This window comes from Oryctolagus cuniculus, chromosome 8, assembly GCF_964237555.1.
Source record: "Oryctolagus cuniculus chromosome 8, mOryCun1.1, whole genome shotgun sequence".
NCBI lineage: Eukaryota > Metazoa > Chordata > Mammalia > Lagomorpha > Leporidae > Oryctolagus > Oryctolagus cuniculus.
In genome coordinates this window covers 127,471,153-127,533,075 of record NC_091439.1, presented here as the reverse complement: position 1 = coordinate 127,533,075, position 61,923 = coordinate 127,471,153, and the positions used below count along the sequence as shown (strand labels likewise).

Below are 61,923 nucleotides of genomic sequence, written 5' to 3'. Positions count from 1 at the left end.
AAACATACAATGGAGCAAATCTACCTAAAAGCCATTTAAAGGACATTTCACACAACACCTACAGAATACAGAATACAGCACACAGAACATTTTCTAGGACAGACCACATTTTAGACCACAGGTCAATCTCAGAAAATTTAAAAAGATTGAAATCATACGATGTATCATCTCAGACCAAAGGAATATAACTACAAATCAACAACAAGAAGAATAGAATGCTCATAAACACTTGGAAATTAAAAAACATGCTATTGAATGATTAATAGGGCATTGAAGAGATTAAAAGAAATCAACAGCTTTCTTGAAATAAAAAAATATGAAAACCTGTAGAATACATCAAAAGCAGTATTTAGAGGGAAGTTTATAGCATTAAATGCTTAGATTAAAAAAAGAGAAATGTCTCAAATTAAAGATCAAATGATGCATCTTGGATACTTAGAAAAACAAGAATAAATAAAAGCAAGGGGCCAGCACTATGGCTCACTTGGCTAATCTTCCGCCTGTGGTGCTGGCATACCATGTGGGCTCTGGGTTCTAGTCCTGGTTGCTCTTCTTCCAGTCCAGCTCTCTGCTGGACTGAGTGCAGTGGAGGATGGCCCAAGTGCTTGGGCCCTGCACCTGCATGGGAGACCAGGAGGAAGTACCTGGCTCCTGGCTTTGGATCAGCGCAGCTCCGGCTGTAGCAGCCATTTGGGGGGTGAACCAATGGAGGGGAGACCTTTCTCTCTGACTGTCTGTAACTCTACCTGTCAAATTAAAAAAAAATCAAATTCAAAAGTAGTAGGAGGCAGAAATAATAAGGATAGGAGCAGAAATTAAATTGAAACAAAAAAATGCAAAAGGTGAACAAAACAAAAAGTTGGTTTTTTGAGATGGTAAACAAAATAGGTAAACAAGAATAACAAGAAAAAAGAGAAAAAACTCAAATAAAATTAGAAAAAAAGGAGACATTGCAACTGACAGCACTGAAATATAAAGGATCATAAGAAACTACCGTGAAGAGCCATATGCTAATAAACTGGAAAACTTCGATGAAGTGAATAAAGTCCTGGATTCATATAACCCACCAGGACTAAATGAGGAAGATACAGATAATCTAAGCAGGTGCATAACAAGCAATGAGATTGTAGCACTGATTGAAAGTCTTCCATCACGGAAAAGTCAAGACCTGACAGCTTTACTACTGAATTCTTCAAAACACTCAAAGAGGAAGTAACTCCAGTGCTCTTCAGAGTATTCCAAAATATTGAACAGGATGGAATTCTGCCAAACTCCTTTTATGAGGCCAGCATTATTTCAATACCAAAACCAAAGATGTGACCTGAAAACTACAGATCTGGATCCTTAATGAACACAGATGCAAAGATTCCCAACAAACCAGTAGCAAATCAAACCCAAAACCACAACAAAAAGATCATACATCACGATCAAGGGGGATTTAGCAGAGAAATGCCATGCTGGTTCATAATTCACAAATCAATAAACATCATAAATCACACCAGTTGGATGAAGAACAAAAGCCATATGGTTGTCTCAATAGATGCAGAGAAAACATAGCATTCAATACCCCTTCATGACAAAAAGTCTCCAGAAATTAGGTATAGGATATATTGTAAACCAACAGCCAATGTCATACTGAATGGGGAAATACTGAAAGCATTTCCCCTTAGATCTGGGACAAGACGAGGATGTCCACTCTCACCACTCTTTTTCAATATAGTACCAGAAGTTTTAGCACGAGCTATTAGAGAGGAGAAGGAAATAAAGGTCATCAAATTTGGAAAAGAGGAACTCAGATTATCCAAATTCACAGATGACATGATGTATTACATGGAAAAACCTAAACATGCCACCAAAAAGCCTTTATAATTGATAAACCAATTCAATAAAGTTGCAGATTATAAAAAATAATACCAAAAACAGTAGCTTTTCGTATGCTAATGATGAGTTCACAGAAAGAGAAATCAAGAAATAAATTCAATTCACTATAACCACAAAAAAAATTTAAGTATTTAACCAAAGAACCAAACAATCTCTACAATGAAAATTATCAAACATTTATGAAAGAAATCATCAAGGACGGCACTATGGAGTAGCAGGTAAAGCCACTGCCTGCAGTGCTGGCATCCCATACAGATGCTGGTTTGTATCCTGGCTGCTCCACTTCCCATCCAGCTCTCTGCTGTGGCCTGGGAAAGCAGTGGAAGATGGCCCAAGTCCTTGGGCCCCTGCACCCACATGGGAAACCCAGAGGAAACTCCTGGCTCCTGGCTTCAGATAAGCACAGCTCTGGCCGTTGCAGCCATTGGGGAATGAACCAGGAGATAGAAGACCTCTCTCTCTCTCTCTCTCTCTCTCTCTTTCTCTCTCTCTGCCTCTCCTTCTCTGTGTAACTCTGACTTTCAAGTAAAATAAATCTTAAAAAAAAAAAAAAGAAATCATGAAGGATACTTTAAAAAAGGAAAGATATTCCTTGCTCATAGATTGGAAGCAACAATATCATTAAAATGTCCATACTACCTAAAGCAATTTACAGATTCAATGCACTCCCTATCAATATACCAATGGAATTCTTTAGAGTCAGAAAAAAAAAATCCTAAAATTCATATGGAATCACAATGACCCAGAATACTCAAAGTGATCTTGAGCAAGAAAAACCGAGCTGAAGGCATTATAATACCTGATTTCAAAAAGGCTGCAGCAATTAAAACCTCTTGGTACTGGCATAAAAACCGATACATGGATCAGTGGAACAGAATAGAGAGCCCAGAAATTAATCCATGTACATATGCCAACTCATTTTTGACAAAAGTGTTCAAACCTTACAGTGGAGTAAGGATAATCTCTTCAACAAATGGTGCCAGCAAAACTGGATGCATAAATATGGAAGAATGAAATTGGATCCATATCTCTCATTATAAACAAAAATCAACTGAAGATGTATCAAAGACCTAAATTGAAGACCTGAGTCTATGTAGTTGTTGGAAAAAATGTAGGGGAAATACTGTAAGACGTTGGTGTAGGGGATGATTTCTTGGACAAGATCCCTAAAGCATTGGGAACAAAAACAGAACTAAACAAATGGGAGTATCTCAAACTCCAAAGCACTTGCACAACAAAGCTTGCACGAAATACAGTAAGAGACATCCAACAGAACGGGAAAAAATATTTGCAAACAATTTATCAGACAAAGGATTAATGTCCCAAATATATCACCAACTTTAAAACCAACAATCAACCAATCCAATTGGCAAATGGGCAAAGGACTTCAATAGAAAGTTCTCAAAAGAAGAAATACAAATGGCCAATAAATACATGACAAAATGGTCAACATCACTTACCATCAGGAAAATGCAAATCAAAACCACATTGAGATATCATCTTACCCTTGTTAGAATGCCTAAAATCCAAAACAGAGAGTAAGAAATGCTGGAGAGGATGTGGAAAAAGAAGAACACTTTATATACTGTTGGTGGGAATGTAAATTAGTGCAAACACTGTGAAAAACAGTGTGGAAATTTCTTTAAAAACTAGAAATAGGCTAGCCATAGGATCCAGCAATCCCACTACTGGGTATATTACTAAAATATTTGAACACAAGGCAACAAAGAGACATCTGCATCACCATGTTCGTAGCAACACTTTCACGACAGCCAAAATTTGGAACCAACAAGGTGTCCACCATAGATGAATGGATAAAGAACAAGTGGTATACATACACAATGGAATATTATTCAGCTATAAAAGAGAATGAAATTCTACCACTTGCAGCAAAATGGATGCAACTGGAGAATATGATGTTGACGGAAGTAAGCCAGACCCAGAAAGGCAAACACCACATGTTCTCCCTTATATGTGGGAGCTAAAATTAAAAAAAGAAAGAAGGAAAAAGAAATGGCTATGTATCAGTATTGCTGCAAACATAGTTTTGTAAGATTTTGTTTTATACCTTTGTCAAACCAGCAGTTAAGAATGTCATGCTACTAGTTCTAATGATCTGTGATTACTTTAAAATATACTGTGTATGGATGAAATTGTCATTTTTCCATTTAATTATTGTTTATAGCAGTTGTCTACATTCCCACTAAACAAAGGTCTTTTTGCTTTTTACTTGTTGAACTTCTTATTTGGTGAAGTACTAAGTCTTTTGACTGCAATATAATTTTAAAGTATGTTATCTCAAAAACTAAAAAGAAAGAAAAGGAAAAAGAAAGAGGAAACCAGGGAGGGAGAAAAGAATATCATTATGTTCTTAGAATTGTATCTATAAATCACACTGAATCTGTTAAAAACTAATTAGAATTAATATTTTTAAATTTAAAAAAAAGGACTTAAACTAATAAAACAAACAAGGGTAACTTATTTTCTCTTCTGAATGGGATTCTACTGTTGTATAGAAGTTATGCCCATTTACCTTTGCTTTTTATATTTTCTTTTTTTTTTTTTTTTTTTTTTTTTTTTTTTTTTTTTGACAGGCAGAATTAGACAGTGAGAGAGAGAGAGACAGAGAGAAAGGTCTTCCTTTTTCCGTTAGTTCACCTGCAAGTGGCCGCTACGGCTGGCATGTTGCGGCCGGCGTGCTGCGCCAATCTGAAGCCAGGAGCCAGGTGCTTCTCCTGGTCTCCTATGGGGTGCAGGGCCCAAGGACCTGGGCCATCCTCCACTGCACTCCCTGGCCACAGCAGAGAGCTGGCCTAGAAGAGGGGAAACCAGGACAGAATCCAGCGCCCCAACTGGGACGAGAACCAGGGGTGCTGGCACCACAGGCGGAGGATTAGCCTAGTGAGCCACGGCGCCGGCCCTGCTTTTTATATTTTCTATGGCCCCAGTGCACTTGAACCAAAAGCAAAAGCAAACAAAAAGATCAGATACCTCTGGGGTAGAAAGAGATGCAGCAGATACACTGGCTGCTCTGTGACTTACTGTAGACACACAAGGCAAAGGGGCAGCTGATGATACTCATGTCCAGCTCCACTGGAGGAAAACAAAGCCTCCTTAGCAGTAAAATAATGAAATCTGGGGCTTTTCTGTAAAGTAATGAAGTACTTTTTTGTAAGCAAAAGGAGGTGGGGGGAGGGGCATGAGATGCAATCAATAGGCCCAGCATATTACACTTAAATATAACATGTATTTTTTTATAAAGATTTATTTTATTTATTTGAAAGACAGAGTTAATAGAGGGACAGAGAGAAAGGACTGGCCCACTCCCACATGGCCACAACGGCCAGAGCTGCGCCAATCCAAAGCCAGGAGCCAAGAGCTTCTTCCCAGTCTCCCACGTGGGCGCAGGGGCCCAAGGACATGGGCCATCTTCCACTGCTTTTCCAAGCCACAGCAGAGAGCTGGATCGGAAGAGAAGCAGCCGGGACTAGAACCAGTGCACCTATGGGATGCCGGTGCTTCAGGCCAGAGCATTAACCTGCTGCGCCACAGTGCCGGCCCCAACATGTATATTTTTAAAGAAATGAAAACCTGTGGGGCAACAATTTTGTCCAGTAAGTTACAGCCACCACTTGAGAGTGCCAGTTCCAGTCTCGGCTATTCCTTTTCTGATCTGGAGCCCTGCTAATGCATCCAGCAATGGCTCAACTACTCTGCCATTCGGGTAGGGGATCAGGATGGTGTTCCCGGCTCCTGGCTTTGGCCTGGACTGCTCCCGCTATTGCAGGTATTTGGGGAGTGACCAAGCAAATGCTAGATCTCTCTCTCTCTCTTTCTCTCTCTCTTTCTCCCACTCTTTTTCTCTCTCTTTCTCTTTCTTTCTCTCTTTCCCTCTCTTTCTCTCTCTGTTGCTCTTTCAATAAATTAACTAATATTTAAAACATACACACATACGTATATATATATATAAAATCAAGACAAGAAAAAGTAATATAGTTTAGCTGTACACATCTAGTGGTTTTTAAACAATTGTATAGCAATCAGTTTGAAAGCTGAGGAGGTAGGTAGAAAGGGTCACATGGGACATAAATGTCAATACCTTAGTATGGAGTCATTGCAGTTTGCTGAATTTGAATTTTTTTAAAGATTTTATTTATTTATTTGAGAGGTAGAATTACAGACAGTGAGAGGGACAGACAGAGAGAAAGGTCTTCCTTCCATTGGTTCACTCCTCAGATGGCCACAATGGCCGGAGCTGTACTGATCCAAAGCCAGGAACCAGGTTCTTCTTCTGGGTCTCCCATGCAGGTGCAGGGGCCCAAACACTTGGGCCATCTTCTACTGCCTTCTCAGGCCACAGCAGAGAGCTGGATTGGAAGTGGAGCAGCAGGGACTAGAACCAGCGCCCATATGGGATGCTGGCGCCACAGGTGAGGATTAACCTACTGTGCCACGTAGCTGGTCCCTGAATTTGAATTTTAATTAACCATAGACCAACATGCACAGGAACCTCAGTGCATATTTTAGAATTAGACATTTTGCATGAATCCCTCCTCCCTATTCATAAAATCCCAAATAAAGGATTCTTGAATATTTTTTATTTGGCAACAACAATCTTTTCTGCTGAATTAAAAATTTTAGTATCCAAAACGATTTTTTGTTACATATATAATTAGTGTCCAGTATTCTGACTTTGAGTCTATATGTAATGACAAATAAATGCTATATTGTAAATACATGAATATAAAACATAATATATAAACCATATTGTATATAATTATATATGTGTTTCAATAATCCAGTGATTTTTAAAATTTTAATCTTTGGTTTGAAGTGTACTTTCTACTACATTTTAAGCTGAAAGTCTTTTAATAACTTTTGAAATATAGACACGTGTCAATTTTAAAAATAATCTGTACTTTTCCAAATGCAAAGTTATAAAGTTTAATAGAAAATATAGTGCATAAATATTGATGTAAGAAAGACAACTGGAGACTAAAATATGATTTAAAAAGAATTTAGAAATGGAAGTTGAAACAGTTAATATTATTATATCAGAAAAGTTGACAATTTTATGTTTCTTAAAAATGTATTAGTACCAGGGAACCCCTACATACCAGGAGCTAACTTAATTTCTTGTGTGAGGTTTATATTTCCTAATCTCACATATGCCCTGTTTTCACAGTCTAATTCCCACACATGAATTATTACAAAATAACAAGGTAGGAAAAGAACGCTGCTGGGGCACAAATTGGCAAGTGTCACTCCAAAGAGCTGACGATCCCAGCTTCAGTGTGTTTTTCTACTTTTGGCAATAAATTCTACTAAAATGTATATTTTTTGTTCCTGTTCTTTCAGTTGGAACAATTACTCTTCTGCCTCAAATGGTTTCCTTTATCTGACAAAGTTAGCAACTCCCGTGACCTAAGGCAAGATCTAATTTCCAGGCATTCTTAGTAAGTCAGGGCCTGCAGGCATTCAGCGGAGACTATCACAAACATCCCGTCCAATAAGGCTTCCCAGGAACAATTTCCAAACCTCTTTGCATGTAGATAGCAGCATTCTAATATCATTACCCCATTCCATCTTTATTAAAACTGCAGGCGAAGTTCTCTTTCCCTGGAAAAGCTGTTTACCCAGTATTGGCATTCTCTTAGCATCCCCCACATGCCAGAGACATCCTTTGCTCTCTCACAACAAATAAACTCCAGTTGGTTTCGACTGACGCTGGAACATTCGTTTTTAAACATCAGCTACGTCAGCTTCATATTCGCTTCAATGTCATTGTCATGGACTATGCTACAAGATAAGTTTTCTTTATAATTAGAGCTCATTTGACTACATCATTATATATTAGCTAATGATTGCGTGTGTGTGTGTGTGTGTGTGTGTAATTGTTTGTATACAAAGTTGCTCACTGAAAGCATTTTCTACAGGAGACAGCGCAAGCCACAGACACTCAGAAACATTGTCTTAACGCATAACTGATATCTTTAATTCTCTTCTTCAAAAGCATATCCTAGTAACTTCTGCCATCTTTATCTTTCCGCTTTAAAGACAGCTGAGAGTGCCAACTGGGTGGGTCTTGACTCACATAACACCATCTGGCTCCTCAAGTCAGGGGGAGAAGTTTAACAACACAGGAGTCTTCCAGACCCATTGTCAGTTCTACCACCCCTCCTGGCTTCTCTCGTAACGCTCTGGAAGGGAAGCAGTGCGTCTTTCCAAGGACTATACACTAAATTATGAGATCAAACTGTCTTCCATTTGGAAATGCCTTTCTTGGAATGAAAATAAATTGTCTGTGTGAAGTCCCACAAACAGAAGGATGTCTCATTCTTCAAAAAAGTGCCACTGCATGGCATCTTTGATTCGAAGCAGGGATGTCTCGGAGCCGGTGACTTCCCACTGTCCTTAGAGATGGGTTTCCTCTGCTCTTAAGAGTCTCATTTCATGGATATTAGGACCTGCTGTGTTGTTTCAAGCCATGAAAGCTGAGAAGAAACAGCAAGCTGGAACATTTGGGGATGAACTTTCCAGAGTTTGCTTTTACTAAAGTTTTACAAACGATCATTATTATGCTTTTAAGGTGACTACAAAGGATGAATCACGCACAAGTGACAACATAGGAGACAGAAAGGGAAAGGATAGAGAATCTTAATACCCTTTGGTCTCATGCATGAGCTGAGAGACAGACGATTCAGCTGCCTGGAATTAGGTGTTTTTCTGATGCTGCCAGACTGCAGCTAAGTGCTATAGGAAAAGGAAAAAAAAAAATGAATTTAATTCACTAAAGCTACTTGTTGTTCAAAATAATTCTTGAGTAGAATGACACCTCTTGGAGGTTCGTGTGTGCAGAGAGAGAGATGCCTGTGGTTTCTCACCAGGAACGCAATTTTCTACCTTTCCCATTTCAGTGAAAGAGGCAAAATAGCCTACCTTGCAGGCCCAGATTAGGGAAGCCACATGGAAAAAGAAGCAATTTCAAAACAAAGAAACAGTCAAATGCAATGAAGGGAAATCCAAGTTAAATAGCGCATCAAGATAGTGGGTCCTTGCTGCTGGAGTGCCTTTTGCTTGTTGAAAACACAAACAGGTTTGGTGTTTTTTTACACATTTATTTGTTTAAAAAAATCCAAGAAGTTCATTTTGCACCATATAGGCAAATCGAGAGCTAAATTCATATATAGATGCCATTATGACTTTCCATATTAACCAGAGCCAGAGCCTCAAGATGCCATTTTCCTTCACTGTAATGTTTTTCCTTGTTGAGCACAATTAAGCAGGCTCCCCAAATGGTGCCCTAACCTGAGGCTCCTTCTGAATTCAGAGCTGCACCTGCCACATTGGTCACCACACTGACAGGCCAAGCCAAAGCTGGGGCCCAGCTCCCTTAGCTTGAATACCAGTTAGCCATGGGTGATCCAGGGAAGGCCAGTGCGCAAAGGGAGACCGATTGTCATGGATTCACCCACCAGTTAACTTGAAAAGGATCTATCATAAGTGCATAATAATTGCAGTGATTAAAAAGCTTAGAATCCTAGAATCCTTTGCTATCATTTACTAGCATGTCGGCAGCACAGAGATTATAGACCAGAGGCAATCAGCAGAAAAAAGCAGTAGAAAAGGATCTCTCTAACAGGGAGAGGGTCTGAAGGACCCTGGGTGAGCTAAGACTGAAGACAGCAAGTTTCAGTTCATCCCTGTGCACCAGCAGAGACTGGGTAATAGATGTCACCAGGCACTCTGTCAACAATTCTCTCTGCTTGCTATTCGTACAAGGGCTATTTCTCCAAATAATGGATATTGATTTTGTTTTTGATGCAGTCCAAGAGAATATTTTTTTCTAGATTTTAAATAACAAAGTTTATGTAATGTCACTTTGTTACAGAGCCTGGAATGGTTGACAATAGCACATATAATTTGAGAATCAGCTATAAATGGTCTACGGGAACCTTTATAGTTTGAATTGTTTAGCTCTCTGCTGTTTTACACAAAGCATGCCTTATTTCACAAAATTAACTAACAACCACCTTCTCAGAAAGTATTCCATATCCAATTTTACTTATATTGCCCTATAAAATAACCAAAATATTAATGAAACTTATAACTAAATTATTGATAATAGTAGCTCATGTGTACAATGGTTTCTCAGGTGTCAGATACTCTCTTAAGTGTTTTGCATGTGTAACTCATTTAATTTTCATAGCTATTTATCAGTTGGGCTATTATTATTTTAATTTGTCAGAAGAGGAATTAGAGGCACAGAGTGACAAAGAAGTGACACAAGGTCATCTAACTGGTGAGGAGCAGAGCCCCAGGGAAGCCCTGACAGTCTAGTTCAAGGGCACACACACCCTTCCCTGCAGGGCGTCTAGGCCTTAAACACTTTTCCAAACCAACTTCTTCAATACAAAAGGGCGCCAAGCAGAAGTAAAGGAACCCACCACGTTTAATACCATCTCTACATTGGTTAGAACAAAATGACTGGGTATAGGAAGTATATATACCCAAATATATTTTCTACCAAAGCCTGAGATTTAATTAGATGCATTCAATCATTGTTACTCTGTTGATTTCTCTTTATTTGTACTAATTGGATGCCATTTTGCTCTTTTAAAATAGAAGCATCTTCCAGTGGGAAATCTTTCCTGATGTTTGGGACTTCAGCCAGGAGCCCTTAAAGGCTAGAGGGTGAGCCAGTGACTCAGGTGCTATCCCGGGGGGATGTCTGCATGCATGTATCTGGACACTCATCCTACTGTCGTCTCAGATGTCAGATAAGGCTGTTGATCGCTAGTGTTGGTGTCCTGAGTTGGTGCTCTGTGTAGCTGCACAGGACCCTGCATTCAGAAATGGCTCAGTCTTGTTTTAATGCTCTGAAAATTCTTAATACTTTTATCTTTAAAAGCGGCTCAACAGAGTGTGCGTGTCAACAAAACAGAAATGTACAAAGCATGTGGCCCGCGTTCCTTTCTCCATAGTCACAGATAGCATTTGTGGTACCCTACAAGCTCAGGATTCCAGCTACCACAATGTGTGGCGCAGTGCAGTGACATTCAAAGTCAGTACCAGACAAGCAATTTACATCTGCTAGTGAATGAGAAAGGTAGGAGAGAAATCTGATAGCTCCAAGGGGCTACTGTTTGCCATGGATCCATAATTTGCCTCCAAAGAAAAGCAGTTGAGGACATTCTAAGATTTAAGAATTATGAATTATGAATGATCAAGGCAGTTTACCATCTCCTCTCTTATTCACATTAATCCTCTGTGTTAGCCAATCATGAACCCTGAAAATGGCTGTAGAGAAGGGAAGGAAGGAAGGAGAAACCCACAATGTGTTTCTCCGAATCCCTTCTTACTCGCCAGTAAGCTCAAAGTGGACAGTATTACTAGGCTGTGTGTGTGTTTATCCAGAAGCAAAATAAAAACTACTGAGATAGCTTCATGTGGTGTTTTCCATTACTCTGGAAAGAATCAAATATGTATGTATCCACGTATAAACTGTGACTATGAATTCTGTCATTTTGGTGACTCCACATATGCATTAAATACTCTTATATTCGCATTTAAAACCTCCATTTATAACATAACACTGGTCAGTAAAACTCATGGTAAAAACTATTAATTTTAACTTGTCATTACTTAGAACATTAAATAACAAACACAATAGTAAGTTGAAAGAGAGCTGGCAGAGGAAATGAAAAAAAACTATGGTTTAAATCCCCTTTATTATATAAATTTTGGCTTTTTCCTTGAAAAAGAGAGGCAAGGACAGACAGACAAGATCTTCCATTCTCTCAGTTTAAGTCCATCTCAGCAAACCAGCAGGGACTGTAGTAGATGTCACTGGACATTCTTTCAGCAACTTCTACAAAATTACTTGCAACAGCCACAGCTGAGCCAGGTCAAAGCCAGAGGCTGGAATTCAATCTGGGTCTCCCATGTGGGTGGCAAGGAGTCAATGACTTCAGTGGTCCCCTGCTGCCTCCCAGGCTGTGCCTTATCCAGAAGCTGGAATCTAACGCACATCTGGGACTTGAACCCAGTCACTCTGAGAAACAATGTTCCAACTGGCATCTTAAGTGCTGCATCAAGTGCCTGTCCTATAGTTTAGTTTTTCAAGCACAGCTTTTTCCTGCTGTGGGGACTAATGGTACCAAATTTTCATTTTTGGATGGGGCAATGCAAATTATGTAGGTGACTCTCACACCTGTGTATCATGTCTTCATGACATTGAATTTCATGAAATATTTTTAATTGCAGGCTCATGTGACTTCTTCCTTTATTTTGAAAACATAATGAATTGCACTAATAAATGGTCTAGTGCAGTGAGGGGAGGGGGGAACATCACTTCCTCTTCTCACACTCTTCTCATTTTTTCCAAACAGAGAAGTTTTCTTCCGATCTGTTCTGAGAGGGGAAATAGCGAGTGGCAGCAGAGTGGAAATAGAATAGCCACCTGTGTTCAGACACACTGCTCTCAAATGCTTTGTGCATTTCTATATCCTTAAAGAACAATGTATTTGGAGGACAGAGAAATAAATAGATGACAGATAGCTATATAGCTAGATGGACTGATGAGATAGATAGATAGACAGACAGACAGACAGGATGAGATGATGATAGATACATGGATCCCACAATAGCCAGAGTTAGAACAGGCCAAAGCCAGCACCCTAGAATTCATTACATATCTCCCATGGGAGCACAGCAATCCAACCAGTAGAACCATCATCCACCTTCTGCTTCCCAGGGTGTACATTAGCAGGAATCTGAAGTCAGAGTCAGGTATTGAACCCAGGCACTCTGACACAGGTTCTGAGATTCTCAACCAATGTCTTAGCTCCCCTCTTTGTGTGCATTTCAAGAATCCCCCAATGTCCTCCATAAAATTTAGATGTTTAGAACCAGGAATCAGTTTGTCTACATTTTCTGCATTTTGATATTCCCATACCCCTTCCTGAGGTAAGATCACAGACAAATCTCAATTCTTGGCTGGAAGAAGGAGAAATGGGTGACATGAAATAAGAGGTAAATAAAAATGACTACTTCAAAACATCATCCTGTAGTAAATCAGAATTTCAGATCTTAATCTGATTAATTTTCTAAACTACAAATACTTCCAGTCTCTAAGGCAAACCACTATATATAAATATACAACCATAGGAAGTTCTCAGAAAATGGAATTAAAAGACAAGTTTACTTTGGTGCAAAAAATGAAATCCCTAAATGGCTTTTTTATTTTTTTTTTATTTTTTTTTATCTTTTATTTAATGAATATAAATTTCCAAAGTACGACTCATGGGTTACAATGGCTTCCCCCCCATACTGTCCCTCCCACCCACAACCCTCCCCTTTCCCACTCCCTCTCCCCTTCCATTCACATCAAGATTCATTTTCGATTATCTTAATATACAGAAGATCAGCTTAGTATACCTTAAGTAAGGATTTCAACAGTTTGCTCCCACACAGAAACATAAAGTGAAAAATAATAGATGATTTTTTTTAAATGATGATGAAATCAGATCAGACCTATTGTCATGTTTAATCCCAGTGAGAGTCAAGTTGGGAGTTGATAATTTCTTTTTCTTTTTTTTTTTTTTTTTACAGAAATCAGTTTAGTGTACATTAAGTAAAGATTTCAATCGTTTGCACCCCCATAGAAACACAAAGTGAAATATACTGTTTGAGTACTCGTTATAGCATTAAGCCTCAATGTACAGCACATTAAGGGCAGAGATCCTACATGAGGAGTAAGCGCACAGTGACTCCTGTTGTTGACTTTACAAATTGACACTCCTGTTTATGGCATCAGTAATCTCCCTATGCACCAGTCATGAGTTTCCAAGGCTATGGAAGCCCCTTGAGTTCTCCGACTCTTATCTTGTTTAGACACGGTCATAGTCAAAGTGGAGGTTCTCTCCTCCCTTCAGAGAAAGGCACCTCCCTCTTTGAAGACCTGTTCTTTCCACTGGGATCTCACTCACAGAGATCTTTTTGCCAGAGTGTCTTGGCTTTCCATGCCTGAAATACTCTCATGGGCTTTTCAGCCACATCTGAGTGCCTTTAGGGCTGATTCTGAGGCCAGAGTGCTATTTAGGACATCCGCCATTCTATGAGTCTGCTGAGTATCTCACTTCCCATGTTGGATCACTCTCCCCTTCATTTATTCTATCGGTTAGTGTTAGCAGGTACTAGACTTGTTTATGTGCTCCCTTTGACTCTTAGTCCTTTCATTATGATCAATTGTGAACTGAAATTGATCACTTGGAATAGTGAGATGGCATTGGCACATGCCACCTTGATGGGATTGAACTGGAATCCCCTGGTATGTTTCCAACTCTACCAATTGGGGCAAGTCAGCTAAATGGCTTTTTTCACAATACATATTTTCCATTAACTTTTTGAAGACCTCTCGTATTTTGAAAATTATCCTCTCTTTAGCTGCTATCTTTTAATTGTACATCTAACTAGGACTACATAATGATTTCAGTAAATATTTTGAGTCACTAATCCTCTGGGATTTCTTTTTCCTCTGCCATTTTTCCCATTATCAGCACAGGAGGTAATAATCCATTGACAAATTATTAGGTTGTATCTTAAAAATTCCCCTGGAATCTTAACAGTTCCCCTTGCTTTGTACACATAACAATCTTCCTAGTCAAAAATTTTCTATTGTCTCAGAATGGGCAGGAAACTAATTAATTTTAATTAAAGGGCAGAAACTTAATTTCACAAAGGGAAGAAAATTAATAAATCTGCATTCTAAAGAGAGTCCCCAGGATTTAGGAACCAAATCTTCAGGTCCGGAAGACAGGAGGACTAAGAAACTGAGCAGTCATCACGCCACAGAGCTACGACGCCTGAGGAAAGATCCCACTTGAAAGAGAGAGGTTCATGCTGTTAAAAGGGGGCTACAGTGGATGGATGGCAGAGATTAGGTCATGGCAGTGGGCACCAGAGAAGTTCCCGATGCTTTCTAGAAAAGAGCCACCATCCCGGTGCCTGCGTCACCAGGGACAGACAACCATAGTCAGTGTTAGCCAGGGAAGTAGAACAAGTGGGCTCCTAATCACACAGTCAGAGCGGATGACTTCTGCCCATCCACCCTAATGTCTGTCTATCTCCAGAGTAACTAGAACGCAGCGAAGAAGGAGAAGTGGTGTAAACAAGCAGGTACCTCCCCATATGGGACCTTCTAGCAAACAGCTAAGCCACTGCTTGAGGCTAGAAGAGAAGAGGAAATTGCAGTTTTCGACTGGGGTGAATTTAGGGTAAGTGAAATTGAAGGGAAGACTATGGAGTCTTCCCAGAATGATGTTAAGGGACTTTGAATTCGACATTTGTCAGTCAGAGCACAGTAGAAGGATGGGATTGGACAAAGCCTAAGTCCAGACTGCTCCACTATCCAGTTACAGTTCTGTGACAAGCATTTTAAAGCGCAATAAATCTTCCTCATATTATTCTGCCTGAACCCACCATACAAAAGCAAACACAAAGGAGAGATTTGCAAAATCTATACTCTCATCCAGTTGAACTCTAAAGATTTTACAAAAGCTCAGCCTTCAAACCAATTTATCAAGTGCTTCAGATACAATGCTGGAATTCTCCTCTGGTCTGTGTCTTCAGACAATGGTACTAATTGTATTTTTTATAACAGTCCACTAATCTACAATTCTAGTTGCAATGTCAATAGCACAGTCCATAATAATCTTTTTTTCCAATAATTTGTGCTTTTCTATTAGCATACTTTGAATGATGTCAAAATGTATTTTCATTGTCAGATTTTAATTTTGTTTGCATAATGCTTTTTCAATATCATGTTATGCAATGTAGTCATGCTAAAAATTAAGAATTATATGTAGGTGTTCATTTGTTTCAACATAATGCAGTAACGCATTCAGAGCCGGAGAATTGTAAAGTATCACTGTATAAATACCACAGAGGACCTGGGGCAGTATTTATCCCTCAACAAGCTGAAGCTAATGACTGATAAGTAACCAGGAGATTGTCAGTATCACTAATATCCTATCTGTGACACAGGACAGAAGACTCTCTAACAAACTGACGTTTATGGACATAGAAATAGGTACCCAGAAACAGCTCATGCTTTTTTCTATGACCAAGAACCACATGACCAAAGCCTTAAACCACAAGGGAAGTCCACACCTATGACAATGTTCATAATGATCTGGTGCAGGTATGGTACGTTGGAGGACGGGGATGGTAGTTGCAATACAAACCAGATGGCAAACACGGCTAGGTGGAGTTTTCAGTGGGAAACCAAATTAACAATATATCTAGGTGAAGGTCAGGCTCACACTAAGCCCTAATTTTAGGAGCACCAGATGGTTCCAAATGTTGCATACGGTTAACTCGTGCTGACCCAGTCTTTTTCTGGAGAATCTATGCATTCTGTGAAGGAGATAACTGTGGGAAAACCAGGAATTGCAACTCTGGAGAAACAAACTGGCTTTCTCCCACTCTGAAAATCCTAAACTCAGGACCAGTGTTATGGCAGAGAGGGTAAAGCCACCACCTGTGACGCCAGCATCCCATATGGGTACCAGTTGAGACCTGCCTGCTCCACCTCTGATACTGCTCCCTGCTAGTGCACCTGGGAAAGCATTGAAAGATGGCAAAAGTCCTTGAGCCCCTGCACCCACATGGAGACTTAGAAGAAGCTTCTATCTCCCAGATTTGGATCATTTGGGCTTCAGGTGCTGTGGCCATTTGGGGAGTGAAAAAGCCACTGAAAGACCTCTCTCTCTCTTTGTATACACACACACACACACACACACACACACATCTCCCTCTCTGTTAATCTGCCTTTCGAGTAAATAAATATTTAAATAAAAAAAGGAAATCTTGAACACTAAAGGAGAAAAGTGTATTACTTTTGGTTAGGTAGAGAATTAAACATTTTAAGTCAACAAGAAAGAATATAAGAAAACTTCCAAAGGCAGTAGAAAGAGTACAGATGCCCCAAGTGTAGGTAGTCGAGGGATGAACAGGAGCCTGTATTTACTGATATCGGTTTATTTTGGAGCTCCCAGAAGGAAGAGAGAGATGACTGCCGAGCCACAGGTAGCGTTGTGGATCAGTAGTCCAGTGAAATCGGCAGACCAGTTTCTCAAGTGAATTTTCCACATTCAGAACTTTATTATGGACCTAGCAGGTGGCTGGCATGTACATGAGTCACAAAAAAAAAAAAAAAAAACAACAACAATGTAGACCAAATAAAGAAAAAACTATGATTCAGCTCCGATTCTCAAGTGGACTTGATAAATAAGTGATGCAAAATAAATGGGTTTCACCACCACAAAAAGGAAATAATGTGCTCAAGTAGAAACAGAGGGGAGAAGAAGGAAGGACAGAGGAAGAAAGAAATCACACAGCAAGGGAAGAGGGATGGAGGAGGGGGGAAGAGAGAGGGATGGAGGGAAGGAGCAAGGAGGATGCTCCTCACCAGCTAAACACTCCTGACTAACCTAATCCTTCTAAATTAATTTTCCATGTGCGCCTGAATTCTACTAGCTAAAAGCATAAAACTAAATAAGCTAAGCATTCTGGTTTGCATTAGAATGTGTCACTATTTCATTACCAAAAATATGAATAATAATTCCTGTAATATCCCTAAAATTGAACGGCTGTGAAAAGCAAAAGAGAAAGAGAAAAGTAGATATATAGAAACAGTTGAAATATTTGGGAGAATTGCTTTCAAAATTCCTTCTCATTGGATTTTTTTTATTATTTGAAAGAGTTACAGAGAGATATAGAGACAGAAAGAGGGAAGTCTTCCATCTGCTGGTTCACTCCGCAAATGATCACCACGGCCAGAGCTGAGCAGATCTGAAGGCAGGAGCCAGGCACTTCTTCCAGTCTCCCACGTGGGTGCAGGGGCCCAAGGACTTGGGTCATCCTCTGCTGCTTTCCCAGGCCACAGCAGAGAGCTGGATTGGAAGTGGAGCAGCCAGGCCTCAAACCAGTGCCCATATGGGATGCTGGCACTGCAGGCTGAGGCTTTAACCCGCTGTGCCACAGCACTGGCCCCTCTCATTGGATTTTTAGACACTGGAAATAAATTTGTGGTGAATCTCTCCCTTTATGCAAATATTTTAATAGAAACTCAATCCTGTGTCCTGCTTTTTTGCAAGTTGCACCTAAAGGATAGTGTAATTAAAAATAACTGCAATTGTATTTTCTTCCTTCCATGACATTTTTAAAAGACTTTTTTTTTTTTAATTTGAAAGGCAGGTTGACAGAGAGGAAGGGACAGAGAGAAAGATCTTCCACCCACTGGCTCATTCCCCAGATGGCCACAGCCAGGTCTGGGCCAGGTCAAAGCTAGGGAGCTGAAACTCCATCTGGACCTCCCACGTGGGTGACAGGGGTCCAAGTACTTGGGGCATTTTTTGCTGCTTTCTCAGGCACATTAACAGGAGCTGGATTGGAGTGGAGCAGCTGGGACTCAACATTACAGTCGTATTGGATGCTGGGATTACAGGCAGCAGCTTAGTCCCTTGTAAAACAATGCTGTCCCCTACATGGCTTTTTTTGCATATAAAAGTATACATTTCTTTTATTTGAATTATAGGGAGACAGAGAGAGAGAGAGAGAGAGAGACAGCAATCAGCCATCCACTGGTCACTCCCCAAATGCTTAGGACAACAAGGGCTTGGTCAGGCCCAAAGCCCAGGAATGACAGTTTTTCCCACATAAATGACAAGGAGACAAGCACTCAGGCCACCATCTCTGCCTTCCGTGGTGCATAGCAGAAGGAAGCTGGAATCAGGGTGGATCTGGGACTCAGAACCAGGCACTCCAGTCTAGAATGCACCCATGTTAATGGGGTCATCTGCTCCCCCCAAATGCTGGCCCTTTGTTTGTTCTTTGTCACCACGATTCATTGTCAGGGTTTTGGTTTTTTTTTATTCTGCCTTTAACTTAAAGTGGAAGTTATTTCACATCATTTAAAATATATTTCTTAATTTGTTACATGAAACACCTTAACACATAGAATTAACAAGTATTTGATACAAGGGGAAAATGATGGAAAGTAATACAAAAAATAGACCATATATTGTGGGTTCTATACCACTTACTGCACAACAGGAAGCATATAAAGAGGAATAAGCATATGAACCAGCAGGATCAGAGACTTTCTTGGTAGTTAATTGAATCATGACTAACTATAAAATGGACATGAGTGTGTATGCACTGCCATAATTTAAGACCAGAGTACAACGATGATTATGCAATGAAAGTGTTGTAAGAATTTCAAAAGCATGAGGAAAACTGGCAAGGGCAACTATATTTAACAAGAAATCAAATTATTCAATGTAAAGTATTATTTGTTAGCAATGTGAAAATATTGAAGACTTAAAATTCATATTCTAGAAGCATTCCAGTCTACAAAGTTGAAAGGTACCCCATTCCACAATCCAATATCCTCTATTAAATATTCTCATTGCACTCTTGTTCATGCTCATAGAGAGAGAGAGAACATGAAATAGAACATTATCTCTACTTGGACTAAAAGCCAGAAGTATTCGTAGGTCTGTCCTAAGAAAGGAAGGCCAATCTTTTGGCCAGTGACAAGACGATGGTAAGGATAGCCAATAAAGATTAATATCACACCAGGTTAATGGCTCCCCTGACAAGCATAACACATACAAAATCCCTGTAGAAAATTGTCCCAGATGTAAGCTGTCAGGTTTTCCACTTAACAATCATCAAATACATAATTTCTACCCTCAGCTATGCACCATGTCAGGAAAAAAATATAAAAAAATAAAATAATGAACTCTTTTGCAGATAACAATCATGAACTCCAGACAAGACAGGAAACAAGGTTCTGAAGGGACTGCAGAGACCAAAATCCCACAGAAACCAGCAAGGAGACAACACTGGAGGAGGGCTCAGTCCTTCCCTTCCTTAAAGCTCCTTGACTCAAACTAAACCCCAGCCTTCCTGGCTTGCAGAACCAAAGAACAGAGTGTGGCGCGCAGCTGCAGCAGCTGGACACAGAGAGGAAAACTGAAAACAAGTGCAAGCAGAAGTGTACACATAAAATCTACCCGCATTTCTTGGAAATTCATGATTATGCATGCATGAGGTAGATTTCAAAGAATCCAATCAAGGGTAAAATATTTTAAGATTTCAGCAGCTGCCAAACTCAGGATAGACAGTTTAGATTATGGTTCATTTAAGTCCACTGATTCTTGAAAAAAAATCAACACTCTTTATATCATGGTTACAGTGTCTATGATAAGTACACATCACACCACGCATCCAGAATAGAGTCCAAAGTTATCATTTCTGCAATGAAACAGGAAAACCACAGCTACTCTCAAGAGACAAAGAAATCAATGAAAACCAACTCAATCCAGTTTCTGGAATCAGCAGGTAACAATTTTAAAGCAGCTATTGTATCTATGTTTAAGGACATAAAGTAAAATATGTTCATTATGAGTGAACCTATAGGAAATATCGGCAGAAAATGAAACTACTTTTTATTTATTTATTTATTTTATTTTTTATTTTTTCACAGGCAGAGTGGACAGTGAGAGAGAGAGACAGAGAGAAAGGTCTTCCTTTTGCCGTTGGTTCACCCTCCAATGGCCGCCGTGGCCAGCATGCTGCGGCCAGCGCACCACGCTGATCCGGTGGCAGGAGCCAGGTGCTTTTCCTGGTCTCCCATGGGGTGCAGGGCCCAAGCACTTGGGCCCTCCTCTACTGCACTCCCTGGCCACAGCAGAGAGCTGGCCTGGAAGAGGGGCAACCGGGACAGACTCCGGCACCCCGACCGGGACTAGAACCCGGTGTGCCGGCGCTGCAAGGAAGAGGATTAGTCTAGTGAGCCGCGGCGCTGGCCTGAAACTACTTTTGAAAATGAAAATTCACTAGATGAAAAATGAAATGTCTGAAATACAAATTCTGTTCAATCCATTGAAGAGCAAAGTAGATAGAACAAGAAGAGTTGCTGTAATTGAAGAAGGAACAATAGAAATTATAGAGTCTGTAAAGACAGAACAAGGTTGAAAAATAAAATAATTGACATATAGCTGTCTGTTGGACAAGAACAACCTTTTCAGTACACAAAGAAACTCATATATACCCCACCAAACCAGGTTAGCAGATACAGGAGCTGGGTAATACACACGTTTGTTCCAGTAGGCTTCATTTTAAGCTATGGTGAATTAGCAAATCACAAATATAAAAGACATTTTCCAAAGTCAAAGAAAAATGTTTGTACTATCTTCCTTTCTCTTCCTTTAAATGCTTACCAAGAAAAAAATTTCATAATTCATTTGGAAATAATACATCACGCACTGGGGATGAATAATCACATGTGAACTTTCAAAACTTTCATCTTAATAACTTATATTACCTTTGAATAAATCACTCTTCTTTTCTCCAAAAATAGCATTGATTTGATCTTGTAAACTACGATCTTATCAGAAATAGGTACTGAGGGGCCAAAGTTGTGGCACAGTGGCGATGCCAGCATCCTATAGGAGCAACAGTTCAAGCAGCAGCTGCTCCACTTCTGATCCAGTCCCAGCTAACGCACCTGGAGAAAAGCAGTGGAAGACGGCCCAGGGCTTGGGCCCCTGCCACACACATGAGAGACCTGAATGAAGTTCCAGGCTACTGACTTTGGCTGGACCCAGCTGTGGCTGTTGTGGTCATTTGGGGAGTGAACCATTGGATGGAATAATCTCTCTCTCTGTGTGTGTGTGTGTGTGTGTGTGTGTGTCTCCCTCTAGCTGTTACTCTGACTTTTAAATAATTATATATGTGCATATATACAAATATACATATATATTTCTAATATTTGGGATGACTAAACATTCACTTCAACAGTTTCTAGACACTTCTACCATTCTAAATAATGTGATCTATAGTTCTCCGGAATTAGTGTTTCTTGCTTTGTTTCTGTTTGTTTCTGACTAGTGTTTGCTTCCTGCCCTGTAATTTTCACATCATTATAGTAAAGAAATAAGTTAATCAAATTATAGTCTAATTCAGATGTGGGAAGCATACTTAAATTTGGCAAACACTTGAAGAATTTCTTTGTGGAGAAAATTTAAATTACAAAAAAGAAATAGATAAGGCCCTGTCAAATGAAATCCTGAAATGTATACACTAAAGCTTAAAATAGTGTAACTTTAACAAAACGTAGCAATTACTATACACTAACTCTTGTTGTAAATGATTTACAAAAATGAACTCAGAAAACTCTCAGTGCTACTAAGGAGGTAGTTGGCATTCAGAGTTTGTAACCTGCCCAAAATTATACAGTTAGTAAGGGCCAGAACCAGGGTTTGAACTCACAAACTGAATTCAGAGATTTTGCTCTTTCCCATCCTAACAATTTCTTTTCCAGGCTAAGATACTGACAATTGACCATAACCAAAACAATGTCCATGTGAGAGAGTGCTTCTAAAAACTCGTGGAAAAAGGAATTAAAAGAGAAGCTTATTTGGGTGCAAAAATTGCTGAAATTCAGGCAGAATGGTTTTCATATATTTTTCAAGAATTTTTGAAAACGCCTCGTATGCCATGGGCTTAAAAAAACTGCATCAAAATAATCTTGCCCTTTAATTACATTTTCCCACATATTTTAAGATGCCCTTGTGTTTCCCACAGAAATCAATGTTATTCTCTGCTTCCCTGGAATTCTGGAATAGGAACCTGAGCCTGTTGCATGATTCTTTTGTCAAGTTTGCTCTCACCTTGGGTCAGGGATCTGCTGTGATCTCTGGGTAAACACACCAAAGTTTTTTAATTTTACTTTCTCTTAGAGCACTTGAGAGCATACTTTCCTGCTCATTATTGCCATGAATTTTGTAGCTTTTCTTGGGAGTTTTATCTTAAAAAGGATACATAAAGCATAAAGAAGCTTAAAAACTTGGGGAAAAGCTCAGGTTTAATAAAAAAAAAAAAAAAAGAAGCTACTACCAGGATGTCAATTAAAACATTTTTAGAATGTATCACATTGTCACCATCAATAGTTGAGCTGTATCTAACAACAAGGAGGATCACGGATTAAACAAGAGAATTCGGTCAAGTTAGTTACAACAGTATCATTTACACGGGAGTAGGTTATACATTTATGTTCTATTTCTGCTGTTTTTTTCACACTAGTGGTTTTTTTTTTCATAAAATGCTTCAGTTATTATTTGCAAATGAAGTCGGCAAATCAGTTGTTCTTACTTTTCCCCTTGCTTCTTATATGGCAAATGGGAAAATCAAGAAATACAGCACCAGGACCGACACTGTGGCAGAGTGGGTGAAGGATTAAGCTGCCACCTGTGACAACGACATCCCATATGGGTGCCAGCTCGTGTCCTGGCTACACCACTTCCAACCCAGATCCCTGCTGATGTGTCTAGGAAAGCAGCAGAGAATGGCCTGAGTGCCTGATCCCCTGCACTCAAGTTAAAGACCAAGAAGAAGCACCTGGCTTCTGGCTTCCTACTGGCCCAGCCCCTCTTGTTGAGGCCCTCTGGGAAGTGAACCAGTGGCTGGAAGATCTCAATCTCTCGCTCGCTCTTGCTCTCACTCTCTATGTAACTCCGCCTTTCAAATAAATAAAATAAATCTTTAAAAAAAAAAGAAAGAAAATATAACAGCAAAAGGGAAATTCAGATGAGACAAAGAAAGCCAGTGAATGCAGTACTTCTCCGTGTGTCTTACCCGGCAACGAGATCATCGTCTGCTTTTAAATGTGCACGCAGGACACGCTGCTCCCCATGGTGAGAGCCACCGCTCCAAGCAGGAGGAACAGGTACAGGTGCACAACTCATCCTGAAAAGGCAAAAGATCTGACAGTCAACACCCAGAATCCAATCTCCCTCTGTTCCCCTGCCCCCACCCTTCCCAGCCTCTGCTAATCACTATTCTTGGTTCAGATCAACTGTTGTTGTTGTTTAATTATACAAATAAGAGATAACATGATGGGGCCAGCACTGTGGCACAGTAGGTTAAAGCCCTGGCCTGAAGTGCCAGCATCCCATATAGGTGCCGGTTCTAGTCCCAGTTGCTCCTCTTCCAATCCAGCTCTCTGCCATGGCCTGGGAAGGCAGTAGAAGATGGCCCAAGTCCTTGGGTCCCTGCACCCATGTGGGAGACTCAGAGGAGGCTCCTGGTTCCTGGCTTCAGATAGGCACAGCTCTGGCCGTTGTGGCCATCTGGGGAGTGAACCAGCAGATGGAAGTCTTCTCTCTCTATCTCTACCTCTCTCTGTAACTCTGTCTTTCAAATAAATAAAATTAGTGTTTAAAAAAAAAAAAGAGAGACAACATAAAGTATTTGCTTCTCTGGGTTTGGATTATTTCACTGAACATCATGACCTCCAGTTCTGTCCGTTTTGTGACAGATATCAGGATTTCCGTGTTTCGTGGGTGACTAATATTCCATTGTGTGTATAAGCCACATTTTCTTTATATATTCATCTATCAGTAGTCATCTGAGTTAACTCTTTAACTTGATCATTATGAATAATTCTGTAATAAACATGGGAGCACAAATATCTCTTTGTTCAGTTTATGCTCTGATGTGTTGAAATATTTATATTAATTAAATATTCAAGTGTTACATGATAATCAAAAATTTTAAGTGTAAAATGATATATTCTGAGTGAGTTCCATCTGGATTATTGTGAGTATTCAGAACTTTGAAATTCATTTCAGATATGCAAATCTATTCAGTAAAGTGATGCATGAGAAAAATCAGAAAAATGAACAATCTATAATAGTAACTCATTAAAACGATTTTATTTGGCTTCGGACTATATTTTATGTTTACATTTGCATACTTCCTGCTGATGTGTTGCAAATTCATGCTTTCAAGCAAAATGAAGTCATAAAACCATGCAGAACCAAGAGAAAGAAACAGGAATACTTAGGACTCTGTTCTGCTGGTCTCAACCTCCCTCTTTGCTCTCTGCCTATTGAACAGGTGTGTCTCCAGAACAAGAGGGAAACTGAGAATCCCAATTGGTCTTTTCAGTACCACTGCCCTCCCTCTGCGCTCAATCAGTCTCTCTAATACCACCTGAACTCCCGTACCACTGGAAAAAAAATGAAGTGGAAAGGTAAAATCTAGGCATCTCAGAACAGGCTGGGCTCAGATATTCCACTAAAAATGCTCACTAGGGCCTGAGGAGTGATGCCAGTGGTGGAAGCCAGGGCCTGTGCAGGAAGCAGAGCTCCTGTTTTGTTTTTTTTGTGGGGCAGTAGGTTCGGCCACCAACTAGGATGCCTACAAACTACATCCGGGTGCCTGCTTTGAGTCCAGCTGCCCATATTCCAGCTTCCTGATAACAGACATCCTGGGAGGCAGCACACGATGACCCAAGTGCCCTGATTCAGGAGACCCACGTAGAGTTTCTGGCTCCTGGCTTTGACCTGGCCATGCCTTGGCTCCTTGACTGTTGCAGGCATTTGGGGAACAAACCAGTGCATCAAAATGAGGGGGCAGGTGCTGTGGTGCAGTGGGCTAACCCTCCACCTGCAGTGCCAGCAACCCATATGAGAGCCCGTTCATGTCCCAGCTGCCCCACTTCCAATCCAGCTCTCTGCAATGGCCTGGGAAAGCAGTAGAAGATGGCCCAAGTCCTTGGGTCCCTGCACCCATGTGGGAGACCTGGAAGAAGCTCCTGACTCCTGGCTTCAGACTGGCCCAGCTCTGGCCATTGCAGCCACTTGGGGAGCGAACCAGCAGATGGAAAACTTGTCTGTCTTTCCCTCTCACTGCGTATAACTCTACCTCTCAAATAAATATATTTTTTAAAAAGTCTACTTATACCTTCTCCACCACTCTCAAATAAACAAACACTAAAAAGCATACCCTGATTGCAATTACACCCAAATGATGTCATATGTCAGATGTCACTGCCCTCCGGGTCACGGCTCCATCGTTCTCCCAAGTCTCCATGAACCTAGTCCTGTAACGTCCCCAAGCTGGTTCCCAGCAAGTTTACTCCAGTGCGTATCACGCATGCCACGAAGACTGCCACCATGACTGCGAGTTGATTCCCACTTTCTTGTTTCACATTTGTGACCCCGTGGCTCACACTTTGCCTTTTATCCAGGTCTAAGCTCACCTTTGCGTGTATGTCTTCCAAGACCACAGTTGTTGTCAGCCTGCTTATTTAATGTACCTATTTCTACCCTTGATTCTCTACCTCAGGCCTTGAATGAATATCATCTTCATGAATAAAATGTCATTTGTTTTGCTTGTTACAGTAGGAACGATCCCTGGAACACTGCATACCACATAGTAGATTCTCGGTAAAGGTTTGCTGAGTGACGTCAGTGTATGAATGAATGATGCCCCATGAAAGGGTGCCGATAGAGGCGATCAGCTGGCAAAATCATGGATAACATGTAGCCCCTAAGGAAGCCAAAGCTGATACAAAGAGCATGCATTTCCAAAAGGAAGAAAAAGTGAGGGGGGGAGAGGAAAGAAGGAAGGAAGGAAGGAAGGAAGGAAGGAAGGAAGGAAGGAAGGAAGGAAGGGAGGGAGGGAGGGAGGGAGCAGGGTGCAAAGAAGAGACAGGGAGAGAGGGAAAAGGAATATAATTATATTCTTAGAATTGTATCTATGAACTACCTTGAATCTGTTGAAAACTAAAAACCTCAAAATAAAAATTAGAAAAAAGATATTCTGGTGTTGATTTTTCTTTCTGTCAAAGATGCTTAAAAAAAGGTGTTTTGTAATCCTCATACTTTCTTAAAGATGCAAAATATAAATAGAAAATATAAATAAATTTACATATAGAGTTTTTAAATATTTGATTTAAGATACTTGCATGAATATCTTTATTTGTATTATATCTTCGGCTTTCACCCACTACATTTTAAGAAATGGGGGGGGGGGCTGGCGCTGTGGCGTAGCAGCTAAAGCTGCCACCTGCAGTGTCACCATCCCATATGGGCACTGGTTTGTATCCTGGCTGCTCCATTTCCAATCCAGCTCTCTGCTGTGGCCTGGGAAAGCGGTAGAAGATGGCCCAAGTCCTAGGGGCCCCTGCACCAGCGTGGGAGACCGGGAAGAAGCTCCTGGCTCCTGGCTTCTGATTGTCACAGCTCCAGCCATTGCGGCCACTTGGGGAGTGAACCAGCGGATGACAGAATTCTCTCTCTTCTTCTTCTTCTCTCTCTCTGTGTAACTCTGACTTTCAAATAAATAAATAATCTTTAAAAATAGAAAAAAGAAATGTGGATGTTTTCAGCTATATTTAAACCTGATTAGTGCTGGTTCATTTACATATTTTTAAGGATTTATTTATTTGAAAGGCAGAGTTACAGAGAGAGACAGAGAGAGAGAGATCTTCCATCTGTGGGCTCATTCCTCAAATGGCCTCAGTGGCTTGGGCTGGGCCAGGTCAAAGTCAGGAGCCAGGAACCCTCTCTAAGTCTGAGGTGGTTGGCAGGGACTGTCTTTTTCTGCCTTCCCAGGTACAGTAGCAGGGAGCTGGATGGGAAGTGGAGGAGCGGGGACTTGAACCTGCGCTCATATGGGATGCCAGTGTCCCAGGCGGCTGCCTTACCTACCGCACCACAAGGTCAGGCCTGTGGTTTCATTTAATAAAACTGGATGATTAGCTGAGCTAGTTTTTACTTTAGCTTCCGTTTTTCTCTTTAAAAAAGATTGCTCCTTTGCGCTCAGAAGTAGTGTTGGGTTATTAAAACAAGAGGGACCGGGTCGTGGAGAACCGACGGGAATGGGTGAACCATCTCAGCAGAGGGTTCCGCGAGTGAGGTTTCTGTGGCAGAGGGCTGCGAGAGGAGCCGCCTATGCCGTCATTCGCGGAGCCCCGTGTTCCAGGAGAAGGAGCAATGCTGACATCTAGTGCTCACGAGCGGGAAGACACAGGTTCGATTCCTCGGCACACCGGTGCCCGGGAGCTCCAGGTAGACGGGGCTTCGGGGTGCACAGTCCCACCTCCGAGTCAGCCTGGAAAGTGCGAGGACTTGTGAGCAACCCCGGCGCTGGCAACACCGCGTGCTGCTGGAATCACCAGGTCCCCAAGGCGAGCTCCTGTGCACCCGGGCTGCCCGCCGAGCGGAGACAGCTGCCCGCCGGGCACGGCGAAGGAGACCCTGCGGAGACAGCGGCAGAGGCGAGCCCCAGTGCCCAGGGGACGCCGTCTGCAGGTGCTGACGAGGCCCAGGAGTGCCTCTGGCGTCCACCTACCTCGCCGCACCGCCGCCAAGGGTCCCGGCCGCTCCCTCGCTTCCTGGGCCGCACCTGTCGCGGGAATGGCGCCCCCTGGCGGCTCTGCTCCACAGCAGCACTTTCTACAAAGCGCCCGGGATTCGGGTAATTTTATCCGCGGGTCAGACATCAGAGAGAAACCACCGGCCGGGCTAGCATTTCAGTGAGGACTTGAGCAAGTGTGAGCTGAGGATAAATAGCTGTTTCACCATTTACAATATGTCTAGAGACATCTGCAGAGGAGCAATTGCATTCAAGAAGAACGATGTGTCTACGTTTATTTTCTCTCACTCTGCTTTTGTGTCTGTAAATACCTGCACTGGGTGTCATTAAGCACAGCAGAAGGAAACTTTAGAAGGGGAAATCGGCCTCCTGCCTCCAAAACATTTCTAAATAGCGGTGACAGGTGATATTGCCTAGAAAATGTAGAGTCAGATTTCTCCCCCGACCGAGACAGCTAAAACCAAGTGACAACACGTAACTATGGATGGAAAATAAATATACCAAATTGCTCAGGGGTAGGCACAGTTTATGTGCTTTCTTAATAATTTTATTCACTTGATTATAACAAACATGTTTCTTCCTTGAGATTAGATGTGTCCTCCATGGTTACAAACTAAGAAGTAAATCAGATTTTTTTTTTTTTTTAAGATTTATTTATTTGAAAGTCAGAGTTACACAGAGGGAGAATGAGAGGCAGAGAGAGAGAGGTCTTCCATTCAATGGTTCACTCCCCAATTGGCCGCAACTGCCAGAGCTGCGCTGATCCGAAGCCAGGAGCCAGGAGCTTCTTCTGGGTCTCCCGCGGTCCTTATGGGATGCCGGCACTGTAGGTGGTGGCTTTACCCGCTACACCACAGTGCTAGCCCCTAAAGCAGGTGTTTGTAAAGTGATCTTCACCAGTCGCTCCCAAGAATTCTGTTAAAGCTTTGCTCCTGTCTGGTGAGGTTAGAGGATTCTGGACCAAAAGAATTGCAACCTCTCTTGACCAATAGGTGTGGAAAACACACGTCTTGTTAGGATTGGTGTGAGCTGATATTCACACCACCCATCATATATTTTGGAAAACCAGAAATGGCACAGTATAACAATTAAATCATAATCTCTGGAACATTCTTTCTTGAGTTCAAAATGTGTTCTTTCCATTGACTGGCACTTACCAGTATTCAATCTTTCAGTGTCTCGGTTCCCTCCTGTGCTTTACAGAATAATAGTACTGCTTGCTTTACAAGTGGCAAAAAAAGGTGATTAATACTCACAACGCAAGAAAGATAATATGTGTAGAAACGTAACACACATCAAGGACTACCTAACACATTTGCTTCATTTTTAAAAACTAAAGAGTTGGCACAAACAGTTTTCTCAGTAAATGTTAATAAACATTAATTCAGAGATTTTCTTCTGTTATTAAAATATGAACGGCTGCATTGAAGATGTGTCTCCATGGAAAAGGAGCAAAACAATGGAAACCTCCCAGAAAGATGAGTTAAAAGTGTGATTGTGCTTCCAAGGATAGAAAAGTGAGGTGTACTGAGCTCTGTTGCAGGATAAAAAAAATTTTTTTTAAAGCTTTAAAGAGAGATATTCACAGTCTCAATCAAAGGGATAGGCCTCTCTCATGTATTCTTTTGTAGAACAATGAAAGGCATGAGGGACAGTACATGAGCATCTGCAGCAATCAACTAGAAAAACAAACAGCAGTGGGCAAGAAAACAGCTGGGCAGATCACCACACAAAGCACATTTATGAAGAAAGATATTGGGCAAATTCCAAAGATAGAGTCTATGTGTACACAGACACCTACATGCACACATGCACCAAGTTGAAAACCAAATATTGCATGTAGTTGCAAACGATCACCCCTCTGGCCAATGTATGGGGATTCCAAAGTTCATGGAAAAATAGAATTTAAACAATCAGTTTATTTTGGAAGTACCACGAACTTTGGAAATCAAGTAGAGTTCAAGTGAGGATGTGAGAAAATGAGGTTTCTTAAGACAATGCGAACCTGCCATCAGATGGAAGGAAGAATACCAACATTTTGCAGTGTAAGTGAAATAATTTCTCAGACTCAAGAAAAATGAAACTTTAAAGACCTTACTGGATTTTCATATATGTAATTTCACAAGCAAATTCAGTAATGCTTGAAAAACCTGGAGTCCAAGACGAGAGGAAGAAGTCAAGTCTGATCATGAGGTCATAGTAGAAAGCGCAGGTTTTCTCCACAGAACTCCACTGTAACCTCTATGCGCCCCTCATTAAAGCGAAGCTAACCAAAAAACAAACCCCAAAATGAAGCCTCATGACTAGTTGTATCTGCACCACAGATCCAATGTTTTTATTTTGAAATTTGTTTTCTCTGATTAAGTGAGGATTGGTGTTTTGTTTTGTTTATTTGACAGGCAGAGTTAGACAGTGAAAGAGAGACAGAGAGAAAGGTCTTCCTTCCATTGGTTCACCCCCCAAAATGGCTGCTACGGCCAGTGCGCTGCACTGATCCTTAGCCAGGAGCCAGGTGCTTCTCCTGGTCTCCCATGGGGTGCAGGGCCCAAGCACTCGGGCCATCCTCCACTGCACTCCCTGGCCACAGCAGAGAGCTGGACTGGAAGAGGAGCAGCCAGGACAAAACTGGTGCCCCAACCGGGACTAGAACCCAGGGTGCCACCGCCACAGGTAGAGGATTAGCCTAGTGAGCCACGGCACCAGCCCAAGAATGTACAGAATTAAATAAGGAATTAGTGAATTAGTGAAGAGTTAGGAGTCTCCTTGTTTATGTTGAACAGCACCTATCACCTTCTTGGGCAAAATTAGCTTCCTAATGGTGTCTGTTGACTAATTCAAAGAAAAATACACAATTCTTTTCTAAAATCAAGTTGATAAAGCTTTTTAAAGTATAAAGTATTTATAAAAGAAATTTTATATTCAAAGAGTAATGAGAATTCCCTATTGTGTTTTTCATACCTGGAAGTAAGAACAGCTCTTGGATTTTCAGGGTTTTTTTTTTTTTTTTTTTTTTTAATGTTTTGACAGGCAGAGTGGACAGTGAGAGAGACAGAGAGAAAGGTCTTCCTTTGCCGTTGGTTCACCCTCCAATGGCCGCCGCGGCTGGCGTGCTGCGGCCGGCGCACTGCGCTGATCCGATGGCAGGAGCCAGATGCTTATCCTGGTCTCCCATGGGGTGCAGGGCCCAAGCACTTGGGCCGTCCTCCACTGCACTCCCTGGCCACAGCAGAGAGCTGGCCTGGAAGAGGGGCAACCAGGACAGAATCCGGCGCCCCGACCAGGACTAGAACCCGGTGTGCCGGCGCCGCTAGGTGGAGGATTAGCCTAGTGAGCCACGGCGCCAGCAGAATTTTCAGTTTTAAGTCAGACACCTGACCATTTTTAGAACCTCCAGGAATTCAGGTATCAAAAGCGGAATGTCCCATAACAGCACCCTTACTCTGAGAGCAGGTAAACAGTAAAGATGTAGATGCCTGGCCCACGGTTAGGACAGCTTGTCAAGGAAGCCTGCACGGTAAACTTGTATTGGCAGGGGTCAGAGGATCTTGGGGATATGTTCATAAGGAGATTTAATACTTCATCCCATGGCAATGATATCGATCTAATAAATGAACCGTGCCTCAGTTTTCCACTGAGGTAAAATCGGGATAGTAAAACTCACCCTGCAGTGTTGTCACCGCTCCAAGCTGAAATGAAAACCATGCAGCCTGCCGCGTCGCACACTAAGTACTAAAAGAATGGTCGTGATCACGTAGCTGTTTGCAGCCCCAGCCCGCGAGGTCCACGCTGCCCGATGGTGGGGCGACCTCGTTCTTCGGCAGGAAGCACCAGAAACAAGTTTCGGTGAAAGTATCCGCTTTATTAACGAGCAGGCACACCTCTTAAAGGGCAGGCAGGGGGGTGTAACTAATTCAGGGCCACACTAATTCTATAGGATGAAGCCAATATTGGTGCTGCTGTGCGTCTCCAATCAGCTTGAAGGTCACGTAGCTAGGATAGCGTTCCAGGTGATCCCAATGGGCCTGTGCCACACCTGGGAGCTGTTAACCCGATTGGCAATTACAGGGCCCTGTAACAGGGAGCAGGGGTCTGGAGAAAATGTGCCTGGGGCTCCCACCATCTGCCTGCTGTCAGTTTGTAGGGTCCCTCCCAGAAGGCATAGTGTACCACACCCTCTTTACCTCCTACATGGGCAGGGCAGGCAAACTCCCCACCAGGTACAGGGTCACCCACAGCTATTGACTGAGCTCTCCTATCATTAAAAAATTTTAACTTAATATCTTATGTGTCATTTTTGAGATAACATGCTTTTAATTTACACTATGCACAAAGGCTTAATGCCCCATTAAATAAGGAGTTCAACAAATAAAGAAAGAGCATTGTTGATCAGGCAAATAGGCAAGGGCCATGAACAATAATTAAATGGAAATATGTCCAAGTTCTCTCCTATAAAGGAAAGTTTAAAAGCCACAAAATCATTAAAACTATAGTAGTATGTAATTGTTAACATTTCTTGACAAGGATTTAAAACAAAGACAAAACACTATGCCTGTGTGTATCAGCTTTGCTAATTTTTTTCCTGAGGAAAAGAATACATCACTTTATTACCAGATCAATCAGAACAGAAATACATAGTTTCAGAAATAAGAATGTAGACTTAGTAGGAAGGCAATGACTACTTCAACCCTTCGATTAAATTAGCACAGACATACAAGTTTTATATTTCATAGTCATATGTGTTAAGTAACATATGTGCATGCATGTATGTTGTAGCTACTTTATTGCACACTTCTGCTGTTTAGCCTTCTCTTCATTTTACCTCCCTTTTTCTCCTACAAAATAAGTAGAAAAACAGAATTTATATATTTTCTTAAAATACCCATTAATTGATATAATGTTTAATACTCTGTTTTTCTGGATACAATACATACAACCTAGCACTATAAGAAATTAAGATATTAAGACATTTTGCTTTACTCTTTGTCAAAAAATGAAAAAGGAATTACACTGATTGATAGAAGCTTTTCTCATGGTCACCAAGAACGAGAAACCACCATCCACCAAAAGATGAATGGATATGAAATGCACCCCTGCTCTGCTATGCCCAGAAATGAACTATTGATAAATGCTGTGGTATCTATGGCAATGTCAGATGCATAAAGATGAATGAAAGAAGCTAAACTCAAATGGTCTGACTCCCTTCCTTCTGAAAAAGGCATGCAGATGGGGACAAATCAGTATTTACCTGGTGTTGGCGGGCAGAGGAGGGCTATTGCAAAGGGCATAAAAGAACTTTGAAAGGCGTGGGGCTGTCCTATATCATGATGCGCCGATAGCTACACATGACTATGCTTGAAATGTACTTCTCAGTGGAGCAAACTTCAATTGTGTGATAATATTTCAATACACCCGATGCTTAAGAGGAATGTGGTAATAAAGAAAAAAGCAAGCACACAAAACGTATACCCTGGTGAATTGTTAAGTGGTGAATACTGCTGTGATTGCTACTCGGTCCAAAAATAGAACTCTCTGGGCAACCTCAGAAGCCCCTCCACATACCCAACCCCACCACAGTCCCTCCCTTCCCCCCTCCACATACCCAACCCCACCACAGCCCCTCCCTTCCCCCTCCACTTACCCAACCCCACCACAGTCCCTCCCTTCCCCCTCCACATGCCCAACCCCACCACAGCCCCTCCCTTCCCCTAGGTGAAGCGTCCACCTGGCCTTGCTTTTTATTTTCATTCTTTGTTTGTTTGTTTGTTTGTTTTGACAGGCAGAGTGGACAGTGAGAGAGAGAGAGACACAGAGAAAGGTCTTCCTTTTCAGTTGGTTCACCCTCCAGTGGCCACCACGGCCGGCACACCACGCTGATCCGAAGCCAGGAGCCAGGTACTTCTCCTGGTCTCCCATGGGGTGCAGGGCCCAAGCACTCGGGCCATCCTCCACTGCACTCCCGGGCCACAGCAGAGAGCTGGCCTGGAAGAGGAGCAACTGGGACTAGAACCCGGCGCCCATATGGGATGCCGGATCCGCACACGGAGGATTAACCAAGTGAGCCACGGTGCCGGCCCTCAATGAAATATTTTTAAAAATTTAAATGAACATGTTCTCACAAATGGAGGATTAAGCAATGACTTTGTCAATTGTTCATAGATAGGTTAGATAATCTTTAGATAACCTCTTTATTTTCTTTTTTTTTTTTCTTTTTTTTGACAGGCAGAGTGGACAGTGAGAGAGAGAGAGAGAGAGAAAGGTCTTCCTTTTGCCGTTGGTTCACCCTCCAATGGCCGCCGCGGCCGCGCACTGCAGCCAGCGCACTGTGCTGATGCAAAGGCCGGAGCCAAGTGCTTATCCTGGTCTCCCATGGGGTGCAGGGCCCAAGCACTCGGGCCATCCTCCACTGCACTCCCGGGCCACAGCAGAGAGCTGGCCTGGAAGAGGGGCAACTGGGACAGAATCCGGCTCCCTGACCGGGACTAGAACCCAGTGTGCCAGCGCCACAGGTGGAGGATTAGCCTATTGAGCCACTAATAGACTTTTATTTATTTTTGAAGAACAGTTTTAGGTTTATTAAAAAGAAAGTGAAATTCCCAGGGCTGATGTTCTGGCATAGCAGGTAAAGCCAACACTTGTGATGCCAACATTCCACACGGCCACCAGTTTGAGTCTCCATTTCTAATCGAGTTCCCTGCTAGTGGCCTGGGGGATAAACGCAGAAGATGGCCCAAGTGTTTCAGCCACCGCCACCCTGTGGAAGACCTGAAAGAGACTCCTTGCTCGCAGCTTCAGCCTTACCCAGGCCTGGCTGTGGCAGCCCTCTGGAGATTTAACCAGTGGATGGACCAGCTCTTTCTCCCTATCTTTTCCTCTCATTCTGTTAACTGTGCTAAATAAATAAGTAAATCTTATTGGCCGGCGCCGCGGCTCACTAGGCTAATCCTCCGCCTTGCGGCACTGGCACACCGGGTTCTAGTCCCGGTCGGGGCGCCAGATTCTGTCCCGGTTGCCCCTCTTCCAGGCCAGCTCTCTGCTGTGGCCCGGGAGTGCAGTGGAGGATGGCCCAGGTGCTTGGGCCCTGCACCCCATGGGAGACCAGGAAAAAGCACCTGGCTCCTGGCTTCGGATCAGCGCGGTATGCCGGCTGCAGTGGCCATTGGAGGGTGAACCAACAGCAAAGGAAGACCTTTCTCTCTGTCTCTCTCTCTCACTGTCCACTCTGCCTGTCAAAATAAATAAATAAATGAATAAATCTTATTGTAAAAAAAATGAAACGGATGTTAAGTTCCCATAAGCTCCTACCCAACCAGCGGCTTTAACTATTATGCCTTTATCTCGATTATGCATTTGCTAACTGAATATCAGTGACGCAGTTTAGCGTGTTTCCCTGTCCTCTGCACTTCCTGCGCATCCTTGGCTGGACACAGAACCTTACTGCGATGTATGAGATGTGTGCCCTACCCCTTTGGCAGACTGTCGGTACCTTCTTCCCAGAGGAAACATATGTGTTGTGAGAGGCCAGAGCCACGCCATGACAGGCTTCTCACAAGACAAAAAAAACTGCCTAGGCCCAGGATGTGCCTGGTGTGAGAAGATGAAACCTGACACCGGGCAGTCCTTGGTCTGGTCCGCAGGACCAGGTGGAGGCAACCAATAAGGTGGGCCGTCCTTGGTCCTGCAGGGCCAGGGGAAGGAAGGAATGCGGACGTAATACTTATTTGCCTGGGAACTATAAAAACCCCCGAGAACAAAGAGAAGGGGGTCTTGGTCTCCCAGCACTACACTGAGCGGGAGGTCAGGCCCCAGCGTGTTGGACCTACAAATAAAGCCCCTTTGTTCTTTGCATTACGGTGAGTCTCGCTGGTTCTTTCTATCTGGGCAATCCGGAACACAACAGTGTCTGTTTTTCACACTCTGTTAATGTTAACAGTCCTTGTTTCTCAAAACCTACATTACTTTATTGGGGCTTTCAAAGTGCAAATATACTGATTCTATCATTTTGTTTATGGACATGAGTTATAGACATAATGTGTAAGGCGACACCTCGTAAGAGTGATTCGGTTAACTCAGGGAAGGAAGGATTAAAGCTCTCCTTTTATATGACATAACCAGTTTCCAACATGATCAGTTACTTGTCTTCCCAGAAAGTAAACATTGGCTGATGTTTTTAATGACTAAAGATGTGGATATATGGAGTCCTGCTTAGTGGCACAAAGGGTTAAGCCTCTGCCTGCAGCACCAGCATCCCATAGGAGAATCAGTTTGAGTCCTGGCCGCTCCACTTCTAATCCAGCTCCCTGTTAATGTGTCTGGAAAAGCAACAGAAGATGGTCCAAATACTTAGGCCCCTGCCACCCACATGGGAATCCCAGATATACCTCCTGTCTCCTGGCTTTGGCCTTGTCCAGCCCTTGGCCATTGCATCCATTTGGGGAGTGAACCAGCAGATGGGAGATTTCTCTGTGTCTCTCTTCTCTGTAACTCTGCCTTTCAAATGAAACAAATCTTTTTTTAAAAAATGAATTTTAGCATATTTTATGAGTTTTAATTCATTACAATTTTCATCACTGTTGAAACTTAAGTTGTCTCATTTTTGACCAATGAGTGCATCTCCGTAAGAATTCCTGTCCTTTTGAGATGACCTTGAATAATTCACTTACCATTTTGCATACCAAGATGATTCAGTTCCATCTTGTAAATTTCCTACACTGGTCAGCAATCAGAATCTGTTATGTCTCCAGGAAGTCTTCAGTTCTTTTCATGTTAAATGGCATTGATTCATTCCCCAAACAGCCACAACAACTGAAGACAGCCCAGGCCAAACCAAGGAGCCAGGAACTCCATCTGGGTCTCCCATGTGGGTGGTAGGGGCCCTAGTACATGGGCAACTTCTCCTGCTATTTTCCCAGGCGCTTTAGCAGGAAGCTAGATTGGAAGCAGAGTAGCCAAGACTTGGACTGAAACTCTGATATGGTATACCAGCCTTGCAGACTGCAACTGAGCCTACTACACCACAACACTGGCCCCAGAGCCACTTGTACTCCAATGAATGCCCATTGCGTATTCAGAGAGACTGACAGATGTCTAATTGTCTCCCTTTGTTTTCTCTGGGGCAGATGCTGAAAACACAGGTCTGGTGATTGACAATGGTTTTCTACCTTCCATCAATATTTTGGGGATATTTTGTCACCTAGCTTTATTGTAAATATTCTCCATATATTTCTGTTTTTATCTACAGTTGTTCTGCAAGTTTATAAAATTATTAGTTTATTTTATTTAATTCAAGGGCAGAGAGACAGAGAGGTAGATAAGTAGAGAGAGAGAAAGAGAGAGAGAGAGATCTTCCACCTACTGGTTCATATTTCAAATGCCTGCAACAGATGGAGCTAGCCAAAGACAAAGCCAGGAGCCATGAACTCAATCCAGGTCTCCCACATGGGTGGTAGGGCCCAACCTAGCTACAGCTACTTGAGCCTTCAGCTGTTGCCTCCCAGGGTGCTCATTAACAGAAAATTCGAATCAGAATCACAGTCAGGATTCAAACCCAGGCGCTCTGATGCAGGATTCAGGTGTTCCTAATATAACACCCTTGCCAAATGCCCACCCACTGTGTGAATTCTGACATGGGGATTTTCGAAGTTTCAAATCATGCTATTACTATCACTGTGCCCTCACAAAGTACTCTTGGATTTCTTTCCAGTGGCGTTAATCCCTTTTTGTCCTCCACGTCTTCTTTGGTCGGTCTGTTTTACTTCATCTCAGTGTTTATTCAGAGGTTAAAGGATGTCTGACAGGGTTTGTACTTAGGTAGTTTCATCAGATATCAGAAGTCTCCAAACGTATGGGAGAGCTTGGATTTTATCTCCTACTAAATATTTTCCTATTTTTTTCCATTTCTAGTAATAGGTCTATTAAGTTGCATTTCCTGGAAAGGTATCAGAGTGATCATCTTTCTACATGTAAATTCTCCTTATTTCTCTATATTTTTCTTATTTATATGGCAGTTGTTGGTATTAGATAAAGCTAAGCATCTTTTAGGCAACTTTTAACTCTTTTATTGAACCATCTGGAAGCTTATACTTTAAGGGTAAGTGTTGAACATTACTGAGATTTTTCGTTTTCATATTTTTCACATGGTGACATGCCATTGTAAGCCATAAAATGGCAAAACAAAAGACAAAGGAGATTGACATTAACATGAAAATATGAAGAGAACAAGAATAATTTATCAATAAGACTAATAAACTGTGATTTTAATCCTGTTTTTGTACACACAGAACCACTTCCTGAAAAACACACACCCATAAATATTTAATAATTGCTTATGGTGAAATATATGAGCTTTATTAGGTCAGCTGATGAATTTGGGGCAACATTTCCTCGAGGGGAAAACTACCCTTAATGGGATATTTCATTTGAGCTGCTGACCTAGAAAATCTCTAAAAACATGGTGGGGCTTCTGATTTGTGCAAACAGCTGGAATGACTCCAATATGCTTTATTGCTTTTTGATTTTCAAATCATGTAGGTTTTGTGTTCCTCTTGTTTCAATTCACTTCCTCCCTCTTAAAGGCATAGCATGTAGATACATCACAGCAAGATCTAAAAAAAAGTTTACAATTTTATAGCTATTAAATTTTTCAAAAATACACTAACAAGATCTCCAGGGCATAACTATAAAGCATCCGAGATTTGGGGGATTGGGAAGTTTTGAGCTGTATCAACACCTGCCTTTATTACAATCCTACATTTGCAAATCTTCTACCTCTTCTACTTGTCTGTCATCATTTCCTCTTGTCTTGGTAAGTATTCCCTTAGAGCATTGCTCTCAGAGTCAGCATGCATCCTGACTGTTCCATTGATTTCCTCCAAAATTCTATGTATTTTGCTTTGTATTATAAATTCTCCTACTGGGAGAAGCTACATGCGCCTGATTCCTGGGAGGAAGAGGCAGAGTCCAAATGATAAGACAAGTTGACAGAAAGCTGAACACTTCCAAGTAATAAGAAAAAGCCAAACTTGGACACATGTTTAAATCATATTCCCCAGATAGCTACATAATTCAGAGTTATTCAAAGTCTTCTTGTTTCATATTTCACATGATTGGATTTGTTTAGGTAAATTGGACCTATGTTTATTTATGGTTGTAAGTTAATCACATTTTACTTTTCTTATCTAATTTTTTCCAGGTGAATCAAAATGAATGTGCTGTGTTTCATCAGAGATAAAGTGCTCCTGTTACTGTTTTCCTGACTGCCTCATTCAATTAGAAAGGTCAGGCCAGTTGATTCTTTAAATACTCAGGATGCTGTGTCGTGACTCACCCTACATGTGCCAATGGCTTAGAAAACAAAATTGAGATGGCAATCATATTTAGATAATACTTACGTCTCCTGAAAATAATATGAGAGTCACCCAAAAACACTTTGATGCTGTGTACCGCAGTCTCTAATGAGAGGTTCCATTTCTCCCACTGGCACAGAGGTTCTCATCACAATGTGGTGTGGACCAAACTCCCCACGTACTGGAAGCTAACACTGAACCCTGTTGACTTTAAGTTGGCTGTCACCAAGACGTTCCGCATCCTCAGACACTCACCAAACATTCCCTTCATAGTCCAGGCCTATCCGAAATCAGACTGCTCCTGGAGGGCACTGCTCATCCGATAAATGGTCAAGATGGAATCCATCCCCCTCCCCCCGCCGCCAGTACTCCACTTACCATGGCTGAAAGTCAGTAGTAGTGGATCTCATTGTACAACCACTATGAACAAGGCATTGATATCCACTTCACTTACATAATCCTTAAATCAACACATGAGACAGAAAACCTCCTACCCCATTTGCTGATGGGAAAAGTGAGAGCCCGGGAACTTAACTCACCTGAACTCACCTCATGTACCAAGTGGCAGAAGTTAATTTGGTTCTGATACTTGGAAAATCACCCTAATTTTATACTTCCCCATGGCAACATATGTTGTCACTGAACATCATCACATACTCCAGAACATTGACTTTCCTCTCTTCTGAGAAAACACAACTCCCTGAAAGTCAAATCACCAGATATCACCTTCATCCCCTCCGTCAACCACCGACCTCCTTATCAGTGTTTCTCCTTTGCTGCAATACTAGAGTATTTATCTCCACCAACACCCACACCATCATCTGGGTGACTTTATATCCATGTACAAGATCAATTCCAAACCCACTCAGTGCTGGTCATGCTCTATCATTCTTGCCCTTCCTCACTGCTGCCCAACTTCTATTCTCTGGTCACAACCCCTTCCTTCTTCCAAGGAACTTGCTCCAGGAAAGCCCCTGCAGCAATCCCGTGATCCCATTGGTTGACTTTTCTGAGTGGTTGCCTCCTGAACCAATCAGCATTTAGCACGAGCCGGGGCCCCTGATTGCACATCTTGCAGGGAACTCCCTCATCCACACTGCAGGGTGATTATTGTGCTCTTATTCTCCCGTTCCAGTTTCTCAATACTCACTCTCATCGCTCTCTTGTGAATGGTGACTTGGCTTCTTCTTTCACTGGAAAAATAAAATCACTAGAAATACATGTACTTCCTCGTTGCTCCACCACCACATCTATAAACCTGTGTGCATTTATGTGCACCGCCAATCTGTTTGAAAGCAAACGTATATGTCCACTCCACTCTTGGCTGAAGGACAACTCCTTTGTTCATGCACAAGACCTGCCTATCACCTCTTAGTCCCTGTCACTCCATGACTTCTCTCTTTTTTTTTTTTTTTTTTTTTTTTTTTTTTTTTTTGACAGGCAGAGTGGACAGTGAGAGAGACAGAGAGAAAGGTCTTCCTTTGCCGTTGGTTCACCCTCCAATGGCCGCCGCGGCCGGCGCACTGCGCTGATCCGGTGGCAGGAGCCAGGAGCCAGGTGCTTTTCCTGGTCTCCCATGGGGTGCAGGGCCCAGGCACTTGGGCCATCCTCTACTGCACTCCCTGGCTACAGCAGAGAGCTGGCCTGGAAGAGGGGCAACCGGGACAGAATCCGGCGCCCCAACCGAGACTAGAACCCGGTGTGCCGGCGCCGCAAGGCGGAGGATTAACCTAGTGAGCCGCACCGGCCCCATGACTTCTCTCTTACCAGGCCAAATGGTCACCTCTTAGTCCTCATTTGATTCCACCTCCCAGGAGCACTGACCATTATACATCAATCTTCACTTCTTAAAAATTCCACTGTGCTTATTTTCCTCTTTCCTCAAGCCTTTCTCTCTCTCTCTCTCTCTCTCTCTCTCAATTAGGTACATAGGCAAAATGTTCCTAAAAAATGGAGCTTATTTTGATGCAGTGTTCTTTTTGGCATACATACATAGGAGGGGTATTTTAAAAGTTCTTGTAAAATGGATACAACGAAAAAACTATGCATGGAGCTTTTAAATATCCCTCATATACGCATGGATTTCAAAAAATAACGCACCAAAATAAACTTGCCCTTTAATTCAATGTTTCACAAATTTTTTGAAGTACCCTCAGATTGGGAAGAAGAGGGAAAAGAATAAGAAAGTATTTCAAAAATATTATATAAATATTACATTCTTGCACTCTGTTCACTGCTTAGCAAGACATTTGTTTTTAAAAGGCTGAAGCTAGAAAAGAACATTTTTGCTAAAATGCTGTATAGACCGAAATATCATATGTACCAAAAGGAGGAACTGTCTCCCCAGCATTGGCGATCAATTTATACATCACCCATGAGCCCGCATCCCTACAAATTTGTTCAGACATTTCATTGAACTGTTGTCATACATATAGTACTCAGGTTCCAGAATGGAAAGAAAATTGAAAATCATTTTCATGGAGGATATAGAAAAATACAAATGCCATTACTTTTTAGACAACCATGGAAAATTATGTCATTTCATGAACTTAAGCTTCCAAGAATTTAAGTTAAAATCTGTGGGAAATATGCAGTGTTAGCATGTGAAAATGGCATAGAAGAAATGAGAAGGAGATGGAAGACTTATTCCAAAGCGTTTGAAAGGATTTAAAGCTCACTCTACCTTAGATGAAAGGTGTTGCCCCGGTTGCAAAATTAATTTAGGCTATTCTGTGGTTATTTCTGAGAATTCTTTTTCTTATTTACTGAAGATCTCTTCATATACATGAATAAAAACTCACGTTCCCAAGGCTGTGTCATTTTTCCATCTAAGCAGAGGCTTGCAATTAAATTGACATGTAACCTTTAAACATTAATTTGATTTTCTAAATTATAAGCAAAAAAAAACATATTATCCCTCCACTCCTCATCTTCCTTGAATGCATGCATTTGTCCCCAGGGGAGCTGGCCTCCTACTGAATACCCTACAGGGTGGAGTGAAGTTAGATCAGCAGTTTTGTTTGCAGCCCACACACTGACATGGTGTGGCTGTGTATTACATCCAGCTCGTTCCCTAGACAGACTCCTGGGCCAAAGCAACAAAGGAGGAGACAGATTCAAGCTGCAAATAGCTTTAGGACAATCACTGTTGAGTAAGGCTTCAAGGTCAGCTCCTCATTGCTGGCTTTATTTTCTATTTTCCCAGAAAAATACACTTGATGCTAATTTCTTTGTAACTTACACAGGTCTGGCCATTGAGATCAGAATGGTACCTGCTCAGATTCTTTCGCATGAGCTGGTTCAAGGCCATGTTGTTTTCTATTTACACAGAATTGTACACTTAGAGGCAACCGTTACATCAGGCTATAACGATAAATGTGTTGTCCCTGGTGCTCTGTTTGAACGGATTTCCAGCTGCTTGGCAGATGCAGTTTTTCCACTACACCATCTATGTTCTTTGCTCCATCCATTCATCTCCTCCTGCAGACACATAAGTTGGTTTCACTCATTAGGTTAACACCACTGTTCTGAAAAATCTTAAGCTTCCTCTATAAAATAGTCTCATCCACCCAGGTGAGAGAACTGAGTCATTTTGGATGCATCTACATATCTAGATCATGCATCCTGCACACAGGATGTCTCTCTTGATGAAAAGAATCATCCCCATCCAGCATTCAATGTTTAAAGTAGGCTATGTTTTCTTTTCCTAATTATGAGTATTTGAAAGGGAAGAACCAAAGTAAACATTAGTATCTCTGTTTCTAAGGAACTATAGTCCAATCGATTGTTTCTGAATGTGTGATTTTCCTTGAAGAAGTTTGCTAAGAAGTAATTATTAAAGCAATTTTCTTGATTTTACACTAATTCTACATTTCACAAAGAATGAGCACGTCTTTTGTCTAAAAAGTATATTATATAAAAAACAACCCAATCATGTAAAAAGAATACATTTAAAAGACTACAAGCTCTGATATTTTAAAAAATTCTAAAACAGGCCGGCGCCACGGCTCACTAGGCTAATCCTCCGCCTAGCGGCGCCGGCACACCGGGTTCTAGCCCCGGTCGGGGCGCCGGATTCTGTCCCGGTTGCCCCTCTTCCAGGCTAGCTCTCTGCTGTGGCCAGGGAGTGCAGTGGAGGATGGCCCAAGTGCTTGGGCCCTGTACCCACAATGGAGACCAGGATAAGTACCTGGCTCCTGCCATCAGATCGGCGCAGTGCGCCAGCCTCAGCGCACCTGCTGCGGCGGCCATTGGAGGGTGAAACAAAGGCAAAGGAAGACCATTCTCTCTGTCTTTCTCTTTCACTGTCCACTCTGCCTTTCAAAAAAATCTAAAACAGTGTTGTAAACTATTTTAAAAAACACTAAGATGCTGTGAGATAATAACAAAGATTCTAGGATGAGGTGTTCCATGAATGAATAATAAGGAAAACTTCATGCCCTATAAGTTCACTCAAGATTCATAATGCATGGAACCATAATAAATACTCTTATTTGATCCATAGTGAAGAAATAAATTAACTATTGATTCTCTAAAAATTGATTATAGAACTTTTTTTGAAAGCCCATTAATTGTTGATATATAATTTAGCCAAAACGCTAATGAGATAGGAAGGTTAGCTGTATACTATTTTATACTTTGGAAAGTTTTTCTATTCTAATTTATTTGAGAGAGAAAGACACACGTGTGCCCATGCACGTGCACACGCATACACACAGTGAGAGAAAGAGGGAGAGAGAGAGCAGGTCCATCCACTGGTTCACTCTTCATAATGCCTGCAATATCCAGGACTGAGTCAGCCTGAAGCTAGGAGCCAGGAATTCAACCCAGGTGTCCCATGTGGGTGGCAGGGACCTGGTTACTTCAACCATCACCTGTTGCTTCCTAGGCAAGGAGCTAGAGTCAGGAGCAGAGCTGGGGCTGGACCAGAAGCACTTCAACAAGGCATGCAGGTGTCCCTCTCAGGCAAAGGCATGCCCTTTTGTTTCTTTTTAAATAAATTGCATAAAAATTGAGTTCTTATGACCATGGAGTAACTTGAGATAACTTTATAGGAAGATATACATAATCATTTTTTAAAAATTGATTTATTTGAAGGTCAGAGTTACAGAGAGAGAAGGAGACACACAAACACACACAGAGTGAGAGAGAGAGAAAAAGAGAGAGAAAGAGAGAGAGAGGAAGAGAGAGAGAGAGAGAGAGAGAGAGAGAGTCCATTCACTGGTTCACTCCCCAGATGGCCTCAAGGCTAGGTAGGTCTAGACCAGGCTAATGCCAGGAGCCAGGGCTTCAATCAAGTCTTCCACATGGGTGGCAGGGGCCCAGGAATTGGGCCATCTTATACTGCTTTCCCAGGAACATCAGCAAGGATCTGGAACTGGAAGCAGAGCAGCCAGGACACAAACCAGCACCCATATGGGATGCTGCTGTCATGGGTGGCAGCTGTACAAGCTACACACCACCAGCCCCCCCAAAATCATTTCTTTTAAATCAAAGATATTTTAAAGAGACCTGCGGAAGTAGACTGGTCATTAGATAACTAATTCTGTCATCAGTAAACATGTTGTACAGAATTTTAAAACAGGGATCCGTGTTGTGGCATAACAGGTGGAGCCACCGGGAGTAGCAGTTTGAATCCCAGCTGTTCTGCTTGCCATCGACCTCCCTAACACGGCACCGAGGAAGGCAGTGGAGGATGGCCCTAGTATCTGGACCCCTACTGCCCGTGTGGTAGACCAGGATAAATCTTCTGGCTCCTGGCTTCCACATGGACCAGCCCTGTCTATTGCGGCCACTTGGGGAGTGAACAAGCAGGTGGAAGATCTCTCTCTCGACTCTTATCTCTTTCTGATTCACTCTGTCTTTCAAATAAATAAATAAAAAGTCTTTTAAAATACTTACAAACAGTACCTTAGCCAGTTGATTAAAAATGTTAAAAATATAAAAAATAATGTGCCTAATGATCATCATTAGTCATTTCTTTCACGCGCCATATAATTCTATTTCCTTTAACACCAATCCGTGAATATGCATTCATTGGGCAAAACAGGCATAAAACCACTACAATTATTTTCATGAAAAACAGCGTTTGCTTCCCAGGAGTCAGGTGTTTCAGAAGTCGTGTGGCTGGCAGTAGCGATTCTCCTCCAACCGTCAGCATCAAGGCTGCTCTGCACACACCTGCTGCTAGGGTCTGGATGTGACTTCTCCAAAATTAAGGTGGAAACTTACTGGCCAATATTGTGGTGGTGGTGGTGTGTGTGTGTGGAGGGGGGCGTTCTTTAAGATGCGATTCGATGGTGAGGCTTCCTCCCTCAGAGCGACACGGAGGTGCTTACAAAGCTAGCTCCTCTCAACATTTGGACCCCGTGTGAGGACACAGCCCCTTCCCCTCCTGTACATGTCTGGGTCTGGGACTCGCCAGCCGCCAGAACTTGGCCAAATGCATCCCTGTTGCCTTTAAATCCCCGTGTTAGAGTAGCACACAATGGATGAGCCCCCTCCCTACCTAGCTGGAGTTAGTGCAAAGCCTCCATGAGACTTGTGCAATTTAGAGACGCAGGATGGAACCTGATTTGTGTTCTGCAGGTGACTCTTCTTCCCTTGCTCTCTCCCAAAGCTTTTCCCTCTGAAGGTCCCATCCCTGCGTACCCTCCTGGGTACCTTCTTCCCCCTGCACAGATCACCTTAATTTCTGGTTTACAGAAGACATGCTATCCCAGTTTTAATAGACAATCGGAGGGGTTGGAAATGTTTCTATCATGCTTTGGATCATCTTACTGCAATTCAGAGGGAGGACAAGCTATACAAATGTCACAGCATTCTGAACCAGGGCTGTGCTCCATGACGATTTCATTTGTTTGGGGTTTTCACAAACCAATGGTTTAGCTTTGCTTCTGTCCAGCAAGAGAGAGTGGGCATGATCACCACACACTCTCATCTGTGGACCTGGAAACCAGAGTGGGTGAGGTAGAGTCCCACTGTGAGTTTGAAATTCTAAAATGGAAATCACCTCAAAAATCCTACACGTGTGGGATGGATTTTTAATTTATAAAATTTCCTGTCATTGATTTCTAAGCCCTCAATAAAGTGCTATGCGTAATAACCCTCCTATCTAGGAGAAATATTTTCTCTCAGGCTTTCTGCTCTTGAATATAATTATAGTGCTTTTAGTGAATGACCTTCCCTGTGAAAATCATCAGTTAATTTAGTGACACACGACAAAGTTTGGAGTCTTATTTAATTTTATCAATCTCCTTTATGCTGTAAAGGCCAAAAAGACAAACATTTAAAAGTGTCATATTTCCTTTGTAAAAGTGAAGTTAGTGACACTGGGTCAGCCCAGCCTACTCACTGGGTTCAAATTTATTTTTTCATTCATTTTTATTTTCATCTACCTGAAAGGCAGAACAAGAGAGAGAAAGACAGACCTTCCACTCACTGCCTCACTCCCCAAATGCCCACAACAGTCAGGGCTGAGTCAGGCCAATGCCAGAAACCAGGGAGCTCAGCCAGGGATCCCAGGTGAATGACAGAAACTCAAATACTTGAGTCATCACCTGATGTCTCCCGGACTGTTCATTAGCAGGAAATTGATGGAGCTGCAGGGAACTGAACCAGCCCTGATTTAGGCTGTGGAATCCCCAACAGGCTGCTCAACCCACTGCACCACAATGCCCACCCCAGCTTATTTTTCTGATCTTCTTATTTGTGTCTTGTCTTTAACCAAAGTTCAGAATTTATGAGATATTGTCCATGATTGGAGACTGTCATTCTACTCTATAAATAGCACACTAAGACCCCTAATCAAGAAAAAGCAGGCCTGAAAACCTAGCAAATGAGAATTCTGATGTGCACTGGAGTTCTGAGCAAACTGGAGAGAGTTGGCAAGAAAATCCCACTAATCCTTTGAAAAAATATATACACAAATAATGCACATACTTATTTGAGGGAATTCGAATAGAGATTCTAATAGCTAGCAAATGGAACAGGTAAACAATGAGCGCTTAACAAATCAGAATCCAGAAAATCCACACACATGTGCCAGTATCAAGTAGACCATGCAAACATGCAAACCCGCCCCCTCGGTTTTGCGCCCCCTGCTGTTTGTAAACGGAAAACGTTTCCACAGTCAGGTAGTTGATTGGCTTGGGAGACCTCTAATCCTAAAATGAGCAAAACTGCCTACTTTTCTCTCTTTGCTTATCGCCCTCTTACCCTTCTTCTGCAAAGAAACACACGATGATGCCCTTCCAAATGGGCTTTCTGGTCCTCTGAAAGCAGGGGTGGCTACTATTGGAGAAGGTTCTGAAGGAGAAATTTCTTATCACGGCTCCCACAGCGGATGCCAGCGTAGCAATTCCGCCTCCAGGAAATGTGTAACAAAGCGCTGTGCAGTTCTGCCCACCCTCTTGTGTAATCCGAAAGAGACGTCATATCAGAAACCACAGATGATGACAAATACAATGGGATGGTGGATGCTGTTTGCACGCCATGGTAACCATGGCTGTGTTATCACCGCTTGTGCTGTGAAACACATTTCTCAAGACTCTAAATCACATTAGCCATAAACTACGTTCCAGGTTGGACTACAGAGCCATGACCGAAAGCAACGTGTTTAAGCCAAGTGTCAAAAGAATTAGGGTTACACCATTGTAAACAAAATAGAAATTCAGCAGCTTTAGGATTAAGGTAGTAATTTAATTCCATAAAGGTTTTCTATTTTTAAACCATCTTTTTCAAGGCATGAACCCAGGACAGGGAATTCACAATGTCAGCTTTGTTTAGCCCACAGTCCATCACTATGTCAGATGCCAAAGGGAGGAGAAAACTTGCATAGAAAGGACTGAATGTAAAAAATTAACAGAGATGGCAACCATAACAAAATGCAATTTCAAGTCAGATTCCCACGGATTCAAGTTCTTGCTGTGCAGGCTGCTCTAAACCCATAGTTAGCTTTAAGAAACTGTTTGTTTTCTTTCTACGTGTACCAGTGTCTCACATTATCCACTGGGTGGTCGGTGTTCTCTGGGGACAGATGTATGGTCCACAAAGAGGGAGGGGATGTCTTTGGGGCTTGGTCCCTGTCTTTTCCCACACCAGCACACCCTCACACACCTGTTGTGACTTATAAAACTAACTGGCATTACCTGTTTACCTGGTACTCCACTAAGGTCGATGACTTTATGTGTTTCAGGGGTCGCCAGGGTGAAACAAAGGAGTGAGGAAGAGCCAAGGAAATACAGTGGGGAGTGCTTCAGTGTGGGATGAAGTGTGCTGGAGTGCACCTGCACTGACTAGAAACCCTCACGTTAGAAAAATAATAGAGTGCTGGTTCAAAGGGCCAGAATGAACATCCCTGGATGTTTCTACATTGTGTTTCCTAAAGTGTGCACTTCTCACAGCTGAGACGAATCAGCAATGTGTTTTGCGTCCCTGAAATCCTGTGTCATACCCAAAATTAAAGCTTTTGTGGTGACTGTTTGCTAGATTTGAAGGATTGCTGGTCAGATATTTATGATGCAATAGGACATTCAAAACCCCATCTTACTCCTCTACTCCCCCTCTGAAGGCATTGGAGTCAATGAAGAGGCTTAGAGACTATCAGACAAGCAGAAAACATGGGTATGGCCACAGCTTTGGAAACAGAGAGAGTGAATGTGGGTCCTCAGAGTTCGCTCAGGTGCCCTTCAGGGATCTCTCTTCCTCAATCAGTAGCTTATAATTGCTCCATCAAAAATTTCAAGGGTGAGAGTTAAGACATCCGCACCCTCAACAGAATAACGAGGTCCAGTTCCCAGCTCTGGCTCCTGTTTCCAACCTCCCGCCAACACAGACACTGGAAGGTATCAGTGCTGATGCAAATGATTCAGTTCCTGCTGTCCATGGAGGAGACCTAGATTGAGTTCCAAGCCCCCGGATTCAACCTCAGCCCAACCCTGGCCATTGTGAGCATTTGGAAAGTGGACCAATAGGTGGGTTCCTACCCGCAAAAATAAAAATTTAAACAACAGAATATCAAGATCTATTGGCATTTCAACAAATGATCGGCTGAACCAAAATAAAGGTGCTAATGATAGAATTTTAATAAATAATTTGGGACTACTTAAGAAGCGGAGCATGCTACTGGAATTAACATCCTGACATAAAGAACTAATAAGTGAACCACGTATGGAAGGAAAGGTATTCCTGGAATTCAGCTGAATGGAGTCAGAAAGATCATAGAGGCCATGTGGTCCTGTCGTACTCTTTCACGGATAGAATAAGTGGTGTTCTTTTCTCAAGACCCATGGGATCTCCAGGATAGAGCCAGCGCTAGACTCCAGTACTGTGATTCCTAACCCAGTAGTCGTTCCTTCTATCCTCATATGATCTTCTTGTCAGAGCAAATATGTCACAATTGACTGCTTCATGTCATCCATACCAGGCGGACAGGGGGAAGGATAGCCTGGAATAGAGAGAAGAGCACATTCCTGAGACATCTGCGAGGTAGAAGGGGTAGTAGAGGCAAGAGAAGTCACCTTACTCTCTCCTGCAGAGTAAAACAAGCTGAGAATGGTCCAGGAAACATAAATTTATAATAAATTTCATCTACTTAATAAAAATAAGCCTAGTAATTCAAATAGAAAAAACCTATAATTGCAATTAAAATCATATTATTGGCATAAATCTACCTTCTTTTTCAAAATTCCAAATTCAGTTATTTTCAAAGATGCATAAAGTTTCGCACTGTTGCAAGCATTAGATGGAAGTAAAACAGTAATAATTGGACCAGCATTGTGGCACAGCTGAGTTTAGCTGCTGCTTTCAATGCTGACATCCATATGAACATGTCCCAGAAGTTCTGCTTCTGATCCAGCTTCCTGATACTGTGTCTGGGAAGGCAGTGAGTGATGGCCCAAATGCTTGGGCTCCTTCCACTCACCAGTGAAACAGAGATGGCTTCAGCCTGGTCTAGCCCCAGCAGTTGCAACCATGAAGCCACTTGGGGAGTGAACCAACAGATGGAAGATTCTCTCTCTCTCTCTCTCTCTCTCTCTCTCTCTCTCTTCTCTCATTCTTCCTTTCAAATAAGTAAATAAATAAAAAAATAAGAACTTAGAGCTTAATAGCTTTTGTACAAAAGAACCAAATCCTTTACTTTTCCATTGACACGTAGCTTTTCCAAAAATATTTTAATATAAATGTTGATAACTTTTTCCACTCATTTTGAAAATCTGTGTAATTTTGCATATATTCTGTCTTTCTTATCTCTGATATGTGCAAATATGCATATGGACCTGAAGTTCCAACTCTGTGTGTATATCTATTTGTTTCCATATCTATATATATGCTATATCCATGTACACACCTATATTTTTGTGTATATATACTTATACATTTCATATATATTATATAAATACACACACAAAGAAACATTTTGGATGGGATATACAAAGGGTCTTCCAAAAGTTCATAGAAAATGCATGTTATAAAATTTGCACTAAATAAACATTCATTTTCTCCTCCTGAAATCGTATTTTCCACTTTGGAGAAATTACCCAGCTATTATCCATAGAGAACAGCCTTATGTTTTAAAAAAATGACCTTCCTCATTGGTCAAATAAAATTGTAGTAGGGCTGAATACTCATAGACCTTGTATTAATAATATTATCTTTGTTAGAAATTTGGCAATCAGGAAGAATTGATCAAAAGAGAGACAGGAGCTGGCATTTGCCCACGCAGTTGGCATGCCAGTTGGGGTGCACATACCTGCTTCCCACATTGGATCCTGTGGGTTCAAGTTCTGATTCTAGCTCCTGACTTCTATTCTAACATAATGAAGACCATAGAAGGCAGGGATGATGGCTCAAGTAGTTGTGTCCCTGCAACCCATCTGGGAGACCTGGATTGAGCACGAAGCTCCTGACTTCAGCTCAGCACAGCAACAGCTGATGTAGGCATTTGAGGGGAAGTCCAGCTCAGGGGCAACACTTTCTCTCCCCGTCACTCACTCTCCATCCCTTTCAAATAAAGATTAAAATGATTAAAAGAAATTAGACAGGAGTGACTCAGGGGGAAGATGGGCACAAACAGAGAGAGACACTCAGTGGCCTTGCAGAGTGGCAGTTTTCCTGTACCTTGTGAGCAAGGTTTAGGGCAAACAAAGCGAAGAGAAGGCCTAGGCTTGGAACTTGGATGACTCAGGAAAAGAAAAGGAGGCAATCTGAGTTAGAGCAACACGGAAAACTTAGATTTGACAGGAAAAGCAAAGCAATGCATTTGTATGTGAAAAATTTGACACCTTTAAAGAGAGCTGAAGTAGCAATTCAAAACTGAAGGAGATGCAATTCCTACGACTTGACAATTCTTTAAGTTAAGCATATGTTTAACTTAGTTCTAGGTTTTCTCCATTGTTCAGAGAAACACAAAATACATGGTCATTGGTTCTATCTCATTGAAAGAAATAATGAATGACTAATTGACAAAAAATAGTGTATGGGTGAAATGGTCGTTTTTCCATTCAATTACAGCTTACAGCCGTGGTCCATATTCCCACTAAGCTAGGCTCTTTTTGCTTTTCACTTGTGGAACTGCTTATTTGGTGAAGTAGTAAACCTTTTTACTGTAAACTAGATTTAAAATATGTTATCTCAAAAACTAATAAAAAAACACATGGAAGGAGGGTGAAGGGAGAGAAGAGGGGAATATCATGTTCTTAGACTTGTATCTACAAATCATATTGAATCTGTTAAAAATTCATTAAAATGAAAATGAAAATAAAAAACACAAAATAAAGGAGTCTGACAAACCACCCAACTTGACTCAAAGTCTCTCTGAAATGAAATAATAATATAAGTCAACAAGTGCTCTGTTTTGTTTCTCAAAGAGAATTTTGATGAGTGTAGGAGGAACAACTGGGTCAAATCTCAAGCAATCATAATCCCGGGCTCTCCTTTTCAATAAATTTCAGTTCTTAAAACTGGCTTTGTATATAACAGATATTATAACTTTAGGCTTTTATAGGTTGAAAGAATCTTCTATTACTAAATGACTGTTAGCATATCAAGAAAGCCAGTAGGTAGCTGCAAATCTAATTTGTATTTCCACACTCTTCCCAATGACAGCCTGGTGGCCTCCAGCCCTCAGGAGTTATAATAGCATGAGAACGAAATGGGAGGTGGTAGCACACCCAGGGAGGAGACCACAGAAATAATCTGGATAGTGCCTCTGGTAACCAATAATTCTAACACATAATGGAATATTATCTGATCTCTGACTTTAAAGAGCTTGAGAACATCTCATCCTTTGAATTGGGACAGATGGGTGTATCACAGGCAATCCTAGTCTAACACCCAAGGCAATAGCCTCCTCATTCCCACATGGTTTGCACATTCTTTCATTATTTGTTCATGTATTTTGTCAAACGTTCGAGGGAATACAACACCAGATTCGGCATTGCTTTGGGAAAGGTCGTTCATTCTACCTGTTTCTTAATCTCACAGAGTCCTGGGGTCCTGTGCCCAAGCTCTGCAAAATAAACAAATGTTTCATTGTTGTACTACTGACCATAAACTTGGCTAACTGTGGTTTTTCCTCCTTCATTTTATTTAATTCAAGTCTGAGAAGTCACATCAACCAATAATATTTGAATCAAAATCCTTATCTCTCGTGCAGTTGAAAACTAAGGACTTCAAATTTGATTGGTGAAATCTGGTTGCACTCTTTACCTGTTCTGTGAAATGCATTTTCATGGCATTTGTTTTTTCCAAATAACAAATCTATCGGCCAAACCTTGATTATTGTTTTAGGATTCAAACCTGTTGCTATCAGGATGTTTTATTGAAAAATAAAATATGCACAGAATAGTACAGAGCATTTTTTTCAAACTAAAATGATGTTAATTCTTTTTTTTTTCCATAGGTACAAGCAATCTGAAGCAGTCTAGAACCCCAGAGGTCATAATCACAAATTTGTATTTCTTGGGAAGAGTCTGTCATCAACTACAACTGGCAGCAATAGAGTATCCGTGGGATAGGACCCCAGAACAGAAAGTGGTACCCCATACAAAGGTACTTGAACTTCAAAAAGTTTACAGGAAAAAAATGGAATTAAAATATGTGTTCATTTGGGTGGAAAACATTTTGAAATCCACGCACAGTTTCTAAAACCCCTTAAATGTACTTTCTGAAAACCTCTCAGAAATATTCCCAGCAATTGTAGTTGCTAATCCTTGCTGCAAACATTAATAGAATATCTTTTTGATCACTTGTTTCTCCATTAGATTGTGATGGTTTGGGGTTGTGTATACTTTTGGTTTGGTTATTCTGGTTTTCTAGTTTGAGAGATTTTTTTTTCCTTTTTTCTTTCTTTGTTTTTGTTTAGTTTTTTTTCTTTTCTTTCCTTTTTTTTTTTTTTTTTTTTTTTTTTTTTTTTTTTTTTTTGCTCAGTTACAGAAGAAATAGAAAGAGTTTATTAGGCCAAGATAAAAAAATTATTTGTTTTCGTGTTTGCCTCCCTATCCAGCCCATGCATCTCAGAGCTTGATTCAGAGTGGGAAATCATTTGTGCTTCTTCTGCTTCTTACCGTGGTCATGAAGGAACAAGACATCTTTAGCCAAACGGGCAGGAGTGCTCAGCGAGACACTTTCCTCTTTGTCTGCCAAGCATTTTTGGCTTGGATTATCTGTATTCTCCTACATAGGACTTCTTTAAACTATTCAATGAACCACATCGCAACATTATCCAGTACACACATCTTTCGTTTAGAAATCCACACACCTAAAAGAAACCTTGTCTACAAGCTGCATCAAGAAACACCAGAAAAATACATTATGAAGTGACCCATGCCGAATGCTTTCCAAGGGGCCCAGTTATATAATTTCTGGAACAGTGCTCTGCAAGATGGGCTGACCCAGGGCGAGTCCACAGTGAATCCTGAAAATGTGCAACAACTCCTCCAAAGCGTTTAAAAAGAGAGTGAGAACTGTAAGTAGCCAAACACATTAAGAGGATTTTGAAGTTTATTTTCTCTGAAGCAAGAAATTAATAATGTGCTGTGAGGGCAGGAGACTTCAATCAAACTGCTGCAAATAGAACCACGTCTACAACAGCCCCTGTGAGTTTTTACCACTTCTTATACAGCTTATTGCATATGGGAAAAATTCGACTGAGGTGTGGTTACGGATCATGTTCCTTCCTTGAGTCTTACAAACTATTACTAATAGAAAAGAATTCTAGTGATTTCTAACCCAACTGGCTGTGCCAAGAATGAAACAAAGTGGGCGTGTTGCAAAACTCTCTCATTTTGTATACTAATGTTTTATGAAGCCCCTTTGATGATAAATGATAGTTTTTCCAGTTATTTAGCTGTCAAGCATAACTATATGTCTATAAAAAGTTAGATAAACTAAATTAATTTACTTATTGTGTGAAAATTTGAAACAACTATAAATCACCTACTACTGAAATCTGCTGTAATCTCACATTGGAGAATGGGCCCTTGCCTGGATTAAAACCAGGTGTGTAACCTCTGGGGTAGAAATATATACGAAACTCATTTTAAAATCACACACAAACATAATGCTGAATCGGATTTGTAATAACTTTTCACATAGATTTATGAGCTGGCTAACAGACGGGAATAATAACATTTCAAGTAATGCACTTCAAGGTAGTCTTGAGTCCCAAGTACAAAGACAGTAGCAAACAATACATGTGCCCTGCTTTATGAAACAACTCCCGAATACTTACCAGAAAGTTTGAACACTGGGCAAAATTAATTTTAACGTGCACTTATTTCAGGGATGTTCAGCTCTGTGCCAACTTAATATTTTCCAGCCACGTTCGCGAGAAATCCTCACCACATCTGGCTGGGCCGACATCCCCTGCCTCACTGTTTTTCCCTAATGTTTTTCCTTACTGTCTTCTCTTGAACAATGCCCTAGTATCTAACCTCAGCAATTTGGATGGGAATATTCCATTCTTTAGGAATGACTTTCTTCTGCTTAGGTGGCTCCTCAATTCCTTTTTATAATTTAAAACTTGTTCCAAACCCCTTGACCACACAAGACTGAAAAGATCAACTCTCTCTTCTTTCTTATCTCCTTTAACATCCATATACCGAATCCGGATAGCACTCCTACAAGATCCGCTATCTCTCTCTTTTGTTGCATATAACAAGTTTTTTTATCCATCTTGTATTATTAAGACTCTGTGTGCATTTCATACCACTTTGAAGACAATCTTTGTGTCTTTAATTTTAAATTATTCAGTTTTATGTCCAGTGTTGCAGAGACCTAATAGGTATTAGTCTCCTGGTAAATATCTTTTGGGTTGAATTGAATGACAACTCATTTCTAATAAAATTTGGAGCCTGATTTTTTTTTTTTGTCCAGAAATCAAATCAAAGCTACTGCTTTGACCAAAATGTCAACAAATCTGATATTTGTTTTGCTAATACTTCACAGTTCCTATGAGGCCAGCCAAACCATGTGTCATATTTACAAAATACTGTTTTATTTGTTTGACATATTAAGTCTTTGAAGGATTTTTTAATATGTGTGCCTCATGTTAGGAGAATTGTTTTGGAAGATGAAACTTGAAAGAAGACATTCAAATGAATCGGGCAAAGACTAGAGCTATGAAATTGGAACTCACACACTGACTGTCACACAATTAAAAGAAAATGGCGCTATAGCGTAGCAGGTAAAACTGCTACCCACAGTGCCGCCATCCCATATGTGCGCCGGTTCAAATCCTGGCTGCTCCTCTTCCAATCCAGCTCTCTGCCATGGCCTGGGAAAGCAGTAGAAAATAACCCAAGTCCTTAGGCCCCTGCACTTGCATGGGAGACTCGGAATAAACTCCTGGCTCCTGGTTTCAGAACGGTGCAACTCCAAAAGTTGCAGCCATCTAGGGAGTGAACCAGCAGATGGAAGACCTTCTCTCTCTCTCTTTCTCTCTCTCTGTCTCTGCCTCTCTGTAACTCTGCCTTTCAAATAAATAAATACATCTTTAAAAAAAAAAGAAAAATAGAAAATATCTCAAAAAAAGTGATTGCTAGTCTGTATTATAGGTCTAGAAAGTGATTAGTAATCTCTTAAAAGACTCAATAGTAATAAAAATCAGTGTTGGAGCTATATCTGGGGAAGACAGTACAATGTACCACTCAAGCAATTTTTGGGGTGTAAAACTATTCTTAATGGAAAAGGAATAGTAAATGTGCAATTAAAATAGCAGATAATTTGACAATTTTGACACAGCAACAATTGCTTAGGGAAATTTGATTCTACCATCTGTAATAGTGGCAAATAAGACTTACATTTAAATACAAAAAGCTAAGGCAGAAATTAACCTATTAGATGCTTTCATTATTAATGTTAATATTTACATCACTGATGTTTTAGTATGTCCAAAATACTTTTCTTTAAATTTTGTGCAAATGATCTCATTTTCATTATTAACCAAGTTTACTCAGTTGCCAAGATTAGTACTATTTATAAATAACAATAATTGCAAAACATAAGTAGTAGAACTAGATTAAACTGAAAATTATCTGACTCTATAACATTTGTGTCCAATCACGCTCTTGACAAGCTTTCATCAGTGGAGTTAACCAAATTACAATTAACTTTATAATGTAAAGTCATTCAGGGGTTGAGATTAACATTCAGTGTTTCAACACCATAATACATTCCTCATCTTTATAGCTGCTTAATGTATCTTCATCCAATTAAAACAGTCCTGTATTTCTTTTGCACAGTGTACTAAATGAGATGGTACGCAATAATAATAAGAGTTTACTTATAAAACGAACACTTCTTTTAGTCATTATAATTTTGCTTTGGCCAAGAAAGCTTTTATTTTTCTGGGGAGGTCTGATCAAAAAGTCATTTTTTCTCAAAAGAATCATATGTTAACAGTTACTCACAGATGGAAAAACTGAGTGGCAGATCCAATATACAAGGAAAAGTTGAGGTAGAAACTTCAAACTGTTGTTAAGTTGATACAAAATGGGAATTAGGCGTGTTTGCATCATCTATGTTACTTTCATCGTATGTGAAAATGCACATGAATTCTTTCACTCTTCCCTAATCTACAACAAAAATAGACAAATGGGATTTTCAGTTTTGTTATTTAAGAAAGTCACTGTACTTTTAAAAGAAAGAAATTGTGATGAAATCTATTTGGATTTAATGCTGCAACTCATTATTGCTGTAACAATTTGGATCAGGTTTCTTCTGTTCACATGAGAAATTTTACAAACTTTAGACCCAGAGAAAAATCAGAACACTCTTTTTTAATTCTCTCAAAACTAAAATAATACATCTATCTTACATTTGCAAACTACCATTTTACCCTGTCAACAACTTGGCTTACTCAGTTTATTCAACTGTTACTTGGTTTATTCAATGATTGCTTGACTGGATGTTTTTCAAGAATATTTAGTAGGAGAACATGTCTTGAGCTGCCTCATAACTTACAACGTCCCTTTATATTGTAGTGGCGATCTGGCTGCCTGTAATGTTTGACAATCACAGCTCTAGTAAGTTCAGTCTATATCCAGTCACCCCACAAACATTTGTTGAGCATATGCTATGGGTCATGTGCTGCTCCAGGTGGGTATTTAGCTGTGAACCATTCCGATCTGGTTCCTACTGGCGTGGGAATTTCTCCTCTTCGTGTTCCCTGTTTTATCAACATTGAGTGCCTGAATAATTATATTTTCATTCTGAGAGATTTCCATGGCTCTGCTGATCTAAGCTTCCATACGTTGCATTTCATCTGAAGACTCAGTCATGTCTTCATTCCAGGGATTTGTTTCATGTAGTAGCAGTTTTCCTTTTATGTGGATTAACCATTTCAGGGATGTCATGATCACATCTGTCTTCCCTATAATGGCCTCCTTTTCACTTTAAGTTTTTTGGTATTTTTCTCTCTATCTTTACAGTGATTACTTCGATCTTTCCTTCTATTTCTGCAACTTACTTAGTATTCCACTGGGCCTATTGTCCCCTGCAAGATTTCTCTTCTTCCACAGGTTGTTACTTTGGCCATCTGGTGTTTTGCCATATTGTTTCATGCTTATTGTTCATGCTTACCTCAGCTCAAGCTGTGTCCAAAATCCCTCACCATACTTATGGAGTGTGGCAGGATCTGACATTCTATGAGATTGCATTTCCAGATTATCTGAGAATTGCTGGTCTTCTCTGGCTGCAGCAGTTTCAAGGCTGAATATTGGGGTGTATTCACTGGAAGACAAAAACAAAAACAAAACCAAGCAAAACAATGAGCAGAACCAGAGTTCTGTGGTTACTGTTGTGGGCGTGGGGCTCTGCTCCCCTGTTCTTCTACTGACCAGTTCTCCTCCAAGGTCCATCCCACCCAGTGAGAACCGTGCTCTCTTCATGGGATGGGGGATATCCTTGCAATTTGTGGGTCTCTTCTCTTTTATATCACTGAAAATAACTTTTGCATAAGAAGTGGAAGCTCATGTGTGTGACTTGGATGAAGCACCAGGCTCCTGGTTTCTGCTTGGCCCAGCCCTGGCCATTGCGGCAATTTGAATAGTAAACCAGCAGATGGAAGACTCTTTCTCTCTCTCTCTCTCTTGCTTTCACTCTCTCTTTCTTTCCTTCCATCCCTCTATATAACTATGCCTTTCAAATAAATGAATAAAGCTTTTAAAAAAGAAGAGGTGGATCTACTATATAAAAAGACAGCCCCACTTTTACATTATTCTTTCCACTTATCCACAGAATGAACATTTGCATCAACAAGGTATAAACCTCAAGGTTGCCTCCTTCCAAAGTAGAAACACTATTGAGGATTCTTCCATCAAGTCATCCCAACTGCCTGGGCGAGAGTGGTACTGAGGAGGGGAAACCTTCATGGTTCCTGTAATTATGTGGTCCATAAAGGCAGAGGTCATGGGTTATCCAAATTGGGGCCCTCACCAACGAAAGCAGAAATGCCTAACCAGAGTAAAGCTTTGGAGAGATGCATGCTTTAGATCCACTCACAAGCCATCTGTGCTTATTGAGTTACGACATTGCAGATGTCAGTGGTAACGTCCATGAGTGTGAGACTTCAGTCTGAGACAGAAGTCAGTGTATCTGAGATCTGCACTGCATTCCATAGGTCAGCAACACCCACTAGCTCTCACGGGACACAGGCTCAAAACCCACTTCAGTTTCAGACTGTTCATGAATGCCACTGGGGAGTTCACCAAGGTTCCATCATGTTCTTTGAGTCACATAGGGACAACACCGTGGAGATAGTCTCAGTAGCTAGAAACCTCTAGAGAAAGGTCAAAACAACAGAATGAGGCCAGTAGGCGTTGTCACCAGTGGGAGTAAAGGAAGTGATTGGAGCTGAGGGGACATCAACTGGCAGTATTGGAAACCATTGTCCGATGTCTCCCAACTGGGAGGTCTCAGAGGCAACAAGCTTTGGGGTGGCCAACTTAACAACACCCGACAGTGGATAACAACATGACACCAGAAGACAAAGTATAAATTGTTGATTTGGGGGCCGGCACTGTGGCATAGTAATTAAGCCTCCGCCTGGGGCACTGGCATCCCGTATGGGCGCCGGTTCGAGTCCCAGTTACTCTATTTCAGATCCAGCTCTCTGCTAATGGTCTGGAAATGCAGTAGAGGATGGCTTAAGTGCTTGGGTTTTCGCACGCACATGGGAGACCCGGAAGAAACTCCTGGCTCCAGGCTAGGGATCGCCCCAGCTCCAGTTGATTTGGGGAGTGAACCAGCAAACGGAAGACCTCTCTCTCTGCCTCTGCCTCTCTGTCTGCTGTCTGTAATTCTGCATCTCAAATAAATAAATCTTTTAAAAATTGTTATTTTTTTTCAAATACCCCTTATTCTATAAAGAAAATAAGATGAGTTTCCTCTAGGGAACTTGGTGAGTTCTCAGGGCTTTACCCCCAGGTATGCTCTCATCTCAACCACTGAGAGTTTGGTTTTTAAACACATCCACTGCATCCCACTACAGAACATTGCCTAGGAAAATAAAGTTACCTTTACGCAAAAGTGAATTACACACATCTGCAGATTGTCACGGAGTCGATCACTGTGTCAGTGTGGCACGCAACGCAGATCGGCCTCCTCAGTTTTCAAAACAAAATGTCGTGTCTGCCTCCTGTCCATCTGGAATTTAAAACGCATGCATACTCCTGTAATCAACTGGAGTAGAAGCACTACATGTCAGGCACTTGTAAGAGGATTCAGCCGTAAACAGCTTTGGATGCTGGACTTGCCCAGTGTGTACTTGAGAAAGCTGATGGATGACAGGCCTGGTAGAAGAACCCGTTAACCCTTCATTCCTTGGGTTGCTCCATGCCCAGTCCCTGCAGTAACTCAGAGGTCTGATTACAGAAGAAAAGGATCTGGATCATATTCCCTGTAATTCCCTGAAGGAGGGATCTTAGTGAGCTAAGATCAGAGTCATCATTAAAAGTGGTCTAATATGAAAAAGAAGTATTTTTCATTTCATAAGTCTAAACTGAAGATCCAAGATGATTTTGATTAAACGCCTTGTGATCCTTGCTTTCATACACTGCTAGAATAGTAGTATTTGTTTCTCTAGGTCAGGTTCCATAATGTTGGGTGTAATAATCAGGAGCCCAACAGACCAGGTTCAAACTGCTGGTCTTCTACTTACTGCTGATGCAATATGAAGAAATCAGGGTGAATGATACACCTCCTAGGGTGAGGGGTAAGTGAGCTAATACACACAAGGGCTCAGATGACCAGCACATGAGCTATTGCTGCAGGTCAGGGAAGAGTTACAATAGTTAGTTAGCAGTTAGTTAGTTACAGTAGAGATGGGGAGGAGTGAGCAAATGTGAGAACGTTGGAGATAATACTGACAGAACTCGCTATTGGATTGCATACATGAGGTAGAGAGGAACAATTTCTACAACACCTGGCACAAGGTTTACTCAGAAAAAGAACAGAGACAGCATGGGGACAGAGTACACAGGAAGAGGACAACATTTAGCAGGTAACACCCAGTCTGCAGCCAGGATGTGTTATCGGTAGATTGATCCTCAGGTCGGGAGCATCATGAAGCCATCTGAACTGGCTATGAAGACCTAGATGCTAACTGTTCCAGATGAGAACGAGAGGTTAATAGGAAGCAAGAATGATAAACATAGATGACCTCAAGTTGAAAAAAAAGCAAAGCAAAATACTTCAAAACATGTTACGAAACAGTTTTAATATAATTTCTAATAACTATAAATAATACTGAGAAATTGAGTGCACTTAATGATTAACTCTGGAAGTTCTAAGGATCATATCACTGACACTCTCCCTACGCCAAGCGACCTCACCATTTGGTGATTCTGTATCGAGCTATTCACAATCGGGCTTCATGGTCTTTCTTTTCCCCAAGTCCAAATTTTAAAATAAATTCTGACTTTCTCAATACAATTCTCAAGCTACTTTGCAAAGCATCTCA

The 61,923-nt window shown here is 41.4% G+C and overlaps 2 long non-coding RNA genes across 2 annotated transcripts; one reads left to right on the top strand and one right to left on the bottom strand.

Annotated features, from left to right (window-relative positions):
• Positions 1-42,620: 42,620 nt before the first annotated feature.
• On the bottom strand, positions 42,621-47,825 carry LOC138843299 (uncharacterized). The gene is made up of 2 exons (XR_011377997.1): positions 47,679-47,825; positions 42,621-42,941 (listed from the first exon to the last, which is right to left on the bottom strand). It is a non-coding gene; the product is annotated as an uncharacterized lncRNA (long non-coding RNA).
• A 6,582-nt stretch (positions 47,826-54,407) lies between these two features.
• On the top strand, positions 54,408-60,300 carry LOC138843589 (uncharacterized). The gene is made up of 3 exons (XR_011378529.1): positions 54,408-54,559; positions 59,202-59,342; positions 60,066-60,300. It is a non-coding gene; the product is annotated as an uncharacterized lncRNA (long non-coding RNA).
• Positions 60,301-61,923: the final 1,623 nt, after the last annotated feature.